The sequence below is a fragment of the Homo sapiens genome, chromosome Y (genome assembly GCF_000001405.40).
Source record: "Homo sapiens chromosome Y, GRCh38.p14 Primary Assembly".
NCBI classification, from domain to species: domain Eukaryota; kingdom Metazoa; phylum Chordata; class Mammalia; order Primates; family Hominidae; genus Homo; species Homo sapiens.
Genome location: NC_000024.10, coordinates 21,960,810 through 22,032,898, shown reverse-complemented (window position 1 = coordinate 22,032,898; position 72,089 = coordinate 21,960,810). Strand labels below are relative to the sequence as shown.

The 72,089-nt window shown below is 38.2% G+C and overlaps 1 long non-coding RNA gene and 1 pseudogene across 1 annotated transcript; both read right to left on the bottom strand.

The window, feature by feature from the left end:
- Positions 1–2,551: 2,551 nt before the first annotated feature.
- Positions 2,552–4,579, bottom strand: LOC107987356 (uncharacterized). The gene is made up of 3 exons (XR_001756091.1): positions 4,467–4,579; positions 4,289–4,349; positions 2,552–2,753 (listed from the first exon to the last, which is right to left on the bottom strand). It is a non-coding gene; the product is annotated as an uncharacterized LOC107987356 (long non-coding RNA).
- OFD1P8Y (OFD1 pseudogene 8 Y-linked) lies at positions 27,215–60,688 on the bottom strand (annotated as a pseudogene).

The following is a 72,089-nucleotide window of genomic DNA, read 5'->3' as shown; positions in this document are numbered from 1 at the left end:
ACAGTTAAAACAAGCTCCAGGAAATGGAGTATTTCCTTTACCCACTTTCAGTCCTGTCATGGCTTGCACCACCAAAGTAGCTTTATGCAGATTACCTCTGATACCATCACAGGCCTTGATATAGTCAATTAAATGTGCTTTCCCTCTAATAGGTCACAGAGCCACCTGGAAATATGGATTTTCATTGTCGAAAGCTCATAACTGCAACATTATATCCTCAGCAGCTAAATCTGCAGTCATTTTTTAAGAGACTCCTATAACCAAGCTATAAAATCTGCATATGGTTCTTTTGGTCCCTGTTTTATAGCACTAAAGGAAAGATATTGTTCTCCTCCTGAAGTTATTTTTCCAAACTCTAATGCATACTCCTCTAAGCTGTTCTATGGCATCACCCAGCATGACCACTTGTGCATCCAAACCAACGCAGCTGCCTACCCCCAAAAGATGGTCTGTAGTTATATTAATTTGAGGTTGGGCCTGCGCATTGTGAGAAGGCTGAAAAAAGCTTCTTCTCCTCACCAAGTTTTAAACTGTAAAAAGTGAGCGAGAGTCAGGCAAGCTCACGTAAGAGCATCCCATTCAGTAGGAATCATCTGACTGGGGACAGCAACATTCTTTAACGGTACCATTACCAAAGAAGAACCTGGTCCATATTGATTAATAGCTGGTTTAAATTCTTTGAGTAATTTAAAAGGAAAAGGCTCAAAAGTAGTGATAATATTTCCCTGTTGACCTGGGGCATGTATCCTAACAGGGAGCTGCCAAGCCTCTATATCACCCTCTCGTCTAGGTTGCTGAATTCCTGCCTGAATAGAACGAAGAGCAATTGCTCATGGCACTGCTTGAACAATCATGGGGCAACTAGTTTTTGGTCAGTGGGTTCCAGAAAAGAAAGATCTACAGGGTCAGACCACTCTTTTTCTTCAAAATAGTGAGGGAGTGAAGAAGGGCAGAGACAAACCTCTCTCTCCTTTGCCACTTTAGCTTTAGCTGGCAAACAAACCTATTCTGTCACCTCTTCTGTTACTTTGCTATACTCTCCTTCCTCCTAATCATCAATGTGAAAATGTTCCAAGGTGGAACAAACCAGAACCTGGACTTGTCCCATTGTTAACCTGATGCTTCCAAACTCCCCTTCTAACTCACTATGGCGATTGCTTAAGAGTAGCCAGATGTCCTCCAGTGTAGTCCTACATTCTCCAACCATTGCTCCGGTGACCTTTGACCTGGGTTTGAGACCCCGTATAGTCACCACTTGCCGAGGCCAGCTCGGTCATGGAAACCATAACCCAATGGCACTAGCGGCATTAAAGACACACACACACACACACACACACACACACACACAAATATAGTGTGCACAGTGAGAATCAGGGGGCTAACAGCCTTCAGAGCTGAGAGCCATAAACAGAGTTTAACACACATATTTATTGACAGCAAGCCAGTGATAAGCATTGTTTCTATAGATTACAGATTAACTAAAACAGGAGACAAAGGATGGGCTCTGGCTAGTTATCTGCAGTGGGAAAGTGTCTTTGAGGCACAGATCGTTCATGGTATTATTTGTGGTTCAGGAATACCTTCAGTGATTTTCTGCCCTGGGTGTGCCAGGTGTCCTTGGCCTTCATTCTGATAAACAACCTTCATTGTAGTCATCATAGCAATCAGAAGCATGTCACAGTGCTATAGAGATATTGCTTATGGCCAGTTTTGGGGCCAATCTATGACCAGATTTTGGGGCCTGTTCCCAACAAAGCCTTTATAATATATGTAAAATAGCCAATGATTTAGAGCATATTAATAATATAGATCAATGAAAAAATTATAAAATACATATCCTACCCTTCAAAATAAAACAAAATTGGGAAGACTTCCAGAAAATATAAGCAAAAATGTGTTCTTCCTCAAATGCTGAAGGGTTATAGTAGAAAGACCTTTGTCAGAGATTTTATTTGTTAAGTGACAAATGATTTAATAGAAATCAAGCGTTTATTTTTCAGTTCACTGGAGCAAAGTTAAAAGCTGCAAAAACAACTCCTATGAAAGCCAGAGCTTCTAAGTGTAAGATAAAATTTTAAAAAAGAATAACACACTGACTATCAAGAAAAGAAACATCCCTGAGGTTTGGACTCCAGCAATATTAGTGTGAGATTAAACCTGACAGTTCATTGATACAGTAAACTGAGGAGTAAATTTAGATATATTTTCAGGAAAGAGACCATTTCTGTGTCCAGTGGGGTTGGGCACCCTGCCTAAATAATTGGTGGAAGAAAGCATGATTCAGACATTTTGGTAAAATACTTAAGTCAGTACAGAGAGTCATGTCTCACAGATACTAGGATCTAACACAGAATGAGGTTTGTATTCAAATACATGAGAGAAAGATTTATATCTCAGCCTCTATCCTGTGGTATATTCAAGACTGAGGTTAGATTTTTTCATGTTGCCTACAAAATATAAGGTCCCCAAAGGCAGAAATGGGTATACAATACTAGATTGAACAATTAACCTAAAAGGTTAACCTAAAAAGGTTAACACAAAACTGCCCCACTAAGAATCACTTTACACTCAAGAACTAAAGATTGCTTTATCACTTCACAGACGACATTAACAATTCACAGATGGATGTTCCATGTCCTAAGGGGTAGCAAAGGAAGACACACTTAATGGTCATACTCAAGGATAAAAAGTTGAATCAAAAAAGTCTTCATAATGAGTAGGTTTAGGAGTTCTCTGAGATGAAGAAATGGAATCTAAAGGAAAAAAGATGTGGGTAGGAGGAAAAAAATAATCTTTTTTAAATAGACAATTATACATTATTGAAAAATCAACCATATATTAAAGGAACTCAAATAATATTTTGTTTGTTTGTTTCTTCTGCAGTAGACCCCGAACAAGTACAGTAGGAAAAGTACTTTCCTATGTTGATCTGTAGTAAGTTTGCCAGGTGCAGGGACATAACATTTCAATTTAAAATTTGATTACTTTTTGACAAACAATAAAGAATTTGTTTTCAGTATGAGCCTGTCCCATGAGATAACGAGAATTTTAGTAAGTTACTAGAATATTGAGAATTATACTAAAATGCTATTTGCTTATTTAAAATGAAAATATAACTGGTAATCCTGTATTATATCTGGTGACCGTAAATGAAACAGAAGTCAGGAAAGTGGAACTCAGTGGTGGAAGGTTTTATATACATTTACAAGAAACAAAAGAAGACAAAAATATACAGAAAGGGAAACACACAGATTTTGAAAATAATCTCTACAGAAAATATTTATCCACATAAATTATCATTTACTAGAAACATATTTTTAACTCTCAAAGATTATGCCAATATTAAAGACTTATCAAAAGACCAAGAGAAAGAAACATAAAGCTTATTTTATTTTAGCAAAGAGAAAAATAAATCTCAAAATAAAAGAGGTAGGCAGGAAGTTTTTGTTTGTTTGTTTGTTTTGTTTTCTGAACGGGGCTAGACATAGGTTTTACTTTGTTTAAAAAATGCTATTGAATTTTTTTAATTTGATTCTTTAATTTTTTTAATTTGATTTTCTGATTTTTTTAATTTGATTTTTGAATTTGATTAACTACAGAAACTGTAGAAATTTGGTGATTAATGTCAAAAGCACAAAAAGAAAAAAATACGAGTAAGAAAAGTAAATGAATACAATTAGAAAAACAGGTGACGGGTGGGGAAAGGGAGAGAAGAACAAAGGCAGATAGGAGGCAAAGGCAGAGCCAAAGAAAATCTAGGGTAAATGAAAAACTGACTGAGCAGGTGTTAGTTATTTAGATAAGAGAGTAACCATATTAGATGTAAGCTGTTTAAACTCATGTGTTAAAATATAAAATACTCTACCGTTAGATTGATAAAAATTTGCTTTCACCTAGGAATAATCACACTGAAATATTGAAAATAAGGATTTAGAAAAAATTAACAAGTATTTATCCAAAAAAATTAGGCCACTGTTATTATATAAGGAAAATGAGAATTTTAGAAAAAATGCAAGGAATAAAGATGGAGAACTATAGATGCAAGGCAACAGACAAAATATGAAACATCAAAATATTAAAAAATTTTAAAGATAATATAACAGTCACAAACATAAATTCCTCAGTAGCATTATCACAATATACATCTGAGGCAAATTTTATGAATATCTATTTATATAGACAAGCCCCAATTGTAGTGAGATGTGTTATATATGTGACTCATCTAGACTAATGAGTATACAGACATTTAGTCATCAATAGAAACACTTTGCAATGTTTGTGTACTTACTTTTCTTCAGTTTCAAAATGTGAAGCCAAGTAGTAGAGCATGTTTTCAGAATTTCACAGCTCTGCAATAGAGCAAATATTAATACAGAATAACACTTTTCCCCTTCAACGTCAACTCCATCTAACCTAACTAGCATGATGCTTTGCCTTCTCACATGCTCTCTAGACATCCTACTCACCCTTCTTTTCTAGATCCACATTCTCATGATACTGTCTTCTAACAGAGCTTACTTGGATGCCAACACAATGCAGGCTTGTGAAGATACCCAAGCAAAGAAGGAACAGGAACTGCAAGATATCAAGTCGTAGTAAAATGAATAACTCAATTCTTACACATAAATATTTGGCAGAGTGTTTCAGCTGAAGCATTTACAGCTCTGACAAATCATCACATGGCTGCTCTGCAGTAAACATATGTATTCCACCAAACTAATGTAAATGTTCAAATACCTCACTTTCTATCTCAAGCTACTGGGATGTATCTCCAAGGAAAACTTCCCAGTGGTTAAATCTTTTTATTCAGAAAAAATATGAGAGGTTTTAAGTTAGCAATTTTAAAAGGCAACCCTTTGTTAAAATGATTGTTCATACTCCGGAAATTTGTGGCATGTTCACATTTGTTGCTAGAGCAGTTCTATTAAGACACTCATTGGAATATGTGATGCTTCTTGATAGGGACCTGTAACATGCCAGCTTTCAAGGGATGAGACCACGAATTCACATATACGCCATCTATCCTCAAATAACTGCTATCTACATAGGAAATAAAATGGAATAGGGGTGAAGTTTCAATTCTTAGAGCTGGCATTTATTAAACTTTGCCTCAAAGATAATGTGATTTTTATGACTGACTTTTCAAATTAGCTTTTCTTCCCAAGTCCAGGCTCCCTTAATTTCCTCAGCCAATAAGAAAATATTTTTCAAAAATGCAAAAATTAGCAACAATTATGCTGACTCCACTACAGAAGAATTTGGATTCTGACTCATTGATTAGCTTTCCAAATGCAATTTTATAATCTACTCCTAACAGATCTGGATTAAGACTCATTCACAAGATTTCCAAAAGCAATTTTTTAATAGGTTATATTCCAACAACATACTCATCCATTTTTCATTATCCTTGGGATAAAAATGTCAGCTCCATCTTAAGGAGGATATGTTTAAATTTCTAAGAATTTGTATCACAACCACAGACCCAAATATGTTTCATGTAATTTTGCTCCATAAATATTTTTCTTAAATAGAAAATGTTACTTTATTAAAATGACCCCCCAATTTTAACCATTTCAGTGGTCTAGTTAAACAGTTTCATACCAACTCTCTAAAACCTAAATTTAAACTGACCATAGGCCACTAATCTCTTACTTTTATAGACTCGAAGACAGAATTTAAATTAGGTTTAGTATTTATTTGTTTAATCTAAATCTTAGTTTCCTGGAATAATAAAGTTTGATGTTTAGCAAGAAAAGTACTTGAGTTTAAGCCAGTTTCAATACAAGCTTGCCTTCTGCATTATTATTGAGTAGCAGACATTAAGTGACTATAGTTACTGGGTATTAGTGATGGTAAACTTTGTGTTTTTCATTATGAAATAATCTGTGTAACTGTTGGGTATATCAGTGCTTTCAAATGTGCTGCTTAGAATAGGATTAACTGTAAATTCATGTCAAGAATTAACTTGTGATTTGGCTGTTTCCTGAATTTTATAATATACATGTGCAGAAATGTATTCAAAATTGAGTAAGGAAGCACACCTCTATCAGCATGCTATTAAACTTGAACATCAAGTATCATATATCGGTAGAGTTTTGGGGGTTTTTTTATTATTTGGGATTTTTTTTTTTAATTGAGAGAAGCTCTCTTCTGTGCAGAATGGCTATTTCAAAGTATCTCACTGTTTGTTTTCCTGTTCCATGACTATTTTTTCCAGCAGTGGTGATGCATTGAAGTCCAGTTTTCTAGAAGGGGAGTGTCTCAACCCTAATTTTACTTTTCTAATTCTGGTAGCTGCAGGAATTTTTGAAAGTTTTGTTTAAGTAGTCTAATATTTTTTATGTAAAGAGCATTAAATTTTGCTGTGTATAAATTGTCATAATCTAAAAGTGAATCAACATTTTCAGTCCTTGAATCCTAGAACTTTTGGGAGGCCGAGGCATGTGGATCATGAGATCAGGAGATTGGGCCCATCCTGACTAACACGGTAAAACGCAGTCTCTACTAAAAACACAAAAAATTAGCCGGGCGTTGTGGCAGGTGCCTGCAGTCCCAGCTACTCCAGACGCTGAGGCCAGAGGATGGCGTGAACCCGGGAGGCAAAGCTTGCAGTGAGCCAAGATTGCACCAATGCTCTCCAACCTGGGCAACAGGGCAGACTCCATCTCAAAAAAAACAAAAAAAAAAAAAAAAGAAAAAACTTCCGTCAGTGCCCAAGTGCCAAGCGCTTCCTATAGTTCTAATCAAGCGTTACAATAAATACTTGTAGAAAATAGTCAATATTTATGCATGCTTATTTTGCTGACATCCATAAGTGGAAATAGTTGTAGATGTACTAAGAGTAATGAAGTAATATTATAGCTTCATTTACTTGCCTTTTTACTATATATAAATCTATCTTTGTCCCCAGTATGGTGTCACATTTGAATAATGTGCATAGTAAAGATTTCATGTTGTTATAAAAATCAAGTCTGTGAGTGCTACTTGTTTTATTTTTGGCAAAAATCTCTTCAGCAATTTAAGAAAATATTATAATCCACTGGGCTGTATTGGGCATAAAAGTGCCACTAACACTTCTGTAGTTCTCTGTATAAAGTTATATGTTTTATGACCAGTTTTGCAACAAATAAAATCTATCTACCAGTAAGATTAACAAGGCTTAAACTTGGGCAAAGTACAACAATAAGTTTCCCTGTGTAGTTGGTTATTTTTTCAAATCAATAGTACAAAATTCTATGGAAAGGTTTACTCAGGAATATATATAAAAAAAAAACCTGGTTCTAACAGTTACTCTCTAGAATAGCAGAGCTAAATATGTTACTCAGGATTTTATTTAATAATCTGTTTGAACTCCTTATCTGTCAACATGATTCTAAATTTGGGTTCTCTGCATCTGACATTTCTTAGTGCCTCATAGTCTTTATCACTATTGACACATGGCCATCTCTAATTCAGGTTCTGACTCTGGATCATCTCCTTTCATTCATGCATGGCAGGAGAAGAGTACACAGTTCAATTGGTGTACTATTTGTCACACTACATACTACCTTCTGTTTAAGTAACAATTTGTGCAATTATTTAATTCACACAAATCAACAGAGGAAAGTGTAAGTAATAGATAGGATCACCAGAAGTCTCTAAATTGTCAAAAGTGATCTTGCCACCTGGGAAGGAACCCTATATTTATAAACTAATGAAATACTTGAAGCCAATTCATGAAGTATTATGACCAAAGTTTCCACAATAAAGATGCTATCTCAGTATCTTCCTGTTCCTATAACACAATACCTTAGACTGGGTAAGTTATGAAACCAGAAATATGTTTCTTACAGTTTTAGAGGTTGGGAAGCCCAAGGTAAAGGCACTGGCAGGTTCAATGCCTGGCGTAGGCCTAGTTTCTGCTTCCAAGATGGTATCTTGTTGCTGTGTTCTCCAGAGAGGACAAATAAAGTATCCTTAAATGGTGGAAGGGCAAAAGGGCCCAGTTATTTCCATTAAGCCCTTTTATAGGGTTGCTAATTGCACTCTTAATTGCCTCCAGAAGCCCCCACCTTTTAATTCTATCACACTGGAGGGTTTAACTTCCAACATATGAACTCTGGAGGGACACACACATTCAAACCACAGGTATTAAATGTAAAGATCAGAGGCAATATTGTACTATTCATAAAGCCTAGGAATTTCTGTGTGTTTTTATGTTCCGGGAGAAAACTGAAATGTGCCGGCAAAAGATGACCTCATTTTACAGATGGCAGTCCTTCACTGGAGAGGAAAGAAAATAGCTTAATCTTTAAAGAGTAGGCCTGGAGTTAATCAATATGATAGGTTATACTCATTTAAAATTTAGGAAATATAAGCTTAGAAAAACAGCTCTTTTTAGTGTAATGAATGAGAAATTCTGTGACTGGAGAAGCTGTCGAACATCTTCATTGATTCCAGAATCATCTTCTCTAAAACAGATGGGCATGAAAGCACAAAATACACAAACACATTTATAAAACATTTTAAGTGTTTAAAAATGCAGTACTATAATTCCATCGTGTATGCCAGTGAACTAATTTTTAAAATTGGAATCATTGCTATCATCAATGGAAAACAAATAGGTCATCTCAATGAAGGAAGTGATTAATTTCCCTCAAGTGTCCTGTGCTTCAGATTTGAATTAACCAGGAATCTAAGGAACATTCATATGTTGCTGTAATTCAAGCAAGACTTAGCAGGTCTATTAATTGGACAGATAAATTTATCTGCTAGGCCAGAATCAGAATATGGAAGGGAAGCAGAGAACCAGAGGAAGGAGGGAGGCAATGTATGCCCCTGGAAGCAACCTTGGACTGGCAGCCACCTTCACTGTTTGGTTCTTCTACAGCCAACTAGCTGACATTGACAGCCTCTTATTTCAGCTCTTTTTTAAATTTATTATTATTCTTAATTTTTTGTTTGTGTTGAAACTGAGTCTTGCAAATGGACGGCAGCCCTTCTTAGAGTTTCAGCGATTACTCTGATGTGGATCCTTTCCATATCTTTTACTCCACTCCTGATCTCTATACCTAGCCTCCCATCCACATTTCTGATAGTTTCTTTCCATACACATGTAGAAACTCCACAGCACCAGCTTCATCCCAGGAGTGATCATCCCAGTCCTTCGCTCATGAGCCATCTTCCATCCACCCAGTAACTAGCCCTGGCACATTCACACTCTCTGTCCTGTGGCTGCAAGAGGGGTCTTCCTCATCATCTGCCTGGAATACTGAAACAGCCCTGTCAAGGCTCTCTGTGAATTCAGTCTCTGCCTGCGAGAAACCTGTGGTCATCTGCACCAGGCATTCCCTGAGGGGAAGATTGTATCTCATGTACAGTGTCTCTGCTCTGGTAGAGTCCAATGCCATGGTATTCTGGGCTCTGATAATCTGCCTTTTTCTTTCCAGATTGATTTCACATAACACCACCAACATTGTACTACAAATGTTTCATCTGTACCAACCCATTTTCTGGGGTCTGACTATGGCTGTAGCTTCCTTGCTTGGCATTTGCCTTCACTATCTCCTCAGCTGGTGACATTTCCATTCTGTCATAAAGGGTGATATGCTGTTGGAGACCAAACTGAAATTCCAACTCTTCCTTATTTCTGAAGTGAAAAGTAATCACTCCAGCACATTAATTGTGCAATATCTTGTACCTGCTTCTTGAAAATATACACATACTTGTTTCTTCTGTTTCTATCTCTTCCAGGGAAGGCCCATATTTCAACAAATTGTCTGTTCCCTCTGCATCATGGCACGGGTCCCTACATCTCAAATGTTTAAATAGACCTCATTCTCAGAAACAATTATGCTGACCTTTCTCTTCCAGTTCTACCCATAACCTATTTTTTTATGAGTAAGCAATGCAAATATACAGAAGAATTTATAGGTTCACCAGAGGGTCATGAACCTTTTTGCTCTGCCTTGTTCTAAAGTCATCAGCAGGGACTGAGTTAGTTTCAAAAACAGGAGAAAAGCAACACAGTTTTTTCTCTGTCTCCACCCACCATCTCTTCTCAATCCTTCTCATGAAATTAAAATACCTTAAGAGACAGTTAATCATTTCTGCAAGTAGAAAGGCAACTTTCTGTGTGCTAGAAGAACAAGAAGAAAAAAGTTACTTATAAATGAGATTGCTTTCTTATATGAAATAGTAATTTCAAGATAGTAATATTATTTAAGCACCTCTTTATTAAGGAAGAAAGGAAGCAAAACTACTTCACTGCTCTGGTTTATATTTTGTACCTACGTGGTGGAATACTGAAACCTCTTTGGACACAACGGAAAGAAATGAAGTATGTCCATTGTGCCCCTTGCATCAGAGAGAGCATATTTCAGCCTTTTCAATTTCCATTGAGGCTAGAAGAAGTGAAATGATGAATATAAAAAATTCTCAGTAACACCAATGTTACTCACTATGCTGCTTAATAATGTTTTTTTATATTATTATTATTATTATTATTATTATTATTATTGAATCTCACTCTTTCACCTAGGCTGGAGTGCAGTTGAGCAGTCAGCTTAATGCAACCTCCACCCCCTGGGTTCAATTGATTCTCCTTCCTCAGCCTCACAAGTAGGTGGGATTACAAGCCCATGACACCATGCCTGGCTAATTTTTGTATTTTTAGTAGAGATGGTGTTTCACCACGTTAGCCAGGATGGTCTCAATCTCCTGACCTCATGATGCACTCATCTCAGCCTCCAAAAGAGCCACTGCACCCAGTAAATAATTTCTAAATCCAGTATTATAATCTACATTCCACCTCAGAGGCAGAACACCAAGTTATTCAGTTGAATTCCTTTATCTTATTACCTTGTTTCAGTCCCTTTCCCAGGTCTGTGACAAATGGCTGCCGGTCAAAACTCCCTCTTGTAGCCATGGCCCCTACTCATCTGCTTCAGCCCAACTCTACTACAGTCTTGGGTAATGGTTTGCTGACCATCTGCCTCAGTGTCTAGAAATTCAGGATGACACGAGCTTGGTTTGATTCACTGTTGTATGATCAGCCCCAAGGAAACTGCCCAGCAGAGACAGGCTCTAGATCAGGTCTTACAGAGTGGTTTCCAAAACGCATTTATTCTGGAATAAGCAAAATCAAACTTCTCAAAATCCCTTGCCTCTTTAAGTAATTCTATATGTTACTGAATGCCATGACTATACCCAAGAAACTGCTAACCAGACATTTTGGAAATATTTTTAAGATGTATTTCCAATGTTTGGGAGGGAGTAAGAGGTGGCTTTCCTTGAGAAAATTACTTTCATATTTGAGGATGAAATACTTTGGTCCCAAAAGAAAAGAGCCTGGCTGTTTGCTCATCCCTGAAACAAAGGACAAAGCTCCCACTCTTGTGGGAATTAAGGGACAGGAGAGACCAATGGGTGGAACAGGAGGATTTTATTGGGCGTACGTTGACTTAGCGGAATAACATTTAAAGACTGAGCCCTGAACAAAGATAGGGCTTGACTTTCATACATGCAACTGAAGAGGGTTGGCAGCTAATGGCATGAAATCTGCAGGATGGGCAAGCAAGCTTATAGGAGTAGAATGAAGAGAGTTTTTAAAAAAAAGTGACAGGTGTTATAACTCAGGCATGTATCATGACTTTCAATTATATATGGATGGGAAAACAGAAACCTACAAAATTTTTGTCAACTTCCAGAAGTAGTTATAAAAGTATATGTGAGAGCACATCAAAGAATAATGGTATTGGGTGAGAGTACTATAGAGGGGAAACAGATAAGAACGTGTTATTTTCACTCCTGCTCCTGGAACCCATTCTTTACAGGCCCCATCTCTGCTGATAGTGCTATCAGAGCCCCAACAGGGCCTGGCTTATCCCTGGGTTTTTGGAGTGAGTCAGCTCAGTACACAGAATATGTTTTTTTTTTTAACATTCCCTGTTTCATTTCCACCTTTCATGCTTTTTGTAAATGAGGATTAATAGAGAGAATCACCTAGTAATTCTTCAAGGGGGAGCAGTTCCCTATTTGGCAGGGGTTGATGTTTAGTTAGAGCCATTAGTTGAGTAGTCGTGTGTTTGTTTACAAGAGCCTCTATGGCTGCTTGAATGTTTTTAACAAGGAGGGTAAGAGACAAATTAGAACAAGGCAGAATCCTAGTATGGCTAGAACTATTTTTACTAAGATCTTAAATTCTTCAAAGGATGAAAACAAGCCCCCAAAGAGGGAAACTGGAGACTACCCTTTAAAAGGCTGGACTGTAACATGGGCCAATTTTTGGATTTTGGAAGTTGTATTCTTAATGATCTTTCTAGGCAGCATTTAGTTAGATTGAACTTTCCACATACCCTTCCTTCCTGGACTAGGAAGTAGTTTAAAGACAGTCTATTTTGATGAATAGCATTCTTCATTTTTGTGGCTTGTTGGGCCTGCAGATTTAGGGTCTTTGCAGTGTTATTAGTAATAATTTTCAGCACTGCCTGTAACCTTATGTTGTGGTAGAATATGTAAATAGGAGTGCAGTATCCCCAAATTCCATTTTCTGTCCAGGTGGCTGAGCCATGGTGTTGGAATTTTTAGGGGGTCATTAATTGTTTTACCAATTTCTTATGGTTATGTCTTTTGTTTGTTTGTTCTGTATTTGTTTTATAATAGACCGGATACCCTAAAGGTCCTCCCTGTCCTAAGGCGATTAGAAAGGAGACAGCCTAATTTTTTCCAGTACACTGGCCCCTGACCATTTAGCCAGCAATGGGCAATATGCCCATGGCCCACAGATCCAGTAGAGCTCAGAGGGCACCTGACGGGTATTAGGAGCGTTAAGTTGGTACAAAGAATGCTTTAAAGAAGGGAATCAGGAGAATGGGCCTGGTTGGGGCAGTTTGGAATTATTTTTACCACAACATACAGTTTTTCCTACTGTTTTATTGTAATATTATTGTTCTAGGCAAGTTGACTTTCCTACTGGGCCTGTAAGGTTTTTCTCCAACAAGAAATGCATAATATTCTGATAATGGAGGTCTTTAAGAATCAGATGCTCTGGCTTGTGAACACAGGTTCAGGGGAAGAGACAGTAAGAGTGAAGTTATCTTGGGGCATTAGCTTTCTTGCCTCCCATGGCCATTGGTGTCCCATGTTGGTCCAACCACAAACATAGCATGAGGAGATATGTAGGCTGCTGGCTATGTTTTCAGCCAGTTGAATATACATCAACTGAATAGGCTTCCATATACTTCAACTGAATAGGCTTCTGGCTAAGAGAGAGGGTTCAAACAGTTCCTGGTTGAAATTTTTACAGAATGATTTTAAAACAGAGTTTTCAGGTGTAACCATCCGAGATTTCTTGATAATATGTAAATAGGCTTTTGAGTCTGTTTTCTGGCCACTAACTTGTATTCCTAGAGGAGCCTTTAAACTTGTAGCCCATACAGCCAGATACGGTTTTAAGGTACTGAGATTTTCCAGGTAGCAAGTGCTTGCCTTACAGTTTGTTTTTGCTGTAAGTATGACTCACCCCAGTGATTGCAGGTTACAGGACTGAATTATGCAGTTCCAGCAAATTGTCTCTGAGAAACTGGCAAAGAAAGCAAGGGGTGAACATATATTTTTGTGGCAACTATTATAGTGCTCTTCAGAATTAGAGATTATGGGAAAGGTTGAGCCCATGGATGTTAACTGGCATATATTAAAGGATAAGGACATAACTCCCCAATGGGAGGATGAGACCTTGGTTTGGTGTAGCAGGTTTCCTTCTATTGACCCATGAATTTTAAAAGAGGTCTCAGGTAGGAATTTGGGGTTATAACACATATAAGTCTAGCCATTTCCTGGGTCACAGACTGAGTAGTTTCGTTGTGAGTACAAGTTTCTAGGTGGGTCCCTGTACACTTTTAATAAGTGTGATATAACAGGGTTTTGGTTATGGTGCTCCCTGACCATATTGTTAGTGCAGTGTGGGCACTCTTCTCTGGTCTCCTTTTCTGAAACAAATAAGGGGAGTATTATAGTTAGGAGGAAAAGAAGTGGGCTTAGCTTTCCTATTGCCTGGAATAGGAAATAAGTAAAGAGTAACATGTTTATACCAGGGAGGAAAAGAAGAAGTTTTTACACAGGGGAGGAGGTTGAGCAAAGTGAGAGAACAATAGTAAAACAATGATTGGATTTAAGATTTTTATCACTATTTTATTATATTTTACTCCAGCTTCAAACGTACGTACAGTAGTCAGCTTCCAGGATGACTACAGCAGGGCTGTTGACTCCTCAAGTTTTAGCTGAGAACAGACTAGTCAGCTTTCGGAATGACCAGAGTAGGGCTTCATCATTTCTCAGGGCAAATAGGTCATAGGATTAGCCAGCTCAGATGGTCTGGGTCATGTTTGCTGGTCCACTTGTCTTGGGCTGCAAGTTTTAGTTGACTGTGGTGGATCCAACGCACAATTTCTGCAATGTTAACAGCAGTGGAAGTGGACAAGGTTGCAGGATGGGGCCCATCCCATATGGGTTCTAGAGTGGTTGGATTTTATTTCTGACCTACACAGAGTCCCCAGGTCTAAAGTGGTGTGCTGTGTTTGTTGGGCTTATGGACAATCTTTCCCATACCCAGCCATGGACCTCTTGCATGGCTCTCTTTAACGCCTGCCTTTGCCTTCTTAAAGTTAATTCCCTAGTTTGCAAAGTTCACCCCTAATTTGAGCTATGATTGGGGATGGCCAGTGGAAAATAGTCCCTGAACTGTCTCGGTCACAAATTTCAGTCCATTTTCTGACCCTAGAGTTAGAGGCATTCTCAATCTGGGGATATCGTCTCTTAACAGTACTTCTGTTACTTCTCATGATTTCTCTGTTAGGGTGGGGAAAGCCTCAACTCATCCTGAAAAGGTACAGAAAATCACCAGTATGTACTTACAGCCCACTGATTGGGGCATCTCAGTGAAGTTTCTAAGAAGGTTTTCACAGGGTATGGCTCCCATTTCCTGAATTCCCAGGGGCCAAGTGGGCCCTTGTCATGGAATGTTCTGGGCACAAGTTAGACATTGTTTGCAGACAGATCAAGTGATGACAGTGAGCTGTGGCACATAGAAATGGTGTCCTAGCAGTGTTTTCAGTGACATTTTTCCCATGTGGGTTCCTTGATGGAATTGTTTTACAAATTTTGGGGCCAGCATTTCGTGGTTGGCTAGCCTCCTATTGGAGAATTTTCACCGTCCCTTTTTATATATTTTCCAGACCCTTGGGAAAAGCAGAGCTTCTCATTTGGAGGTAACTTGAAACCTCTGAGAGGTGCATATTTGGGAGGAGAGTCAGCTATGGCTGTCTGTCTGTCTATGGGTAGTCATTGCTGCCCCTTTTGCATACCTGTCTACCTTTTTGTTCCTTTTGGCCTCCAGTGATCCTGGCTTTTGGTGCCCCTTGCAGTGCATAGCAGCTGTCTTCTTTGGAGTCCATACAGCATCTAAGAGTTGCAGAATTTTTTCTTTGTACTTTTTTTTCTTTTTGGCCCACCGCAGTTAAGAATCCTTTTTCTTTATATATAGCCCCATTATCAGGCAGCGTGGCAAAAGTATACTTGGAATCAGTATAAACATTGGCCATTTTACGTTTTGTCAGCAGAACGCTCTCATTAGGGCTATTAGCTCTGCCTTTTGGGCTGATGTTCTGGTGGGCTGAGCTTCTACCACTGAATCTAATGTTATCACTGCATACCCAGTTTCACGGACCCCTTTCAGTATATAGTATTTACCATCTGGGTCCCAGAGGGGTTGCTCTATAAGGTCTTTCTGGCTTGAGAATACATCATCTACTGTTTCCACAGAGTCATGAAGGAGGACCCCTGGTTTGACTGGGACTAAGGTAGCCAGGTTAAGGGTGTTTATTATTTCCAAAGTTATGTCGGGATTTTTGCATATGAGCCCCTGGTACTGAGTCACTCTTGGATTTGATAACTAATAGTGCGCTGTCTAATCCATTAAAGTTAGAACTGACTGTGGTATACCCAGATGGTCAGCTGTTGTCTTAGAGCTAGTTTTCTATCTTGTTGTTCCAATAGGGTGGTGTCAGCTAGTGCCCTAAGGCAAGGAGGCTATGCTAGGGCCAAGGAGTTCAATTGTGTGGATAAGTACATCACCGGGCGAATTCATGATTTCACAACTTGGGTCAGGACACCTATAGCCAATCCCTTTTATTCATGGACATGTGGAAAGAAAGGCTTACTTATATTTGGCAGTCCTATGGCTTGGGCCTGTGTTAAGGCTTCTTTGGCTTGTTTAAACACCTTCTTTTCCTGGACAGCCTCTCAAAGGAGGGGTTTCCTTTCCCCTCTCTTTGTGCCTTTATATAAGGGCTTGGCAATTAGTGAGAAATTTGGGACCCAGATACAGCAGAACCCTGCATTCCCCAAGAATTTTCCCATTTGGCACTGGGTGGTTTGAGTTGAGAGTGCATAAAGACATGGCTTTTGCTCACTGCTGAGCTGGTGTTCCCATTGGCTTACTATGAAGTCCAGATATTTGACACTTTCTTGGCAAATTTGGCCTTCTTTCTGAATACGTTATAACCAGTTTTCCATAAAGGAGATGGAGGAAGTCTTGGATTCCTTGGTATCTGCCCCCTGGGGTTGGGGCTGCTAGGAGAAGGTCGTTTATGTATTGTAGCAAGGTGTAGTTGTCATTTGGTGTGGTGAAGGCCTTGATGTCTGAGGCCAGTGTGTCTCCAAAGATTGTAGGAGTGTTTTTGAATCTTTGTGGGAGTCTAGTCCATGTGAGCTGCTCCCCTGTGCCTGTGACTCAATCGTCCCATTGAAATGCAAAGATGGGCTGACTAATTGGTGCCAGGCACAGATAGAAGAAAATATTCTTTAAGTCTAGTCAAGTAAATCAGGCAGCACTTGCCAGAATGAATCTTATTAGCATGTACGGATTTGGTATCACCAGGTGGAAGGTTACAGTAGCCTGGTTCATTTCATGTAAGTTTTGCACTGGTTTAGATTTACCAGACTCTGTATTTTGTTTTGGTAGCAGTGGAGTGTTCCAGGGTGACTCACACCAGACTACCAGACTAAGATTCTGTGTTTGAAGGGTCACTTTAAATGTTTGTGAATACCCCGCGTGTCTTCTCAGAGAAATAGGTATTGGTGAACCTGAACTGGAGTTGCTCCTGGTTTTAGCTTTACTATTATCAGTGCCTGATTTACAGCCTTTACAGCCAGGCTCAGTGGGTTATTGTTAGCCCATACTCCAAAAATTTTACCCAGTAGTGTAAACACTTTCTCCAGCCCTGGCTTATGAGACAGTTCTGGTGACTGTTTTGTCTATACTCTTCATTCCTCAGCCTGCAGAATAATGAGGGTTAACACCATGACCTTTGGGTGAGTTAGGCTTAAAGTTATATCCTCGTGTGGCCCAAAAGAAATCTGTGCTGTCAGTTTCTGGAGCAGATCTCTTCCATGTAGGGGATCTGAGCAACTTGGGAGGTATAGGAATTCATGTTGGACTTCTTGTCCCTCTATGACATACCTTCTAGGCCAGCAAGATGGCCTCCTTTCTGGATCCCTTGTAGCCCCAATAATAGTTGTATCATGTTTAGATAGTGGCCCTATGGGCTGTGTCACTACTGAGTGTTTAGAGCTGGTGTTCACCATAAAGTCCATCTGTTGCTCCCCTACTTCTACTGTGATCATGGGCTCCTGGGGACTTGGGAGATGGAGCCCGGTCTTGCATAGTCTTCCTATTTTTCGGTCTCTGCCAGCCCAATTAAGTTGATGCCTGGCTCCCTCATGGTGTGGTGGTCCTTGGCTGGCTGTTTGATAGTTTTGTGTCCTCTGTTATTTCTTTTACTACCCTCTAAACACTTATTTTTCCAGGGACCCCCTTTTTTTGCAGTGCAAATATTGATCTCTATCTAGTCTCAGCTGACTTTTGGGTCTCTGCCCTGCTTGGCCCCTTCCACATCTGAGTCTGCATCTGCATCTGCTTGTGATGATAGCTTCCCTTTCCATGAGGGCTGCCACTAGTAGATCGGCCTTCTTCCTGAGTCTCCAATCAGCCTCACTTTGTGCTTTCTGGTCACAGTTAACATACACCTTCGTGGCCAATTCTGAAAGCTGGGTGGCATTCATGCCTGCAAAACCATCTAGCTTTTGCACTTTTCATCTTATGTCCCCCTGGGCTTGTCCTACAAATGCTGCATTTACTATCTGCTGGTTCTTATCCTTGGGGTCAAATGGAGTGTAAAGCCAGAATGCCTCAAACAGTTTCTAATAAAACTTGCTAGGGCTCTCGTCAGTTTCTTGAAGCACTTCTGAGATTTTTTCTATATTGATTACCTGTTTTCTGCCTTCCTTTAGCCTTTGCAAGAGTGGTTTTCAGTATGCCTGCAGATGCTGAAACTGGTCAAATCATCTGGGTCCCAGTGGGAGTGTGCTTCTGGGAACTGGACCTGAGAGTATGCCTGGAAATTAAATGTGCCTTCTGGCACATGGGCTTCTGGCCAGTTGAGGGCTGAATGAGCCATCCTTCCATGCTCTTTGGTGTTAAACAGCATCAGGAGAAGATGTTTACTATCTGGACAAATTGAATTATGTGTCTGGAAAATGGACTGTATCAGATCTATGAGGGCCAGGGGCTTCTTCATGTAGGAGAGAATATGGTGTTTCCAGTTAGGGGATCAGTGATTGAAATAGGCTGGTAGATAAGGGTCCATTTCCCCCCTTACGTATGGCCATATTCATCAAAGTAGAGGCCTCCCCAAGTCTCCTTGAAAGGCATCTGCAGAACCAGGGCATGGCCATAGCAGAGGCAGCTCACTTGATTATTCTGACACTCCTCCTTGACCTCCTGGGGCAGGGGCTCTGATTTCTCCCTTTGGGGTGAAACCCAGGGTGTGTCACCATCTGAATTTGACTCCTCATGGGCCATTGGCCTTGGTAAAAGGGGGCTAATTGGGGTATAGGGAGGAGGGATTTCTGTCTCTTCTGGTGGTTTCCACAAAGCCAGTTTTTCTTGCCCTTCTTATGGCTTTCCCTTTTTCTCCATTGCTGCTGGTGAAGCTGATTCCTCTTTCACTTTAGGCTCAGCTTGAGCAACAAGCGTTTTGCAGTAAGCCATCAGGAAAGACTGTAGCCATGCTGGTTGGGATGATATTTAGCCATAAGTCAATATAAAAAAATTGGTCTGGATACCCTGGCTATTCTCTGACCCCAGTCACCACTTGATGTGCATGGTCAATTATTCCCCATCTATTGTTCCTTCAGCTGGCCACCCAACACTAAAATAGGGCTTCTCTATTTTACAAAGACTCTTTTACCTCTGGGGAGTCGACTTGATACTACAATTCCCAGTGTAACATTTCTTAAACTTTTTAACGTGTATTCTAATATGGTGGGTTTTGACAACTTCCCTCACATCTCCTCCCAGTTATAGTGTCATACACTTACTCTTTTACTTTTGCTTCAGAATGATTAGACCACCTCTCCTGTGGGAGTATTTCAGATGATGCTTAGCTTTAATGGATGGTTTGTATAACCCCTGAACCCAGACCACCACAATCACTAAATTGTGTGGTGCCTGACTAAGCCATATGTGGTAGTTCCGGAGGACATATGCCAGTAATCCTGGTTGGTCCCACACTTCACTTGGGACATATGGTCTATGCTAAGAGACTTGCAGCCCCACATACATCGCCCTACTCTTGCACATGCATTCACACAGTTTCCACTCTCAGTTCCTCTTCAGAGGTTATGGTGTAGGTTTCATCTGAATTAGAGAGCAAATCTTGTGTCCTGATTTGGATAACTAGATACGCACTGGGAGGTGATCAGACTCCCATTCCATCTTTATGGTATGGGTCCTTCCTTGGGCCCCAAACCTTCCCATGGTTCAGCAGCATGCTGTCCCTGGAATTGTCCTGTAGCCCCTTAAGTTCCATTGTGCTTTCGGGGGGTGCACAGGGTCACAGGACATCTGGCCTCTCTTTCAGGTTGAAGTTCTTCTGATGGTGCACCTGGGGTCACAGGTCTTTCCTGGCCTGGAGCTCCAGTCTGACAGGCAAAAGAAACAGCATACCTGTTGTCTCCAATCCTGGATGAGCTCCCAGAAAATGTTGCAGGAATTAAGGAATAGTAGAGACCAGTGGGTGGAAAAGAAGAATTGTATTGTGTGCACCCTGATTTAACAGATTAACATTTAAACACTGAGCCCCAAACAAAGACAGGGCTTGACTTTTGAGTAGCTTGGATATTCTCTCTAGAAGTGTTCTTTGGATTTGTGTGTTGGTAGGTCATCCTCTTCTGGTTCATTGACTGGGAGAAAACAGTATTTCCTTGAAGCCCTTTTTATCTGTGCCTATTGGACTTTGTCAATTAGAAGCTTCTACAGTCCATCATCTGGGATACATGAAAGACCTAAAAATCCCAGTAAATTTACATACTGTCACTCTTCAAGTTGTGAAGTCCCTAGAGAAAATGTCTTTCTCTTTCTACTTTTCAGAGTCTGTGTTTCCCTTCTGACATTATGTCAGAAACATTGGTGTGTTGCAGTGTAACTGGGAATTCTAAAAAGTGAAAGTTATAGAAAGGCTTTTAAAGTATCATGCAAAGAAATCATAGGAAGATAATATTACAGAGAATGGCATGATTAGATATACCTACAATGAACTGATTGTATAAAATAAAGTTTTCACCAAAATTAAATAATCTCAAAGAAGTTTTTATAATATATGTGAAATATATGTGAAATAGCCAATGATTTATAGCATATAAATAATATAGGACAGTGAAGAAAAGATAGAATACCTTCCATACACTTGGAAAAATAATACCATTGGCAATGTTTTCAGAAAATGTAAGCAAAAATATGTCTTGCTTCAACTGCAGAAGGGATATAGTAATAACACCTTTCTCAGAGGTTTTCTTTGTTAAGTAACAAGTGATTTGATAGAAATCAAGCACTTATTTCTAGCTCTCTGGAGCAAAGTGAAAATTTGCAAAAGCAACTCTCATGACACCCAGAGACTATAAGTGTAAGACAAAATTATTTTTTAAAAATTCAAACTCACTATCAAGAAAAACATCATTTCTGAGGTTTGGACTCCAATAATATTGGTTGAGATTAACCTTAGTAGTTTGTTGAAGTAGTCAATTGAAGAGTAAAGTTGGATATACTCCCAGGAAAGAAACCATTTCTTTGTTCAAGAGGGCTGGACCCCCTGCCTAAATCATTGGTGAAAGTTCATATTGCTCAGACATTTAGTGGGAACATTTGAGTCAATACTGAAAGCCATGCCCACAGATACTGGGATCTAACACAGAATGAGGTTTTTACTCAAAGCCATGACTTAAAATTTCATATCTCAACCTCTATCCAGTGTGATATTCTAGACTGAAGAGATGATTTTCATATTACCTGAAAGATACAACTACCTTAAAATAAGAAACTGGAATAAAATACTAGATTGAACAATTAAGTTCTTAAAAACCTGAAAAGATTAACATAAAACTGCCCACCCACCAATAATAACTTTACATTTAAAAGGTTAACTTTCATTTACCACTTCAAAGACAACATTGCAAAATCAATGTTGGAAGTTCCATGCCCTAAGAGATAGTCAAGATGCTTAGGGGTCACCCTCAAAAATGAAAAGTTAAATCAAAAGAGTCTTCATAATAACTAGGGTTAGGTGTTTTTGGGGATGAAGAAATGGAATCTAAGGGAAAAACAAGTGGGTAACAGGATACAAATTTTTTAAATAGACAATTATTCATCATTGTCTAAATGAAGCATATATTAAGGGAAATCAAATAATTTTTTTTTTTTTTTGACGTGGAGTCTCGTTCAGTCACCCAGGCTGGAGTACAGTGGCACGATCTCGGCTCACTGCAAGCTCCGCCTCCCGGGTTCATGCCATTCTCTTGCCTCAGCCTCCCAAGTAGCTGGGACTACAGGCGCCCGCCACTATGCCTGGCTAATGTTTTTTGTATTTTTAGTAGAGACGGGGTTTCGCCGTGTTAGCCCGGATGGTCTTGATCTCCTGATCTTGTGATCCACCCGCCTTGGCCTCCCAAAGTGCTGGGATTACAGGCGTGAGCCACCGCGCCTGGCCTGTTTGTTTTTTATACAGAAGATTCAGCATAAATATAGCAAGAATAAGTAATTTCCTAAGTAGATGTGAAAGTAAGGTTGCCAGATGTAGGGGGAAAATACAGGAATTTAAATATCACATTTTAATTTGAAATTTGGCAATGTATTGACAAACAACAAAGAATTATATTTCAGTATAAGTCTGTCCATGCAATATTGAGAATATTACTAAATTACAAAGCTATTGAGAATTATACTAAAATGCTGTTTGTTGTTTATTTAAAATGAAAATGTAACTGGGAATCCTTCATTTTATCTGGTGGCCATACATGAAAGGGAAGTTATGAAAGTTGAGCTCAGATTAGGAAACTTTCATCTGCATTTAAAAAAAACACCATGAGACAAAAATGTTTAGAAAGGGCAACAGGCAGAATACAAAAATTATCTCTACACAGAATATTATTCCACATATGTTTTTGTTACTTAGAGATACATTTTTCAACTTATGAAGACTATGCAAATATCAAAGACCTATCAAAACACCAGGGAAAAGAAGAATAAAGGTTTCCTTGTTTCCTTTTTTTAGCAAGAAGAATAAATATCCAAATGAAAGAGGTATTACAAGAATTTTTTATGAGGCTAATAAATGTGTTACTTTGTTAGAAAAAAGTTAACTAACTGGGTTCTACTGATAAGCTAAGAAAGTTTAGAAATATCGTGACAAATGTCAAAAGCAGGAAAAGAAATAAATATGAGTAAGAAAATTAAATCAACACAATTAGGAAAATAGGTGGCAGGTGGGGAAGGGGAGAGAAGAACTAAGGCAGATATGCCAAAGCAGAGACAAAGAAAATCTAGGGTAGAACAACTCTCTAATCAGATATTAGTTAGAGAGCTATGAGAGTAACCATATTAGATGTAAACGGTTTATATTTCTGTGTTAAAATATAAAGTACTCTAATATTAGATTGAGAAAAAATTGCTTTTACCTAGAAATAATCACCCTGAAATATTGAAAATAAAGGTTTAGAGAAAATCAACAGGTATTTATCAAAAAAGTAAGGTCACTGATATTATACAAGGCAAAGGAGAGTTTTAAGGAAAATACAAACAATAAAGAGGGATAATAAAATATAATTTATAAGGTAACAGACAAAATAAGAAATATCAAAATATGAAAATATATTTTAAAGATAATATAACAGTCACAAATTTAAATGTCTCAGCAGCATTGTCTCAACCTACACCTGAGGCAAATTTTATGAATATCTATTTATGTAGACAAATCCCAATTGTAGTGAGAGGTGTTTAATATATTACTCACTTAGACTGATGAGTATACAGAAATTTAATAGTTAATAGATATACTTTGCAATGTTTATGTACTTACTTTTCTTCAGTTTTTTAAAGTGAAGCCTAGTAGTAGAGCACATTTTCAGGATTTGACAGCTCTGCTAGTAGAGAAAGAATTAATACAGAATAACCCTCATCCCCTTTAACATCAAGTCTATCTAATCTAAGTAGCACCTTGCTTTACCTTCTGACATGCTTACTAGTCATCATGCTCAACCTTCTTTTCCAGATCCACTTTCTCATGATACTGTCTTCTAACTGGCTTACATGGATGCCAGCAAAATGCAGGCTTACCAGGGTATCAAAGCAAAGAAAGAACACGAACTGCAAGATATCCAGTTTCTCTAAAAGGAGTAACTCACTTCTTACACATAAATGTTTGCCAGAGTGTTTCAGCCAACACATTGACAGCTCTGACAAATTATCAGACAACTGCTCTGCATTACAGATGTATATCCCACCAAACTAAAGTAGACGTTCAAACACCTTTCTGTCTCAAGCTGCTGAGATGTAGCTCCCGGAATACCTTCCAGTGAGTACATCTTTTTCTTTAGAGCAAATATTGCAGGTTATATGTTAGCAATTTTAAAAGGTAACACTTTGACAAAATGACCTTTCACTCTGGAAATTTGTGGCACATTCACATTTGCTGCTAGAACATTTCTCTCAAGACACTCAATGGAATATGTGATACTCTTTGATAAGGACCTGTGACATGCCAGCATCAAAAGATGAGACGATAAATTCATATATATGCTATCTATTCTCAAATAAGTGTTACCTACATAGGAAATAAAGTGAAATTGGTGTGAAGTTTCAATTCTGACAGCTGGCACTTATTAAACTTTGGCGCATAAGTAACGTGATTCATCTCATGACTTTTTAAATTAGCTTTCTCTCCGAAGTCCGTGTCCCATTAATTTCCTCAGCCAAGAAGAAAATATTTTTCAATAATCCTAAAAGTAGGTACAATTCTGCTGACTCTACTAGATACTCTAAAAAATCTAGATTCAGACTCATTGACAAGAATTCCAGAAGCACTTTTATAATAGGTTTTATTTCAACAAAATACTGATCTAGTTTTTATTATCCTTGAGAAATAAATGTCATCTCTGCCTTAAAGAGTATTTGGTATACATTTTTCAGAATTTATATCAAAACCAATGACCTAAATATCTTTCACAGAATTTCGTTCTATGTATTTTTTTAAATTAAGAATTTTTACCTCACCAAAACAACCACCAGTTTAAACTATTTTTCAGTGCTCTGGGTAAACAGTTTCACATCCACTATCTAAAACCTAATTTCAAATTGGCCAAAGATCTGTAACCTTTGACTTCTATAGACTTGAAGATGTAAGTAATTTAAATTAGGGTTGGTATTTCATTTTCTTCTTATCTAAATCTTAATTCCTTGGAATAACAAAGTTTGGTGTTGCATAAGAAAACTTCCTGAGTTTAAGACATTTTCAAAAGAAATTTGCCTTCTGCCTTATTGTATTCCAGATATTCAGTGACTATAGTTACAGTGTGTTAGTGATGGTAAATTCTGTGCAGTTCTTTATGAAATACTCTACATAACTGTTAGGTACATCAGTGTTTTTCAAATGGGCTGCTTAATACAGGATCCATTGTGTATATTCACCTTAAAATTTAACTTGTGATTTGGCTGTTTCCTGGATTTGAGAGCACCACATGTGCAGAAATGTACTCAAAATTAAGAAAGGAAGTACAATTTTATATGGATGCTATTAAATTTGAACATCAAGTATCACATGTATCAGTGGGTTTTTCTTTTTTTTTATTTTTATTTTTTTGGTTACTCTATAAAAATGCCTGTTTGGGATTTTTTAATTTTAACTGAGAGAAGCTCTCTTCTGTATAGAACAAATATTCCAAAATAGTTACGTGTTTTGTTTTCCTGTTGCATGACAAAATTAACTATTATTTCCAGCAATGGTGGTGCCTTCAGAGTCCAGTATTGCAGAAGATGTAGTGCCTCAAGTCTAATTTTAACTTTCTAATTCTGGTAGCTATTGTCAGAAACTTTTGAAAGCTTTGTTTATGTAGCCTTATTTTTTATGTAAAGAGAATTAAATTTTGCTATGTATAATTTTTTGTAATCTAACAGTTAATCCACATTGTCAATCAGTGTCAAGGGCTTCCTATTGTTCTACTCAAGTGTTACAATAAGTATTTGTAGATAATAGTTAATCCTTGTCTATGCTTATTTTAAAGATCTATATTGGTGAAAATAGTTGTGGATATATTAAGAGAAATGAAATAAAAGTATAGCTTCATTCACTTGCCTTTTTACTTTATACAAATCTTATCTTTCTTTTTCCCTAGTATGCTGTGACTTTTGAATAATGTGCATAGTAAAGATTTCACACTGGTGTGGTAGTCAAGTCTGTGAGTGCTACTTGGTTTATTTCTGGAAAATTTTCTTCAGCCATTTAAGAAAATATTATAATCTACCGGGCTGTACTGGGTATAAAAGTGCCAAAAGCACTTCTGTAGTTTTCTGTATATAGTAAGTACTTTCCTGACTAGTTTTGAAACAAATAAAAGCCACCTACCTATGAGATTAACAAGGCTTAAACTTGTGCAAATTACAAGCAATCAGTGCCCATGTGTAGTTGTTTATTTTTCAAATCGATGGTATAAAAATTGAAAGATTTACTCAGAAATATAGAGCAACCAGTTCTAACAATTACTCTCTAGAGTTGCAGAGCTAAATATGTTACTCAGAGTATTATTATATAATGTTTTTCAACTCCTTATTTGTCAATATAATTCTGAATTTGGATTGTCCGCATCTGACCTTTTTTAGTGAGGCCTAGCCTTTGTCACTATTGACACATGCCTACTCTTCATTGAGGTGCTGACTCTGGATCATCATCCTTTATTCATACATGACAGAAAAACAGTCAACAGTTCAATTAGTGTGCTATTTGTCACCTTCTTTTCTTCCTACTTTTAAGTAGCATTTTGTGCAATTATTTAAGTCACATGAATAGACAGGAAACTAAATAATACATAGATGTGATCACAGGCAGCCTCTAAATTATCCACAGTGATTCTGCCAAAAAACCTAGGACAATCTACAGGTTTCAGTAGAGATTTTTTTTTCCAGTTCTGCATTGTAAACGTTGATTTTTAGAAAATAAAAATGAAATCAATTGTAAAGAAGGAGCCGTGTGTTTTAAAATTAATGAAACACTTGAAGCCCATTCATTAAGTATGAGGACCAATGGTTCCACAATAAAGATGCTATCTCAGTACCTTCCTGCTGCAATAACACAATACATTGGACTGGGTAACTTATAAAACCAGAAGTAAATTTCTTACAGTTTTAGAGACTGAGAAGTCCAAGATCAAGGCATTGATGGTCTCCATGTCTGGTGAAGGCCTGGTCTCTGCTTCCAAGACGGCACCTTGTTGCTGCCTTCTCTAGAGAGGACAAATACAGTGTCTTCTAATGGTGGAAGGGCTAAAAAGCTTTGTTAGTTCCATTGAGTTCTTTTATAAGGTCGCTAATTGCTCTCTTATTTGCCTCCCAAAATCTTGAATTTTTACTTCTACCATTCTGGGGTGTTTAAATTCCAACATATAAATTCTGGAGGGACACAATTACTAAAGCCACAGGCATCAAATGCAAAGACCAGAGGCAATATTGTACTATTTCTAATGCCTAGAAAAATCTGTATTTTAGTGTTCAGGTAGAAAACAGAAATGTGCTGGGAAAAATGGCCTCTTGTTTTACAGAAGGCAGCCCAGCTCTTCAGAGGAAAGAACACAGCTTACCCTTCCCAAATATAGGCCTAGATTTGACAAATAAGATAGGTTAAACACATTTAAAAATTTGAGACCAAAATAAGAATGTTTTTTAAAAAGAACAGCTCCTTTTAGTGTAATGAATGAGACATTTTATGACTGGAAAAGGGGTTTCACTTGACTCGATTATTCTTGGTTCATACACTATAGTATCAAATGCAATTAGGAAAAAACAAATACACTGGATTACACAGTGATTTCTATCGAGAGTTTTGTCTGATGACAGAGAAACATTTACAAAGGGGTAAATGTTATGTATCTTCTCATTATATTTGCAATAGAAGCTGGAGAGCAAACCTGGTTTTCAAGAGTGATCTGGTCCTTCATGAGAAAATCCTGTTCAATTACCAAAGGGGAGACAAAAATTAAAACGTAAAAATTTTGAAAATTTGTGTCAGATTTATTTGGTATCTTTGTAATGTTCTCAATTTATTTTCTGGGGAGTTTCTGGTCTTGCTTATCAATTATATTAGGATCAATTTCACAAGTTAGAAAATCCAATCCTTTCTTTTTATAGTCAGTAATTCTGACTGATTCAATAACTTCTTACAGGCAACCTCAAATTTCTAACCATTTCTTTTGGCTGAAAAAATAAGCAATTAACCGTTCACACATAAAACACAGTGTGGGGAAACCAAGTCCATTTCAACTTTGTCACTAGATTGAAGCATGTCTATAGGGAGCCTTCCTGAATCACCTTTCTTGAGCTCTGATTACCTGGGGGAAAGGGAAGAATTTTGAAATTAGGTATGCATTAATTTTATGAAATACTTGGCTAAGAACCATTTTTGAAACATACATGTAATTTGAAAGCCTAAAAAAGCAGTGATTTATAAACACAAAATTTAGCAAGCACATCAAAATAAACCATAAGGTATGCATTTAACACCATGATGCTTCTGACATATAAAATATTAATGTCAGTACTAATGTCCTTGTTATATGATAATAGTTTTTTTTCTCTTGGTCCTAAAACAGTGAACCACCCTACCTTACAAATTTTGACAAACTAAAATCTCTTAAATATTTTATCTTAAGAATGAAATATTTTATCTTAAATGTTTATCGGAAGAGTAATACCTTTAAAAGACTCGAGGTTCCATCTGAACTTTCGATTTTTTATGCTTTTCACCTTTTTGTCTTCAACGGAGAAGAAAGATTACTTGGATGTGCATTCTTGTTTCGAGAAGTAAAAATAAACCACAGAAGCCCTGTGTGTCCCCGCCCACAGTGTGTGTGCCAGTGAACTAATTTTTCATAATGGAAGTCATTCCTATCATCAATGGAAAACAAATAGATCATCTCAATGAAGGAAGCCATTAATTTCCCTCAAGTGTCCTGCGCTTTAGATTTGAATTAACCAGGAATCCAGGGAACATTCTTATGTTACAGTAATTCAAGCAAGACTTAACAAGGTTGTTAAGTGGACAGAGTAATCCATCTGATAGGACAAGAATCAGAATACAGATGTGAAGAAGAGAACCTGAGGAAAAAGGGGTGCAGCATACGCCCCTGGAAGCAAACTTGGACTGGCAGCCATCTCCACCTTTGGGTTCTTCTAGTACCAGCTAGCTGACACTGACAGCCTCTTCCTTAAACTCTGATTTCAAAGCAACATTCTGAAGCAAAGCACAGTCTACTTTTTTACAGCCTTATTTAAGGATCAGATGAGAATGCACAAAAATTACCTTCAAAAACAACCATTTACTACCAAACTCCTAAGCTGCATATTCTACACAGCATTTCTCACTGCTTGTAAGACAAGAAGAGGACAGGGATTCCTTTTCGGGCACCTGCCACTCCTCTGAATTTGGACACTAATTGACTCCCTTCACTCACCTCAATGTAGTTACTAAAGGTGAACAATGCAGCAACTTGTACAGAGAATTAAGTCATAATTATTACCCTTTCTTGATCCAGTTTTTCTAGTTCCCTCTGTTCCCTTTCTAAAATGTAGGTTACTCTGCCTTTTTTTCTTCTCTCTGCCTTCATTCTTTCACTTGCTGTTTCCACATTTTTTTCTTCTTCCTTTTGTTCTTCAATTTCTTTCTGATCTAGATCTAATAGAACAGAAAATAAAGAATTGCTGCCTGTATCACATTGTTCAAATGAATGCAGGACCATTCTGCAGGAGTCCTTGCCAAGATCCGGAGAGACTCTGCTGGGCTTTTGGTTGACATGTGACCTGCTTCAAGTTGCTCTTCCCTGTTCATTGACTTCAGGCCCCCAATCCCACTCCTTGCCACTGCATTCCACTTCACTTGGCTGAGATGAATACAAGTCACCCTCATCATGGCCGACTCCAACTGACATATCCTCCCTCCATGTCACAGGTTCTTGTCCTTTACACAGATCTCCTTTCTCTTCTTGACAGCAAAGCCTACATTTCAACCTCTGCCTTTCATTATAATACCTCTCCTATCTGTATGACCCTGACTGAGCCACTGATCCCTATTTCTATACAGATCAGTTTTATAATTCTTACTCCCATAAAGATGCTCAACTCTGTTCTACTCTGAAAAACAGAACAGACATCAAACCCCTGCACTCCCCCAGCCATTCTAGCCATCTCACTGTTCATTTCCCACTTCCTCCAAATGGACAGCAGCCCTTCCTGGGGTTTTCACTATTATTCAGATAAGGATCCTTTCCATATCTTTTCCTCTATTCCTGCTCTCTTCACCTACCCTTGCATCCACAGTTCTGATAGTTTTCTACTATACACATGTGAAATCCCCACAATACCAGCTTCATCATGGGTGTGATCATTCTAGTTTTTTGTTTTGTTTTGTTTTTTTGTTTTTTGTTTTTTTTTTTTTTGTCATGCTCTTTCCATCCTCCATCTGCCCAGCAACCAGCGCTGGCACATTCATATTCCCTGTATTTCAGCTGCAACAGGGGTCTTCCACACCATCTCCCTGAAATACTTAAACAGCCCAGTCAGGACTCTCCTTGAAGTCAGTCTGTACCTTCTAGTAACTTGTGATCATTTCTACCAGGCATTTCCTGAGGCATTTCCTGTGTATCTGCTGTGCAGTGTCTCTGCTCTGGTAGAATTCAACACCATGGTAGTATGGGCTCCAATAATCTGCCTTTATCTTTCCATATCGATTTCCTGTAACACCACCAGCTTTGTACTAGAAATATTTCATCTCTCTCAACCCACTCACTGGGGCCTGGCCATGGCTGTGTCTTCCTTGCTTGTCATTTGCCTTTACTGTATCCTCAGCCTGTATTAATCCCATGCTGTCATAAAGCCTGATATGACCTAACTGAAATGATAAAACCTAACTGAAATGTCATCTCCTCCTTATTTCTGAAGGGACAAGTAACCAAACCAGTCCAGCACATTACTTGCACGATATCTTGCACCTGCTTCTTGAAAACCTACAGATACTTGTTTCGTCCACTTCTATTTTATCCAGGGAATGCCCATGTTTTAATAAATTGTCTCTTCCCTTTGCATCTTGGCACAGATCTCTGCATCTCACATGTTTAATTACATCTCATGCTCAGAAACAATTTTACTGACCTTTCTCTTCAAGTTCTGACACGTAACTTATTTTTTTATAAAGCTAGCAATGCTAATAACAAGAAAAATTCATAGGCTTACAGGAGGATTCTGCACCCTTTTGCTCTTCCTTATTTTAAAGTCATCAGCAGGGAGTTAGTTTCATGAATAAGAGAGAAGCAACACAATTTTTTCTCTCATTACCACCCATCTCGTCTCAATACTTCTGATGAAATTAAAATACAAAAAGGGACAATTTCTGCAGACAGAAATGCAACTTCCTCCTTGTTTAAAGAAGAAACAAAAGTTACTCTAAAGTGAGATTGCTTTCTTATGTGGAATAGTATTCTCAAAATAGCAATGTTGTTTAAGCACATTTATATTGAGAAATAAATAGGAAGAACAAACTACTTTTCTACTCTGGTGTGTATTTTGCACCTGTATGGTGGAATACAGAAATGTCTTTGGACACAAAGGCAAAGAAATAAAGTATGTTTATTGGGTACCTCATAGCAGAGACAACAAATTTCAGCCTTTTCCATATCATCTGTGCCCATGCAGAGGTGAAATGATGAATATAAAAATTTCTCAATAACAACTATGTTACTCGCTATGCTGCTTAAAAATTTTAAGGCAAATATTATAATGTACATTCTCTCTGAGAGGTAGAACACCTTGTTACTCAGTTGATTTCGTTTATTCTATCATGTTATTTTTATTCCCTTGCTTAGGCCTGTGAAAAATGGCTGCCTGTCAGAAACTCCCTCTTGTGGCCATGTCACCTATGCATCAGCTGCAACCGGTTTCTTCTGCAGTCCTGGGTAATGGCTTGCTGACCATCTGCCTCAATGTCTAGAAATCAGGAAGACAAAGGCTTGGTTTGGTTCACTGTTGTATGTTCAGCCCCAAGGAAAGTGCCCAGCAGACAGAGGCTCTAGATCAAGTCTCACTGAGTGCTTTCCAAAGCAGATTTACTCGGGAATCAGCAAAACACAATTTCTCAAAATCCCTTGCCTATTTAAGTAATTCTATGTGTTCCTCAGTGCCATGAATACACCCAAAAAACTGCTAACCAGACGTTTTGGTAATGTTTTGAAGAAGATGTATTTTCAATATTTGTGGGGAACAAAGAGGTGGCTTAACTTGAGAAATTATCTTTCATATTTGAGGATTAAACACTTTGATCCCAAAAGAAAGGATCCTGGATGTTTGCTCAGCCCTGGAACAAAAGTGCAAAGCTCCAACATCTCTCTTCCCATCTCCCTCCATCTCCAGCAAGGAAAGTTGGTAATCTTAAAGAAGGCTGGAATAAGAAAGTGGGACAGACAAGAGAAGTCTGATGGCCAGTTTTTGTATAGTGCTAAGTTAAACCAGTGTTACAGCTTTTCCAAAAATTGAAATACGAAATCTATTTCCCCAATTCCTTATTTTTTTTTACTTTTTTTAAATATTATACTTAAATTCTACAGTACATGTGCATAATGTGCAGGTTTGTTACATATGTATACATGTGCCATGTTGGTGTGTTGCACCCATTAACTCATCATTTACATTAGGTATGTCTACTAATGCTATCCCTCCCCGCTCCCCACACCCCAAGACAGGACCTGCTGTGTGATAGTCCCCTTCCTGTGTCAAACTGTTCTCGTTGTTCAAGTCACACCTACGAGTGAGAACATGTGGTGTTTGGTTTTTTGTCCTTGTGATAGTTTGCTGAGAATGATGGTTTCCAGTTTCATCCATATCCCCACAAAGACATGAACTCATCTTTTTCTATGGTTGCATAGTATTCCGTGGTGTATATATGCCACATTTCCTTAATCCAGTCTATCATTGATGGACATCTGGGTTGGTTCTAAGTCTTTGCTATTGTGAATAGTGCCGCAATAAACATACGTGTGCATATGTCTTCATAGCAGCATGATTTATAATCCTTTGCGTATATACCCAGTAATAGGGATGGCTGGGTCAAATGATATTTCTAGTTCTAGATCCTTGAGGAATTGCCACACAGTCTTCCACAATGGTTGAACTAATTTACTGTCCCACCAACAGTGTAAAATTGTTCCTATTTCTCCACATCCTCTCTAGCACCAGTTGTTTCCTGACTTTTTAATGATCACCATTCTAACTGGTGTGAGATGGTATCTCATTGTGGTTTTGCTTTGCATTTCTCTGATGGCCAGTGATGATGAGCATTTTTTTCATATATCTGATTGTTGCATAAATGTCTTCTTTTGAGAAGTTTCTGTTCATATCCTTCACCCACTTTTGGATGGGGTTGCTTGTTTTTTTTCTTGTAAATTTGTTTGGGTTCTTTGTAAATTCTGGATATTAGCCCTTTGTCAGATGAATAGATTTCAAACATTTTCTCCCATTCTGTAGGTTGCCTGTTCACTCTGATGGTAGTTTCTTTTGCTGTGAAGAAGCTCTTTAGTTTAATTAGACACCATTTGTCAATTTTGGCTTTTGTTGCCATTGCTTTTGGTGTTTTAGGCATGAAGTCCTTGCTCATGCCTATGTCCTGAATGGTATTGCCTAGGTTTTCTTCCAGGGTTTTTATGATTTTAGGTCTAACATTTAAGTCTTTAATCCATCTTAAATTAATTTTTGTATAAGGGGTAAGGAAGGAATCCAGTTTCAGCTTTCTACATATGGCTAGCCAGTTTTCCCAGCACCATTTATTAAATAGGGAATCTTTTCCCCACTTCTTGTTTTTGTCAGATTTGTAAAAAATCAGATGGTTGTAGATGTGTGGTATCATTTCTCAGGGCTCTGTTCTGTTCCATTCATCTATATCTCTGTTTTGGTACCAGTACCATGCTGTTTTGGTTACTGTGGCCTTGTGGTATAGTTTGAAGTCAGGTAGCGTGATGCCTCCAGCTTTGTTCTTTTGGCTTAGGATTGACTTGGCAATGCGGGCTCTTTTTTGGTTCCATATGAACTTTAAAGTTTTTTTTTCCAATTCTGTGAAGAAAGTCCTTGGTAGCTCGATGGGGATGGCACTGAATCTATAAATTACCTTGGGCAGTATGGCCATTTTCACGGTATTGATTCTTCCTACCCATGAGCATGGAATGTTCTTCCATTTGTTTGTATCCTCTTTTATTTCATTGAACAGTGGTTTGTAGTTCTCCTTGAAGAGGTCCTTCACATCCCTTGTAAGTTGGATTCCCAGGTATTTTCTTCTCTTTGAAGCAATTGTGAATGGGAGTTCACTCATGATTTGGCTCTCTGTTTGTTATTGGTGTCTAATAATGCTTGTGATTTTTCCACATTGATTTTGTATCCTGAGACTTTGCTGAACTTGGTGATCAGCTTAAGGAGTGTGAGATGGTATCTCATTGTGGTTTTGATTTGCATTTCTCTGATGGCCAGTGATGATGAGCATTTTTTCATGTGTTTTTTGGCTGCATAAATGTCTTCTTTTGAGAAGTGTCTGTTCATGTCCTTCGCCCACTTTTTGATGGGGTTGTTTGCTTTTTTCTTGTAAATTTGTTTGAGTTCATTGTAGATTTTGGATATTAGCCCTTTGTCAGATGAGTAGGTTGCGAACATTTTCTCCCATTTTGTAGGTTGCCTGTTCACTCTGATGGTAGTTTCTTTTGCTGTGCAGAATCTCTTTAGTTTAATTAGATCCCATTTGTCAATTTTGGCTTTTGTTGCCGTTGCTTTTGGTGTTTTAGACATGAAGTCCTTGCCCATGCCTATGTCCTGATTGGTAATGCCTAGGTTTTCTTCTAGGGTTTCTATGGATTTAGGTCTAAGGTTTAAGTCTTTAATCCATCTTGAATTGATTTTTGTATAAGGTGTAAGGAAGGGATCCAGTTTCAGCTTTCTACATATGGCTAGCCAGTTTTCCCAGCACCATTTATTAAATAGGGAATCCTTTCCCCATTGCTTGTTTTTCTCAGGTTTGTCAAAGATCAGATAGTTGTAGATATGCAGTGCTATTTCTGAGGGCTGTTTTCTGTTCCATTGATCTATATCTCTGTTTTGGTAACAGTACCATGCTCTTTTGGTTACTGTAGCCTTGTAGTATAGTTTGAAGTCAGGTAGTGTGATGCCTCCAGCTTTGTTCTTTTGGCTTAGGATTGACTTGGCGATGCAGGCTCTTTTTTGGTTCCATATGAACTTTAAAGTAGTTTTTTCCAATTCTGTGAAGAAAGGCATTGGTAGCTTGATAGGGATGGCATTGAATCTCTAAATTACCTTGGGCAGTATGGCCATTTTCAGGATATTGATTCTTCCTACCCATGAGCATGAAATGTTCTTCCTTTTGTTTGTATCCTCTTTTATTTCATTGAGCAGTGGTTTGTAGTTCTCCTTGAAGAGGTCCTTCACATCCCTTGTAAGTTGGATTCCTAGGTATTTTCTTCTCTTTGAAGCAATTGTGAATGGGAGTTCACTCATGATTTGGCTCTCTGTTTGTCTGTTGTTGGTGTATAAGAATGCTTGTGACTTTTGTACATTGATTTTGTATCCTGAGACTTTGCTGAAGTTGCTTATCAGCTTAAGGAGATTTTGGGCTGAGACAGTGGGGTTTTCTAGATATACAATCATGTAGTCTACAGACAGGGACAATTTGACATCCTCTTTTCCTAATTGAATACCCTTTATTTCCTTTTTTTTTTTTTTTTTTTTTTTGAGATGGAATCTTACCCTGTAGCCCAGGCTGGAGTGCAGTGGTGTGATCCTGGCTCACTGCAAGCTCCACCTCACAGGTTCATGCCATTCTCCTGACTCAGCCTCCAGAGAAGCTGGGACTACAGGTGCCTGCCACCATGCCCGGCTAATATTTTGTATTTTTAGTAGAGATGGGGTTTCACTGTGTTAGCCAGGATAATCTCAATCTCCTGACTCATGATCTGCCCACCTCAGAAGAAATACATTCTCTAAAATCACTCATTTTAAATCTGATAAGTTAATGATGTATTTATGAGCTTAGCTCAAACTCTGAAATTTGTCATGCTGAGATTTTTAAAAGTAAACAGACACAACCATAAAAAGTTTCATGATAGGAAAATGAGGTGATGCAGCTGTACTTGTAGTTTTATCACAGAATAAAAATGTTCCAATTTGTAGCTGCTTTTTTTTAATACCAATAGATATGTTTCACCAAAACTAATTTTTCTACAACTTCAACTTATAAAAACTGATACTTATGTTGAAACTTACCTTTAAAAGGTGAGTCAAATTAGTCATTGTCCTTAAAATTTAGCTTGTTGACAACTGAAAATTCACTTTTGTCTTGAAGTTCCCTCTGTCTGTGGTAAAGGCTAGATTGGAAAAATAAAATTCATGAATATGAAGTTCTAATAATGGAAAACCCAAGAGCATCAGGTGGCAAAAATCCTTCTGTTACTCAAGAAAATGCTCTGAAAAATTTCTTTTCTCTTTTTTTTGTAAAGATTACTCCACCTCACCACCATCATGAGGCACTGTTCTCAGCAATTAATACCTGCTTACTCAGTTACTCACTGTAACTATGTTATACTGTGAAGTGGGTACTACAGTTGTTAAGGAAGAATAATGTTGGACTCTGAATGCTACTCCTAGGAGTTTACTTTTTCAATAATGATAAAACATTTCCAAAACAATTTCTGCATATAATCAGCATGAGCCAGATGAGGAGGCATTAGCAAAAAATTGAGTGAACAGAGTGCCCTACTTAGCATATGTGTGTGTCTTATCCTTCCTTTTCGCTTATCACAAGTACAAAAAAAAAAATAACCTGGCCATGTGTGGTGGATCATGCCTGTAATCCTAGCACTTTAGAAGGCTGAGGCTTGCAGATTACTTGGTCAGGAGCTTGAGACCATCCTGGCCAACATGGTGAAAACCCGTCTCTACTAAAAATATAAAAATTAGGTGGAGCCAAGATGGCCAAATAGGAACAGTTCCAGTCTACAGCTCCCAGCAAGAGCGATGCAGAAGATGGCTGATTTCTGCATTTCCAACTGAGGTACCGGGTTCATCTCCCTGCGGAGTGTTGGAAAGTGGGTGCAGGACAGTGGATGCAGCATAGTGAGCATGACCCAAAGCAGGGTGTGGCATCACCTCACCTGGGAAGTGCAAAGGGTCAGGGAATTCCCTCCCTAGTCAAAGAAAGGGGTGACAGACGGCACCTGGAAAATCAGGTCACTCCCACCCTAATACTGCACTTTTCCAATGGTCTTAGCAAATGGCATACCAGAAGATTATATCCTGTGCCTGGCTCAGAGGGTCTTATGCCCAAGGAGCCTCACTCATTGCTAGCACAGCAGTCTGAGATTAAACTCCAAGGGGGCAGCGAGGCTGGGGAAGGGACACCCATGATTGCTGAGGCTTGAGTAGGTAAATAAAGAGGCTGGGAACCTCGAACTGGGTGGAGCCCACCGCAACTCAAGGAGGCCTGCTTGCCTGTGTAGACTCCATCTCTGTGGGCAAGGCATAACCAAACAAAAGGCAGCAGAAATCTCTGCTGACTTAAATGTCCCTATCTGACAGCTTGAAGAGAGTAGTGGTTCTCCCAGCATGCAGCTGGAGATCTGAGAATGGAAAGACTGCATCTTCAAGTGGGTCCCTGACCCCCGAGTAGCCTAACTGGGCGACATCCCCCACTGGGGGCTGACTGACACCTCATACAGCAGGGTACTCCTCTGAAACAAAACTTCCAGAGGAACGATCAGGCAGCAATATTTGCTGTTCACCAATATCCGCTGTTCTGCAGCCTCTGCTGCTGATATTCAGGCCAACAGGGTCTGGAGTGGTCATCCAGCAAATTCCAACTGACCTGCAGCTGAGGGTCCTGACTGTTAGAAGGGAAACTAACAAACAGAAAGGACATCCACACCAAAACCCCATCTGTATGTCACCATCATCAAAGACCAAAGGTAGACAAAACCACAAAGATGGGGGAAAAAACAGAGCAGAAAAACTGGAAACTCTAAAAATCAGAGCACCTCTCCTCCTCCAAAGGAATGCAGCTCCTCACCAGCAATGGAACAAAGCTGAATGGAGAATGACTTTGGCCAATTGAGACAAGAAGTCTTCAGACAATCAAACTACTCCAAGCTAAATGAGAAAGTTCAAACCCATGGCAAAGAAGTTAAAATCCTTAACAAAAAAATTAGACGAATGGCTAACTAGAATAACCAATGCAGAGAAGTCCTTCAAGGACCTGATGGAACTGAAAACCAAGGCAAGAGAACTATGTGATGAATGCACAAGCCTCAGTAGCAGATCAGTTGGAATTTGCTGGATGACCACTGCTGTATGAGATACAGCTACTACTGGATCTGCACTGAATCTGCTACTGGATCAACTGGAAGAAAGGGTCTCAGTGATGGAAGATGAAATGAATGAAGTGGAGAAGAGAAGTTTAGAGAAAAAGGAATAAAAAGAAACAAAGAAAGCCTCCAAGAAATATGGGAATATGTGAAAAGACCAAATCTACATCTGATTTGTGTACCTGAAAGTGACGGGGAGAATGGAACCAAGTTGGAAAACACTCTGCAGGATATTATCCAGGAGAACTTCCCCAATCTAGCAAGGCAGGCCAATATTCAAATTCAGGAAATACAGAGAACACCACAAAGATACTCCTCAAGAAGAGCAACTCCAAGACACATAATTGGCAGATTCACCAAAGTTGAAAACAAGGAAAAAATGTTAAGGACAGTCAGAGAGAAAGGTTGGGTTACCCACAAAGGGAAGCCCAACACACTAACAGCTGATCTCTCAGCATAAACTCTACAAGCCAGAAGAGAGTGGGGGCCAATATTCAACATTCTTAAAGAAATGAATTTTCAACCCAGAATTTCATATCCAGCCAAACGAAGCTTCATAAGTGAAGGAGAAATAAAATCCTTTACAAAGAAGCAAATGCTGAGAGATTTTGTCACCACCAGGCCTGCCCCAAAACAGCTCTTGAAGGAAGCACTAAACATGGAAAGGAACAACCAGTACCAGCCACTGCAAAAACATACCAAATTGTAAAGACCATTGAGGCTAGAAAGAAACTGCATCAACTAACAAGAAAAATAATCAGCTAATATCATAATGAAAGGATCAAATTCACACAAAACAAAACAAAAGCCAAAATGGACAAATGGGATCTAAAGAAACTAAAGAGCTTCTGCACAGCAAAAGAAACTACCATCAGAGTGAGCAGGCAACCTACAGAATGGGAGAAAATTTTTGCAATCTACTTATCTGACAAAGGGCTAATATCCAGAAGCCACAATGAACTCCAACAAATTTACAAGGAAAAAAAAAAAAAAAACCCATCAAAAAGTGGACTAAGGATATGAAGAGACACTTCTTAAAAGAAGACATTTATGCAGCCAAAAGACACATGAAAAAATGCTCATCATCACTAGCCATCAGAGAAATGTAAATCAAAACCTCAATGAGATACCATCTCACACTAGTTAGAATGGCAATCATTAAAAATCAGGAAACAACAGATGCTGGAGAGGATGTGGAGAAATAGGAACACTTTTACACTGTTGGTGGGACTGTGAACTAGTTCAACCATTGTGAATGTCAGTGTGGCAAGTCCTCAGGGATCTAGAACTAGAAATACCATTTGACCCAGCCATCCCTATTACTGGGTATATACACAAAAGATTACAAAACATGCTGCTATAAAGACACATGCACACGTATGTTTATTGTGGCACTGTTCACAATAGCAAAGACTTGGAACCAACCCAAGTGTCCAACAGTGATAGACTAGATCAAGAAAATGTAGCACATATACAACATGGAATACTATGCAGCCATAAAAAAATGTTGAATTCATGTCCTTTGTAGGGACATGCATGAAGCTGGAAACCATCATTCTCAGCAAACTATCACAAGGAGAAATACCCAAACACCACATATTCTCACTCATAGGTGGGAACTGAACGATGAGAACACAGGGACACAGGAAGAGGAAAATGACACACATTAAGAAATACACCTCCCTAGCTACAAGTTTCATTTGAATAACTTGATTTCCATAAATAATGCCAATGCACTTACACCAGTTAAAATGTACCAATATCTGGATCTCTGACTCATTGAAAAATTACTGAGCCAAGTAAAAACTCCAACAAATATATTTCTCTACATACAATTTAGCCCGGAATAACTTGAATTCTATCAATAATGCCAGCCCACATACACCACTTAAAGTCTGCTAATGTCTAGATTTCACATTGTCTGCCTGGTCCCAAGAATGTGCCTAACTAGCATAGCTTTTCCTTCATATATTAAATAACTTTTTTTTTTTTTGTATTGAGCAGCAATCTTTTAATCTCAGGGAGAAAGCAAAGTCTGTCTCTGTAGGGGTTTTGCTTTGTGGATTACTCTCTAGCATTAAGAAGAGAACCTGTACGTCAGGTGCTTATTTGTTTGGATTCTTTTAAAACAAGAAAGAGCATAAATATATTGAATCCTGGATGTCTACTTTAAAATCATCTATCAAATATCTTTCTTAAACAGTAGAGAGTACTTGACGGTTATTTCTGTTTAACAGCTTCTGCAAAAGAAGAATTATCTAGCCCCAACTATAATTCTTGAAAACCTGGTATTTGCTTGGCTTCTTTATTACAAGATTCTAGCAACTTTTGTATCATAAGACACATTCATTTTCTTAATCCAGTCTATCATTGTTGGACATTTGGGTTGGTTCCAAGTCTTTGCTATTGTGAATAATGCCGCAATAAACATACGTGTACATGTGTCTTTATAGCAGCATGATTTATAGTCCTTTGGGTATATACCCAGTAATGGGATGGCTGGGTCAAATGGTATTTCCAGTTCTAGATCCCTGAGGAATCGCCACACTGACTTCCACAATGGTTGAACTAGTTTACAGTCCCACCAACAGTGTAAAAGTGTTCCTATTTCTCCACATCCTTTCCAGCACCTGTTGTTTCCTGACTTTTTAATGATTGCCATTCTAACTGGTGTGAGATGGTATCTCATTGTGGTTTAGATTTGCATTTCTCTGATGGCCAGTGATGATGAGCATTTTTTCATGTGTTTTTTGGCTGCATATGGCACATATACACCATGGAATACTATGCAGCCATAAAAAATGATGAGTTCATGTCCTTTGTAGGGACATGGATGAAATTGGAAATCATCATTCTCAGTAAACTATCACAAGAACAAAAAACCAAACACTGCATATTCTCACTCATAGGTGGGAATTGAACAATGAGATCACATGGACACACGAAGGGGAATATCACACTCTGGGGGCTGTTGAGGGGTGGGGCGAGTGGGGAGGGATAGCATTGGGAGATATACCTAACGCTAGATGACGAGTTAGTGGGTGCAGCGCACCAGCATGGCACATGTATACGTATGTAACTAACCTGCACAATGTGCACATGTACCCTAAAACTTAAAGTATAATAATAAAAAAAGAAAAATGTTCACACACACACACACACACACAAAAAGACACATTCAGTATCTGTCTTATAAAAACGTTAGGCATAATGTGTATGCATAATGTGGTGTGCCAATATACATATGTTGATGTGTATTGTGTATGCCTTCCAGCTGTAGTGAAATTTAGCTCTTCACCAATCATCAGTGACTGAATTTTCTTTCTTGGGACCCCAGAAACTTAGACTGTCTACAGTTTCATTTGCTATATTAGCGTTGCACAGAAATTATAAAAATGTAATGAGAAAGAAAAGGGGAGAAATATAAACTCTATGGTTTAGCTTCTAATCATAAATCAACATAATTGACTTCACCCCATTTATCTCAACTTGAACAACCAAATTTTTCAAAAGCTTCTTAACATCTCTGATTTATAAAAAACACAGATTGGGTTAAGAAACCTTGAAAATATAATATCAGAAAGTTCTACATGTACGCCTTTCTTTACAATTTTCAGAAGATATAGTCCAACGCTATCAATTTTTTATAGGCACCTGAGACTCTAGATATTAAAATACTTAGATTTTAGAATATTTATCTTCATTTGTAGCATCTAACCACTAGATGCTAAAAGCAACCTTAAGAATTCCACTCCCAGTCATGAATCAGGCTTAGAGTAAAATCTATTGATCTATAGAAAACCCTAGAAAATCACAAGGAATGTGTGTCAGCTCCATGAGCTCATCAATAATTGTTCCCCTTCCACACTATGCTTCAGCCACGGTGATCTTGCCATTTTTCCTAACACGATAAGCAGGCTTATGCCAGGAGTCTTTACACTTTTTGATCCTACTGCATAATTACAGGCTTATTCTCTTGTTCTTTCATTTAGGTATTGACAGTCTCCATGTAAGCAAATTATTTTATAAGTTTTTTATATACAACCAAAACGTACTTGGTAATATAGAATCCTGCCTAATGTATTTTATATGGAATTGATAACCTCACTTAAGAACAAAGCAAAAGCAAAACAAAGCCGACTTTATACTATTACCACCTAATATTCAGGAATCCAAATTAGTAGATTGACTTATTTTACTCAACGTTAGTAACAGGTAAAATTATAAATCTTCTAAATATAAATAAACTCATGTGAAAATACAATTATCGCTTCATAAATAACAAGTAATTAAAAAAATTGTCTAGACCTTGGAAACCAATAATTATTTATATCAACCAATCAAAGAGTTAATCAAGAAAGACAAGTTGAAACCGCTGGGAAATTTTTTGCGGTCTTTGCATTCAACCATCCAGGCACAGATGACGTTTCAAAAGTTAAATTCCACATTCGCAAAGTGAGGCTGGGATTTCTGATCTAGGAAGGTGTGAAGAATAATGTCTGTGCTAATTTATTGAGTTTGTTCTACCCTTTAGGGGTTACATAAATTATTGATGAGGCACACTTATCTCTGTTTTGTCTGATGCAGAACTGATTTATAGTTAAAAATGTTAAGCACAGGTAACTAACATTTAAGTCCTGGGAGCAAAGGATACCGTTGATGTATAAAATAGACAACGTGTAAAATAAAGTAAAAGATGAATAGATCTTTATTTCAAAAAAAATCTTGACTTTCAAAAGTATTAAAATAACCTGAGGTATTTAAAAACTTAGTTACATAAACATAACAGAAGATATTTTCAAAAATGCGCAAAACTCTAAGCATTAATTCAGAAAATTAGCTATAATTTTAATGTGAGAAGAAAGTGAAGGCTAACGCAGAATTTTAAGCTATCTCCCTACATGATAAAGGGGAGTGTTAATACAGACCCAATTTTAAAAATTGATATTTTTATATTACACTCTGTCAAAACGCTGTTGGAATTCCAGCTAAGCCTTAAACAACAAAGGGCACATCTTGAATAAATAAAGAATACCTGACTATCAGAGTTAACATGTTATAATATTTTAAATATAGCATTCTAAAAAATAAAAGCACAAAAAATCCCACAAATTTATGGCTAATGTGAAGTAAAAACACAAACTGAAACTGTCCTAAACTTTTTAGACAAAAACTTTAAACCTGCAGTTTTAAGTATGAACAAATAAAAAATGACAGATGAAAGATAAAAGATCAACATGGGAATATCAGTGAGATTGGAACAGGAATTAAAAGAAATTAAAGAATGTGTAAGCAGAAACTCAGTTGTATGTAAGAAAACCAATCACCCCTTATTCAGCCTGTGACCCAGGAAATAATCAGCTATATGTATGTTATGACCCTAAGTGCTTACCCTGTGAATTCTGGTTTGAGGTACATATTAAATCAGAGGGAGAAAAAGAAGGAGAGTTTATAGGTCAACATGAAGAAGCCCCTCCCTCCTATAAAGGGCCTATTCTCTTGTACTTTGATGCCTGCCAGGCTGGGGATGATCATAATCTTAAAACAAAACAAAACAAAACAGAAACAGAAGCAGTCCGCGGTGGTTTGACACAAGAAAGGTTTAACAGCAGCAGTCTCAAATATCTAGATGGAGACCACAAATCGGATACCCAGACTGTAACATTCAGTGATCTATACTAACACAGCTCCTTAAAGCCAGAGCTACCTTTTTGGTCTAAAGGATGCACAGCACTATTACAAGTTGATAGACAAGGAGCTGGCTCTGGAATTCTGCTACTAACTGTCAAAAAGGCTAGAAGTAAGCATTTTGATCAGTCAATGCCTGAGCTTTCCCCATCAACCAAAAATGTGTTTGTTCAACTAGCTGAAAACATAGCTGGCGGCTGAGGAATTTCCTCATGCTATGTAAGTGTAGGAACTAATACGGGGGACCAGTGGCCATGGGGGGGCAAAGGAATTAATGCCACAAGATAACTTCACTTCGCCAAACCCTACCAATAAAGCCAGCAGTCTCAGCCAGTGTTTGCTTGTTGCAAATCTCCATAATTGGAAAGTCTTGTATTGCCTGATGGGAAAAGGCAGAATGCTTAAAAGGTAACTTAACTCTTTGTTCAGGGCTCAGTCCTTCAGAGGTTAATCTGAGTGGGCCGGTGCATCTACATAATAAGTATCCTCCTCAACCCCATCGGTCCCTCTGACTCCTTAAAAAAGTCCTTCCAGAAGACAAATTAAAAAAGAAAACCTGAAAAATCTAGAGATAAGAAGCACAATTACTTGGATTAAAAAAAAACTATTAAATAACTTTAACAACAGATTGAGCTTCAGTAAATCTGAAGACATAAAAATTGAAACAGCCTAAAATGAGAGCAAATATCTTTGTGTCTTGTCAATGAAAATACTTTAAAATTTCCTATTCTGGAGTGTTCTGAAGAAGAAATAAGAAACCACTTGAAAAGAAAGGTTGGTGGAAATTTTACAGAAGTGCTGATTTTTCACCAACTGTTTCCTGTTCTACTTTCCAGCCCCTTTGTATCTCCATCTTATAAATTGGGCAAATAATATTTTTCTTTCAGAATAGTGTTAAAAACTCAGGTGAAATGGCTATTGAAGAGCTAATACTGGAAGACCAGGTTAGAGTAAGAAAAGAGTTATTGGTCCTTCAAACTTCAGAGGGATATGACACATGTACTGTAAAACAGGAGCTAATCTTATTCTAAAGAGTTCTTAGCTTTGGCACTAACACTATTGCTCATGGCCTTATAAATGTTTGTTATCAAATCTATCTAATTAAACCCTGTATGTGGTGTCTTTGAGTAATCATCTTGATTTTTTTCTTGACCTATTTTCTCTTAAAAGGTTTTTTTTTAACTCAGAAAGGGCAACATCATTAATCAGTAGAGAAATACAAATCAGAATCACAATGAGATACCACCTCAGGCCTGTCAGAATGGTGACTATTAAAACGTCAAGAAATAACAGATGCTGGAAAGTCTGTGGAGAGACAGGAAGACTTCTAAACTGTTGGTGGGAAAGTAAATTAGTGTCCACACTGTGGAAGACAGCGTGGTAATTTGTTCAAGGATCTAGAAACAACATTGACCGAGCAATGTCATTACTGGCTATCTACCCCCAAAATACAAATGTTTCATATTTGAAAGATACCTGCACGTGTATGTTTATTGCAGTACAATTAACAGCAGCAAACACATAGAATCAACTCAAATGCCGACTTTACTCAGAGAACATTATCAACTAGATACATAAAATGTAGTACATATACACAATGAAATACTTTGCAGCTTCAAAAAGCAATTAGATCATGTCTCTTGCAAGGACATGGATAAAGATGGAACCATCATCCTCAGCAAAGTAACACAGGAACAGAAAACCAAACACTACATTTCCTCACTCATGAGTCAGAGCTGAACACTGAGAACACCTGACACAGAAAAAGAAACCACACTGGGGGTGGAGCCAAGATTGTGAATAGGAACAGCTCCAGCCTGCAGCTCCCAGTGTGAGTGAAGCAGAAGATGGGTGATTTCTACATTTCCAACCGAGGTACTGGGTTCATCTCACTGGGGAGTGTCGGAAAGTGGGTGAAGCAAGAGTAAACACATTCAGAAGCTAGCAGAAGGCAATAAATAACTAAGATCAGAGCAGAACTGAAGGAAATAGAGACACAAAAACCCTTCAAAAAATCAATGAATCCAGGAGCTGGTTTTTTGAAAACATCAACAAAATTGATAGACATCTTGCAAGACTAATAAAGAAGAAAAGAGAAAAGAATCAAACAGATGCAATAAAAAATGAAAAAGGGGATATCACTACGATCCAACAGAAATACAAACTACCATCAGAGAATACTGTAAACACCTCTATGCAAATCAACTAGAAAATCTAGAAGAAATGGATAAATTCCTTGACACATACCCCCTCCCAAGACTAAACCAGGAAGAAGTTGAATCTCTGAAGAGACCAATAAGAGGCTCTGAAATTCAGGCAATAATTAATAGCTTACCAAACAAAAAAAGTCCAGAACAAGATGGATTCACAGCCAAATTCTACCAGAGGTACAAGGAAGAGATGGTACCTTTCCTTCCGAAAGTATTCCAATCAATGGAAAAAGAGGGAATCCTCCCTAACTCATTTTATGAGGCCAGCATCATCCTGATACCAAAGCCTGGCAGAGACACAACAAAAAAAGAGAATTTTAGACCAATAACCCTGATGAACATCGATGCAAAAATCCTCAATAAAATATTGGCAAACCAAATCCAGCAGCACATCAAAAAGTGTATCCACCATGATCAAGTGGGCTTCATCTCTGGAATGCAAGGCTGGTTCAACATACACAAATCAATAAACATAATCCAGCATATAAAGAGAACCAATAACAAAAACCATATGATTATCTCAATAGATGCAAAAAAGGCCTTTCACAAAATTCAACAATGCTTCATGCTAAAAATTCTCAATAAATTAGGTATTGATGGGAATATCTCAAAATAATAAGAGCTATCTATGACAAACCCACAGCCAATATCATACTAAATGGGCAAAAACTGGAAGCATTCCCTTTGAAAACTGGCACAAGACAGGGATACCCCCTCTCACCACTCCTATTCAATATAGTGTTGGAAGTTCTGGCCAGGGCAATCAGGCAGAAGGAAAAAATGGTATTTAATTAGGAAAAGTGGAAGTCAAATTGTCCCTGTTTGCAAATGACATGATTGCATATCTAGAAAACCCCATTGTCTCAGCCCAAAATCTCCTTAAGCTGATAGACTTCAGCAGAGTCTCAGGATTCAAAATCAATGTGCAAAAATCACAAGCATTCTTAGACACCAATAACAGACAAATAGAGAGCCAAATCATGAGTGAACTCCCATTCACAATGGCTTCCAAGAGAATAAAATACCTAGGAATCCAACTTACAAGGGACGTGAAGGACCTCTTCAAGGAGAACCACAAACCACTGCTTAATGAATTAAAAGAGGATACAAACAAATGGAAGAACATTCCATGCTCATAGGTAGGAAGAATCAATATCGTGAAAATGGCCATACTGCCCAAGGTAATTTATAGATTCAATGCCATCCCCATCAAGCTACCAATGACTTTCTTCACAGAATTGGAAAAAACTACTTTAAAGTTCATATGGGACCCAAAAAGAGCCCGCATTTCCAAGTCAATCCTAAGCCAAAAGAACAAAGCTGGAGGCATCACGCTACCTGACTTCAAACTATACTACAAGGCTACAGTAACCAAAACAACATGGTACTGGTACCAAAACAGAGATATAGACCAATGGAACAGAACAGAGCCCTCAGAAATAATGCCACATATCTACAACCATCTGATATTTGACAAACCTGACAAAAACAAGAAATGGGGAAAGGATTCCCTATTTAATAAATGGTGCTGGGAAAACTGGCTAGCCATATGCAGAAAGCTGAAACTGGATCTCTTCCTTACACCTTATACAAAAATTAATTCTAGATGGATTAAAGACTTAAATGTTAGACCTAAAACCATAAAAACCCTAGAAGAAAATGTAGGCAATACCATTCAGGACATAGGCATGGGCAAGAACTTCATGTCTAAAACACCAAAAGCAATGGCAACAAAAGCCAAAATTGACAAATGGGATCTAATTTAACTAGAGAGCATCTGCACAGCAAAAGAAACTACCGTCAGAGAGAACAGGCAACCTACAGAATGGGAGAAAATTTTTGCAATCTACTTATCTGACAAAGGGCTAATATCCAGAAGCCACAATGAAATCCAACATATTTACAAGAAAAAAAGAAACAACCTCATCAAAACGTGGACGAAGGATACGAACAGACACTTCTTAAAAGAAGACATTTATGCAGCCAAAAGACACATGAAAAAATACTCATCATCACTGGCCATCAGAGAAATGTAAATCAAAACCACAATGAGATACCATCTCACACCTGCTAGAATGGCAATCATTAAAAGTCAGGAAACAACAGGTGCTGGAGAGGATATGGAGAAATAGGAACACTTTTACACTGTTGGTGGGACTGTGAACTAGTTCAACCATTGTGAATGTCAGTGTGGCAAGTCCTCAGGGATCTAGAACTAGAAATACCATTTGACCCAGCCATCCCTATTACTGGGTATACACACAAAAGATTACAAAACATGCTGCTATAAAGACACATGTACACGTATGTTTATTGCGGCACTATTCACAATAGCAAAGACTTGGAACCAACCCAAATGTCCAACAATGATAGACTGGATCAAGAAAATGTGGCACATATACACCATGGAATACTATGCAGCCATAAAACATGTTGAATTCATGTCCTTTGTAGGGCCATGCATGAAGCTGGAAACCATCATTCTCAGCAAACTATCGCAAGGACAAAAACCCAAACACCGCATGTTCTCACTCACAGGTGGGAATTGACCAATGAGAATACACAGACACAGGAAGAGGAACATCACACACTGGGGCCTGTTGTTGGGTGGGGAGAGAGGGGAGGGATAACATTAGGAGATATACCTAATGTTAAATGATGAGTTAATGAGTGCAGCACACCAACATGGCACATGTATACATATGTAACTAACCTGCACATTGTGCACATGTACCCTAAACCTTCAAGTATAATAAAAAAAGAAAAAATAAATAAATAAAAATACAAAAATTAGTCAAGCATGGTGGTGTGTGTGGAGTCCCAGCTATTCAGGAGGCTGAGGCAGGAGAATTCCTTCATCCCAGGAGGCACTGGCTGCGGTAAGGTGAGACTGCACCCCAGCCTGGGTGACAGAGCAAGACTCTGTCTCAAAAAAAGATAAAAACTTTGGAAATATGACTGGTGTTGATGGAAACAGAGTATGAGTGAGGCTGATATGGGGAAACAGGAGGATTTATTTAGGTGCACCAGCTCAGTGAGCTTATATCCAAAAAGGCTGAGTATTGAATAAAGACTGAGCAGGGTTTTTATGAGCAAACTTACAGAAGCAGACCTAAAGCAACTAATTATACAATGAACAGTTATGTAATTTACAGCATAATTGTTGACTTGCATAACTTCTTGCCTTGCATAGCTGGGTTTTGCAGCTAGGTTGAAAGAGAAACAGGAACATACAGATTTTACGAAATACAAGCATTGGTAAACATAGTCATAATTAATGCTTCAGAGAAGGAGAGACAGTAAAGTAATTTGCTTTCCTTTTGAACTTTGCTTCAGTGTAGGGTATTTGTGACCCATTCCCTTGGCCTCAACTTTTTAGACAGTGTTATTTTATAACTGTCTTGGAGTGAGATAGCTACACAGAGAAAAACATGTTTTCTTTTCATTTGAACCCTTGTCTTGCCAAATTTTTCTGTTTTTTTAAAAAATCATTTTATAGGATAAATTTAATCGAAGGCATTAGTATCATTTTATTCTTTATGGGAAAGCATGTTTTCTTCTTTTGGCACAGGTTGACATTTAGTTAGAGCTATTAACTGAGTAGCAGTGGGCCTGGCTATGTTGTTTTGGGGCTATGTAGTATGAGTAGAGGGTGGGCATCATTTTTTGGGTGCTTTTTTATATCAAGGTTATGTGGGGAAAGTGTTAGCTTTCCTGTTTCTTTTGGCTTTTGACTTCCCTGCCTTTTGGTGTTCCAGATAATGCACTATTGCCACTTTTTCTGGAGCATATACAGCTGCTAAGAGCTGTAGGATTTTTTCTGTCCACTTTATTTATTTGCCTCCAGTTGTTAAGAAATTTTCTTTTTATATATAGTTCTATGAACATGTAGTGTGGTAAAAGCATATTTAGAATGTGTTTAAATATTGACCTTTTTTTCTTTTGCAGCAAAAGGGCTCTTGTTCGGTCTATTAATTTTGCCTTTTGGTCTCATGTTCCAGTAGGCAAAGATTGAGCTTCTATCATTGAGTTTAATGTTACCACTGCATACTCGGCTTGTTGGATTTTTTTCTAGCTCAAAACTCTTTCAGTTATGAAGTATTCAACATCTGGGTTTTTGAGGGATTGATCTGTAAGATCTCCTGGTTCAGCAAATACGTGATCCACTGTTTAGACACAGTTATGGAGGGGAGCATCAAATTTGACTGGGAGCAGGGTGGTTGGGCTTAAGTTGTTTGCTGTATTTTAAGTAATGTAAGGGTTTTCATATAGAAGTCCTTGGTACTGCGTTATTCTCAGATTTGACAACTAATGATGGCTTATTTGTTCATCAAAGTTTTGACTGAGTGTGGCACATGGACTGTTAGCTGCTGTCTCAAAGTAAGTGTGTTATCCTCTTGCATTAGCAAGGCAGTGGTGGCTAATGCCTTAAGGCAAGGAGGCCATCCTAGTGCCACAGAGTCTAATTGTTTAGATTAGTATTTGACTGGACAATGCTATAATTTTATAATTTCAGTTAAGAACCACATAGCCATTTCTTTTCATTTATGCAGGTACAGAAAGAAAGGCTAAGTTACATTTGGCAGACCAAAGGCTGGGACTTGAGTTAAGGGTTTTTTTGATTTTTTTAAATGATATTTGCTGTTTAGTTTGCCAGAGGAGGGTTTCGTTTTTACCCCTTTTGTAATATTATATAATGGCTTAGCCATCAGTGAAAAATTTATGATTTAGATATGGTGGAATTTTTCTTCTTTTAAGAATTTTTTAATGTAATGCCTAGTGGTTTGTGTCAGGAGTGTACAAACGGCCTGTTTCTGCTTATGGCCAAGCTGGCATTCCACATGGCTTACTATGAAACCTACATATTTGACATTTTTAAGAATAATTGGTCCTTTTTTAAAAGATAATTTTAGCCTGTTTTTCATAGGAGATGGAGGAGGTCTTGAGTTTTTTGATAACAGTCCTCCTGGGTTGGGGCTGCTAGAGGAAGGTCATCCACATACTGCAACAAGGCACAGTTAACATTTGGCAGGTTGTAGGCTTCAAGGTCAGTGCTTCCCTAAAGACTGTAGGAGAGTCTTTGAACTTGCGGGAGCCTGGCCCAGGTGAGTTGAACAACTTATTTGTTTTATTGAAATGCAAATATAGGGTGACTAACTGGGGCTAAGCAGATATAAAAGAATACATTCTTTAAATTTAGGACTGCAAATCAGGTAGCACTTGCTGGAATGAGATTTATTAAAATACACATGTTCCAAAAGTGGAGTGTTTTAGAGCAATTGACATCGAACTAAGACTTCATGTTGGTAAGGCCAGTTTAAATATTTACAGATACCTGGAATAGCTTCTCAGGGGACTGGGTACTGATGAACCCAAGTCGGAGTTTCTTTTGGTTTTAACATGACTACCACCTGTGCATGATGTACAGCTAATCCAAGTGGGTTGCCTTTAACCCATACTCCAGAAATGTTATTAACTAAGTGAAATAATTTTTTTTTATCCCACCTGCAATTCTAATTTGCTGCTTGCACTTTCTTTGTATAAAGTTTCCATTCCTTAGCCTGCAGGATGATAAGGGTTAGCACCATGCTTTTTTGGAGAGTCAGAAAAAAAGTTGTTGTTTTTTTTTTTTTTGCAGCTGAAATGTAATTGGTGCTTTCAGTTTTTGGAGTAATTTTTTTTTTTCTTAACAAGGGAACTGGACAATTCAGGAGGTATAGGAATTTATGTTGAACTTCCCATCCTTTGATGACACACCTCCTTACCAGAACAGCTTTTTTCTCTGAGATTCCTGTGGCTTTTATAATAGTTTTATAGCTTCAGATAGTGGCCCTATGGGTTGAGTCAGTACTGAATGTGTAGCCCTGGTGTTTACATAAAGTCCATCAGCTGGCCTTCAACTTTTAATGTGACCATGGGCCAATGGAGTTGTAATAAGAAAAAGCCTGGTCTGTCCTAGTACCCATATCCTTTAGTGCCGGCCAGCCTGTTTAGATTCGTATTTGGTTTTCCCACAGTGAGGCAGCCCTTAGCTGGACTCTTTTATACCACAGTCTTGATTATACTTTTTATTACCTTCTGGACATTTATTCTTTCAGTATTTTTCTTTTCCATCACACACATTGTTTTCTCTCTAGCCTCGGCTGGCTTTTAAATTTTTGACTAAATTGACATCTTTCACACGCACGTGCACATCCACATTCTTGTATATTGCTAGTCATTTTTTTAATGAGAGCTGCTGCTAAGAGATTGGCCTTTTTTAAACCTCTGATTTGCTTTTTTTTTTTTCTTTGCTTCCTGGTGATGGTTAACCTACATTTTGGTGGCCATTTCTGTAAGCTGGGTTGTATTCGTGCCTGCAAAACCATGTACTTTTTGCAGCTGGTGCATTGGCTTCTAGCCCTTGATGGGATGCCTGAGTTATCCTCTGGCACTCCTCCATGTTAAACAATGTTAAGATAAGTTATCTTCAATTTAGCCAGGTTGGATTGTGTGTTAGAAAGGTGGACTGTGTTAGATTTATGAGAGCTTGGGGCTTTTCCTTGTAGGAGTTAGTGTGTTGATTTACATTTAGGAGATTAGTGGTTGAAAAGGGCTGATAGAGGAAGGTTTGCTGCCCCCCACACCAGGATGTGGCACTGGTCATTATAACAGATGAGTCCTTGCATTTCCCTGAGAGGTATTTACATAGCTTGACCATGATCAGATTTGAGGCAGCCTGGTTCACTATCCTGAATTCCATCACTGGCCTCTCAAGGCTCCAATTCTTCCCTCTGGGGTGAAACCTGGGGTGTACTGGCAATGGAACCTAGCTCCTGGGGGGCTGTTTGCCTCAGCAAAGGGAGGTAGGCTATGAAAAATGGAGGAGAATTTTTTTTTCCTTTTGTAGTTTTTTAAAACTGGGTTTCCTTTCTGTCCTTGGGACTTTCCTTTTAACTCAGTGTTTGCTGGTGAAGCTGCTTCTATTTTCACTTTTGGCTCGGCCTGCGCTACAAGTGTTTTGCAATAAGCTGTGAAGCAGGGCTGGATTCATGTTGTTCTTGTTTGTATTATATTTAATTATGAGTTAATATAAGAAAATTGGTCTGGGTACCCTGGCTATACTCAGACCCCTGTCATTACCTCAAACTCATGACCAATTCTTTCTATGTGTATAGTTTTTTGGGTCACCTATTTAATACCAAAAGGGGGCCATTTTAGTTTACAGAGAGCTTTTTACCTTTGCAGGGTTAGCTTAATTTTATAGTTTCCTGTAAACCCTTTCTTAAAGTTTTTTTTAGCATATATTTGAATGATGTATGTTGTGACAACTCTCTTCCCATTTCTTTTCAGTTATGATGCAGTGTACTCGTGCTCACTTTTTACCTTTGTTTCCAGCCAGTTAGACCATCTCCTATTATGGGGGTTTTTAGATACTACTTAGCTTTGGAGAGTTTCTTAAGCCCAACACAATTGCTGAAGTTGTGGGGTAGCTTCTTTTAGCCATATGTGGATCACCACTAGTCTTGATCAGCCCCACACTTGGCTTGGAACACATTCTTCACTAAGAGACTTGTGGTTCCTCACTTTATGGCCGATTAGCCTAGTTAGGCCTCACCACTCACACATCATCCTTCTACCAGTTCTCATGTTCCTGGTTGGGGTGGCGAGTCACTTTCACCACCTCCAGTTTCCTTCTGAGCTGATTTAGTGAGCCACTGTCACATGCTGTGTTGGTTGAGGTATAAGTTTCTTCTGAATTGGTGAACCACTCTTGCGGCCTGCAGCACCTCTGGGTTGGATTACCGGTTATAACCTAGGAGGTGATTAGGCTCCCTTTTGGTCCTTGTGGGATGTGTCCTGCCTTGGGTCCCAATACCTTACTGTGGTTTCTGAAGTGAGCTGTTCCTGGAATCGTCCTATAACCCATTAGGTACCATTGCACTGCTTGGTAGGGGCACGAGGTCACAAAATGGCTGATCTCCCCTCCAGGCTGAAGTTCTCCCAGTGGTGCTCCTTGGGTCACAGGACTCCTGAGACCCAGGGCTTAAGCCCCAGGGGCAAAGGAGACAGGAAACCTGTCATCTCCACTCCTGGCTGACTGGCCAATAATGCTGTGGGAAGCAGAGGACCACAGAGATTCATATGGGGAAATAGGAGGATGTATTTAGGTGCCCTGGCTCAGCAGACTTATATCCAAAAATGCTGAGCATTGAACAAAGACTGAGGGGGATATTTGTAAGCCAAATTACAAAAGCAGAACTACAGAAGCTAATTTGACAATGACAGGTTACATAATTTATAGCATAACTGTTGAGTTAGCATAACTTTAGCCTTGCATAGCTTGTAGCCTTGTAGCTGCATTGAAAAGACAAAAAAAAAACAGTAAGCTTCAAATCTTACTAAATACAAGCATTGGGAAACATAGTCATAATTAATGTTTCAGAGAAGAAGAGACGTTATAGATATTTATTTTTCTTTTCTTTTCAGTGCAGACACTGAAGCTTGAGCCTGGAATTGTGGAGCCAGTTCTCTCTGCTGTGGGGCCCATGTATGGGTAGAAGTCTCCTCATGACTCAAATCACAGCCTTGGTAACCCACTAGTCCAGTTCCTAAAAACACCCACTCCTTAGTGTTTCAAGAATCACGCTCTAGAGTCCACTGCCACATTTGAATTTATTGCAATGTTATGGAAATGAGAATTTTATCTAGGCCTGGCACTGTGGCTTACACCTGTCATCTCAGCACTTTTGGAGGCAGAGCTGGGCAGATTAACTGAGGTCAGGAGCTTGAGACTAGCCTGGCCAACATAGTGTAGTACCATTTCTACTAAATATACAAAAATTAGCCGAGTGTTGTGGCCTACTCCAGTCATCCAGGCTACCTGGGAGGCTGAGGCAGGAGAAACACTTGAACTCAGGAGGCAGAGGTTGCAATGAGTGGAGATCATGTCTCTGCACTCCAGTCTGGGTGACAGAGTAAGACTCTGCCCTCACTCACCAAAAAACAAAAACATAAACAAAAACAAAAAACAAAAATGTATCTGTTTATATTTCAATGCCAAAATATTTTAAATGACTTTTTAATGATGTGTATAATTTTTCCAAGTTTAGAAATAACCTCCATTTGTTTGCTTTCACATATTTTGTACATTTGTTTTTATCTTAATAAACTGAGTCTATTGACAGAACTATGAAGATGCTTATTTATACCATATCTCATGTTCTACATGTCCAGTTTAGCAAATATGCATTATCCACTTATTTGCTAAAAGCCATCCTTTTTTCTCTTCATAATTTAGATGATTCTCAAATATCACACATCATTTTGCAATCTGATTCTAACTTCTATACTGCCAAATGGTCTGCAAAATTAACCTAAAAAAAAAAAAAAACGAACAAAATAAGTGAAGGCTGACAGAGTAAGTAACGTGATTCAGCTGAAGCTAATCAATCAGAAAGTTGTACTTACCGAAACTTTTGGTCTGGAGGGTTGGAGAGGCTGTGCCTTGACTCAGTGGGTGACTGCTGGGGCATTCTGTCAGAACAAGGACTGGGGAACCCACATGTAATCTGTCCAGACCTAAGGTTCAGAAGGAACCAAGGCAAGAATATTACCAGGTGCATGAAGATACCAAGCGGTTTCTAAAGAGCTCTATTAGTTCAAAAATAAATTGTTATCCTTGCAAATAGCAAATTATGATGCATAAGATCCACAAAACTAATGATTCAAACACCTAAGTTAATTGCACTGGCAATAATAAAATGCATGAAAGTAACAGGCAGCAAAGGAAAGACAGCTCTTAGTATCTAAACACCTCTGTGTGTAAAGGAGACACTAGACCTTGCCAGTCTGTCCTGCTGACTCTCACAGCAACCCTCTATCATGGGTGGAGAGATGGAGGGTAGCTACCCAACTCCAGAGCAGCACACAACGCTTTGTCCAGGTGGCTAACCTTCCAGATACATTTCACTTTAAGGTTCCTTTTTGCTTTCGGAAAAGGGGTAGAGAAGACTTGTCTGGAGGAAATGCCACTGTGTAGCCTCAACACTGCACTGCCCATGAGTGCTTCCAGGTGCCATTCCTTTAATCTTTAAGTTTTTTCACTTGAGGCTGCTCAGAGACAACTCTGTCCTCTGCAAATATATGGCTTTCTAGAGAACTGGAAGTAATGTTTTTGAAAGCTTTCAGCAAGTGCAGAGATGGTGAGCTCTTTGCTGGTAGTGGGCTTTTGGTATGATGTTAACGACTCTCAGATAGCAACTTCTGAAAGCCTTTTCCAAGGGTCTGTCCTCTTACTTAAGCTCTTTGCCTCTTGCTTAAGCTCTTTGACCCTTGCTTAGTATTAACTACAAACTCAAGGTCAGAATTGGAAGGACTACCCTCCACAGCTCCATTTGGAAAATTTGGGATCCTTGATGTTACCATACCTCTTTTCTGTTTAAGAGAATCGTTCAAGAAATCCTGATGTATAGCACCATTGCAAGGCACCATATTGCCACTTATTAATCCACTGACAGAATGATGGATCAGATGCTGCTTTGGATTACAGTACACTTTATTCTCTAGGGCTGCAGAGTACAAAATGCTAATTTCAAAAGTGAGTGGACACAGAAGAGAAGAAAATTCATGTAATTGAGAATATTACTGTTTTGAAAAGTTGAAGAGAGCAATAATAAGGACAAACTTCCACATTAAACAGTTTCTGATGCCATGGTAGTGATAACCACTAATATTTATTGAGGGCTTATTGTACCAGCTACAGCTTCATGTGTCTTTTGTAACACGGTACAACTTCAGAATCCATTATGCACAATTTCCACATCCCCACAGCTCTGAAAATTGAAAATTTATTCATAACTTAGGGGCATAGCCTAGCCAGACATGAACTCATTTGGTTAAATACTATGACCTGAAATGACGTGAACCCATTTATTATCTTTATTTGCCCCGGCATGAATATTCATACAGTTGACTGGAAAATAACTAATGCATTTCACTACAGCAGGTCCTACAGAATTCACATGCTGTGGATTTCGTGTGCTGTGAAATCCACAGCATACGGCATGAGTTTCAGACAAAAAGTAAGAACCTGCATTCACAAAAACACTGTGGTCAAGGAATTCTCACAGCTTCCGTTTTATAGATGGGAGACTAAAGCTTATTGACCCTGGGTCACACCGTTAGCAGGTTCAAGAGCTACTGCACTTTCCTAAGGCAAAGCCAGTGCCTGTGTCTCACTGTCCTGAAATGCCTTCCAATGAAGCTGTGAGAAAGAAGCTTGCCCTCCTCATTGCATGCAAGTGCAAAAGTTCTATTCCCATTCAACTATTTTTATTAACATGAGACTATGGTTTCAGCTGTGAGAAGTTTCACAAACAGAACTGAAAGGAAAATGAGACCAGAAAGGAGAAGAAATGTGTAAAGAGTTAAAAATAAGTCAAGTGCTGGTAGAAGAGAGCAAGGAACTTATGAGGAAAAAGTGCAAAGGGGAACGAGGAAGGCTCAGAACAAGTTTGAGAAACCAGTTAACTGGTAACACAAACACACTTTCTTTGAGCTTGAAAGCAACTGAAGAAGAAAGCATCTAAGCTTCAATATCCTTATTATGAAGTAGGAAGGGGCACAGATGTATCCACAGTGAACACACAATAATAAAATCATACCAATCATACCAATCACCACTTATTGAGTGTTTTCTTATGTCCCAGGCACTGCGTTGTAACCCATCTCCTTTCATCACTTTCATCATGGCTCAATAGGCATTATTTTCCCCATTAAAAATGAGGAAACTGAGGCCCAATGAAGTTAAGGTAACATGTCCAAGATTAAACAACTAACTTCAAAACAGGGATCCAAAAGAACAGTTGTCTGATTCTGAGAGCAATGTTCTCTTTGCTAAACCGCCTTGCTCCTCCCGTGTGTGCATATATCTATCAAGGAATCCATAAAATTACTGAACTGCTGTTAACATTGAGGTAACAAATAGAAAAGAAATTTCTAAGATAAACCTGGAGACTTCTATGTCACCACCACGCCTTTCCCATTTGAGACACAAGGCTCTCCCAAGCCATGAGGCACCTATGAAACAAGTGACTTTTGCTGATGATCCAGATGGTATTACCAAAGTGGATAGGGAGTTTTACTTCTAAGATGACACATGTTTCTGTGGCTTTTCCTCTAACATAACAATTACTTAATATTCAATAAATTAGGGTCATTACATTTTCACAAGCATCAGAAGCTTTACACACAGAAAAATATTCATAGATTTAAAATGTCTCTAACCTGTCTGAGTTTGCTTCAGTTGCAATACAAAATCGGTCACCTGAATACTTAACTTTTTACGGAAGTTTGTAATCTAGTATCTGGGCCTTCAGCCACCCAGAATGCTCATTCTGAAAAGATTCAGAATCAGAAAAGAAATTATTGCAAAACAAATCACGGCTTGCTTCACAAGGAGACGTTTTCTTATCCTGTTTGTACTCTTTTAATTGAGAATATTTATGCCAGTAAACAACAGGGTCCCTATTTTAAAAATGACAAACAGAACACAAACTAGGTGGGTTTAACAGATTTCACCATCTTTTTCAGTCATATCAAAACATTCTAGGGCATGTGGGCAGAAGACACGGTGAATGTTTGTAATCCTTAGGGTGAGAATCCAGAGATAACAGTGGAAAAAATCTGGCACTCTGAAAATTTTACATTTAGGTGTGTTTGCTTTCTTCTCCATGTTATTGCTATTATGAATATAAGATCATATTATCACTAGAGAATTTTCTCAGATGACAAAGAGAAACTTTACTATATTTGGGGGAGTAATGTTTGATATTAAAATAAATCTGATTTGCACAGGTGTGACTTGGGCCAAGTTTACATACTGAAGAAGTGTATTTGTATCAAAGTGGAACTGGCAAGGAGCAAGACTCACTGCATCTTGCAGTTGTACTGCAGAGCTGGCCTGTGATTTTTGAACTCCTCATGCTCAGCTATGATAGCATTTCCTGCTTTCTGCAGTTCTTTCTGAAATACCACAATTTCATGAGCCAGTGGAGCCAGATATAAGAAGGCCAAAAGAAATCCTAGTCATTATCTACCTTAAGTTTTCTTATTTCATTTAACAGAAACATTTAAACAGCTTTTACATTGTTGTTTCTTTTCTTGGTACTCATGCAATAAATATAATATTAATTCTATTTAATGATCTCAGAGTAGTCCTAACACTCAAATTTCAGAACAAAAGTATTTAGTGCATTTTATTGCAAACGTTATTACTCTTGGAGTCCTACTCCAAGTAAAAGAACTCTTTCAAATCCTCAGATTAACCTAAATAGCTGTTTCTCTCCTATACCATGAACAGAAGGAGCTCTCTGTCTGGTCTACCTGTTGATGACATCCCCAACATCCAAAATAATCTGTGCATCTGTCAGCAGCAGTTGGGATCCAGGCAGAAAGCAGATGGCTCCTACAGACAAAGTCATCTAAGAGTCCTTTAATAAAGGGTGACTTATGCAGCATGCCCACAAATGTTGGGGAAGTTCCCTTACATAGTAACAGGGCCACTCTATGAGCACTGACTACTCTAAGGAAAGTTAAAGGCTCTAGGTATTACCTCCCTCTGCTGGCAATCTGGAAGGCCATAGAGAGGTAAAAACTACATTTATTTTGTATGTATCCTGAGAAAGAGGAAATAGCAGTAGAGGAAATTGAGGTAGGGAAGTGATAAACTCTCTGCCAAAATGTTGCTCCTTATTTTTTTTTCTGTCTCTCTTGATTAACTTACTTTTTCATTATTGCCAAAAGAAGAGTAAGGTAGGCAGAGGTTAGAATCAAACAATTCAAATCTAAAGAAGGGAGAAAACAATATTAAAGAATATGGAGGCACATTTTTTAATGAACGAAGATTCCTGGCATATCTATTTTTGTCAATTAACAAAACATTCCCAGTTGAAAATAAGGCTTATTGCACAAACTACAGACAGATGAGCTTTCAGTCAATCCCAGGTAAGATCTGAAGAATGAAATATTTGTGAGCACTTAAAAAAGGTGAATAACACAAAAGAAATAATTTCACCCAATGCAAATAAAGTCAGACTACCATACTTTCTTTGTTGAGCATAGAGCTGGTAAAAGCTGCAGGTGTAGAACTCAGTTCTGGACATATGGAACTCAGTTACTGGACATAAACAAACAAAACTATCAGAACTGAAGGATTGAAATTAACTGCAAAATGTATGATCTGTTCAAGTATTGGTGGCCTCTCAAAATTTTCTGTCTGGTCTTACTGTAAGCTGGTGATAGCATCTCAGTCTCTTTTTCATCTTAATATTTAATATGTCAAAAGCAAAACCCTAGTGTTTTTTCCTCTTAATTTGTATTTTCTAATTATAGGTGATATCACCTTTATAAAGAAGAACTCTACTTGGCAATAAACATTAGAATATTGTGATTATATATATATATATATATATATCACGGTTACTGTGTATACATATATACTATATATGCATATATATAGTAATTTTTTTACTCTCATAATTCTGAGTTTCAAAAATAAACATGCATACTTAAAATTCAAAAGCTTCAACCCAGTGCTTCAGCACTACTTCTCTTCCTCTTAGCAAATCCATGGCTTTTACTTAAAGTTGCCTTTGGCCATAAATTTCTTTTATGTCAATCTACATAGAAAATTATTAATTTTTCGCAAGAAAACTGATGAAAGCCAAACTGATGTAAATGAATATACTGTTTTCTAAATTCCACAAAGCAACAATTTCACCTTCAAGAGACTCCAACTTGGCTGGTTACTGTGGCTCACAACTGTTATCTTAGCACTTTGGGAGGCCAATGTGGTAGGATCACCTGAGGTCAGGAGTTCAAGGCCAGCCTGTGTAGCATTGTAAAACCACATCTCTAACAAAATGCAAAAATTAGCCAGGCATCATGGCGGGAACCTGTAGTTTCTGCTACTCAGGAGGCTGAGGCAAGGGAATCACCTGAACCTGGGAGACAAAGGTGGTTGTGGTGACCTGATAATTACCATGGAACTCCAGCCATGGTGACAGAGTGAGACTCCATCTAAAAAAAAAAAAAAATTCCAGACTTGAGTTTGAATTTTTTCAACCTATTGGAAAGCAAAGTTTCAAACTTATACAACTAGATATTCTAGCTGCATACAAATTGACTCTCCTAATTACTATTTACCTGTATTTTCATATGTTCCTAACATCCCTTATGTAATATATGCTACTTAGTGCTTTAAAATCCCCAGTCCTTTATCTAAAAAAGATTTTTTGACAGGTTCCTGCCCTATTGCCTAGGCTGTAGTGCACTGGCGTGGTCTTGACCCACTACAACCTCTGCCTCCTGGCCTCAAGGGATCCTCCTACCTCAGCCCCCCGAGTAGCTGGGACTACAAGCACACACCACCAAGTCCGGCTAATTTTTTGTGTTTTTTATAGAGATGGGCTTTGTCAAGCTGCGCAGACTGCTCTTGAACCTCTGGGTTCAAATGACATGCCCACCTCAGCCTCTCAAAATGCTGGGACTGCAGGCATAAGCCACCACACCTGGTCCCGTTAACTAAAAATTGATGAGTTCTTCAGGAAGAACCATTGAACAAAATGTGCATTCAGCAATAAAACTGCAAAAGAATATAATCCCACAGTTTTTAGTGATGGTGCTCTCTGTATGTTTCAGTTCATGGGTCATTCTGACTCAGAGTTAGCAAGCTCTTATGAACTCCTAAATGAATGGGCCATCCTTCCATTTATGTTTTCACAGAGCAAGAATTTACTACTTAACACATATCAAGCAGCATACTGGGAACAAGTTATACAAATGTAGACAGATATAGTCACTGTCTCTAAAGACCTCACAATTTAATCAGGGAGAAATAATCACAATAAGGTATAACTTCATAACTGAGGTAAATAAAGACTGCATGCAGGAACGAGACCTAAATCATTTGCTCAGTGGGAGTCAGGGAAGATATCACCAGGGTGACAGTCCAGCTGTGTCTTGAAAGACAGTATGGTTTTATCAGGAAGAGAAAAGGATTGACATTCCAGGTGAGGAAATACAGCCATGGCGGTTTGTGTGAGGATGACAATCTTCCTCAAAGCCTTCAGAAACTCACAGTTAAATAAACAGGAATCTAGCCAGTCCCGTATCTTGCAGATGAAGTTATTAGTCTAAACACAATCCAAACATCTCAAAAAACTGTGCTTCCAACACTCATTTTTATAGCTGGAGCAAGCCCAATTCCTATCAATGCTATATAAAATTGTAAAGGGTGTGCACTTAACATTAAACAAGTAGGTCTCATTGAGAAGCCCCAAGCAAGACTTAATGCTAGGGTAAAGCCTTGCTACTTTTAACATCTGGCAGCAGCAGTTCACGATGTAGGCCAAAAATACTGCTGTAAATCCAGTGTGGTCTAAGACATACACTTAGAAACAGAATATGATTTCTTAAAAAATAGATTCAATCCCACTTGCTGAAATAGACTCCCTGCCACTCCTCATCCTCACTTTCTCTTGTCCAGTTACTTCCCAGATGACCAGATCAAATGGCCACATGGATGACCTTTGCAGCCCTGGTGACTCCTTCACCCCAGGGACCTTGAACTTTGTTCATTTCCATGACTCCATCCAATGGCAGCACAGTGCATTTGCTTTCCAGTATCCACCTGAAACCTAATCCTGCAATTCTGTACTCTTGGACAATTGTTATAATTCCACCTGCCAGTCTCTCCAGATCTAGTCCTTGATCCCTGAGACCGCTAATCCACCCTCCCTTTCCCCCTGGGTTAGCTGCCACTTGCCCCTCCTCTGCTTCCCTTCACTATGCAAGATAAGCCCAGAATCTTCAGTTAAATAGGCTGCCATTCTCACATCAAATAAGGTAGGCTCTGCAAACCTCCAATCCTTAAACATCTTCATCTTTCCACCCTCACTGAAAGGTGAAGAAGAGATGGATGCTTAGAATTCCTCCACGGACCTACCAAAAGTAAAAATAAAAATAAAAAATAAACTCCCCTCCAAGCACATGGTTTGGGCTTACTTAATTTCAGGCTCCCCCAACTACAGCTGGGCCCTCAATACAGGTGATCAGTCCTCTGTGCCTTAAAGAGCTGTTCTTCCGTTACACACTTGAGCTGCTCTGTACCTCTGAGCTGCTCCTAAAACCCATGATCTAACCCTCTAATCTGCCTGAGAAGATGGAGCTTATTTAGAGTGTGCTTCTCATTATCCCAACTTGACTGTTTACCTCTGACATTCTTCCTTTTCTACTTGTCCCAGAGGAAGCAAATGTGTTTACGTTTCAAGGCCCATTCTCCTTTTTCTTTGCAATGTTGACCCCAGTTCCTATTGCTCTTCTGGGGCCTTGTTACCTCAATTGTATCATCTCATTCCTGGATCTTGAGCCAACCTACTAATAGCTGCAGGAAATAGGTACACAGTAAAATATTTGTAAATACCACCTGTTGGGAACAGTCCCCCAAAATCTGGCCATAAACTGGCCCCAAACTGGCCATAAATAAAATCTCTGCAGCACTGTGACATGTTCATGATGGCCATAACACCCACACTGGAAGGTTGTGGGTTTACCAGAATGAGGGCAAAAAACACCTGGCCCGCCCTTGGTGGAAAACTGCTTAATGGCATTCTTAAACCACAAACAATAGCATGAGCAATCTGTGCCTTAAGGACATGCCCCTGCTGCAGATAAATAGCCAAACCCATCCCTTTATTTTGGCTCATCCCTTCATTTCCCATAAGGGATACTTTCAATTAATCGAATATCTATAGAAACAATTCTAATGACTGGCTTGCTGTTAGTAAATAAGTGGGCAAATCTCTGTTCAGGGCCGTCAGCTCTGAAGGCTGTGAGACCCCTGATTTCCCACTTTACACTTCTATATTTGTGTGTGTGTGTGTGTGTGTGTGTGTGTGTGTGTGTGTGTGTGTGGTTTAATTCCTCTAGCACTGCTGGGTTAGGGTTTCCCCAGCTGAGCTGGTCTCGGCAAGGGGCACCCATACGCAAGGGGTTGAATCCAGGTCAAAGGATCACTGGAGTGATGGTTGGAGAATGTGGAACCAGCTGGAGGACACCCAAGTACTCTTAAAGCAATCCCCTTGGTGAGTAAGAAGGGGAGTTCAGAAGCATCAGGGTAACAATGGGACAAGTGCGGGCTGTGGTTAGTTCCACCTTGGAACTTTTTCACACTGATGATGGGGAGGAAGGAGAGTATAACGAAGTAACACAGGAGGTTTCAGAGCAGGTTTATTTGCCAACTAAAGCTAAAGCGGCAAAGGAGGGAGAGGTTCATCCCTACCCTTCTGCACCCCCTCATTATTATACTGAAGAAAAAGGCCCTCCAGATCTTTCTTTTCCAGAGGACCCTGGGTGAAAACTTTTTGCCCCAGTGAGTGTTCAAGCAGCGCCTTGAGTGCTCTCAGTTCTATACAGGCAGTAATTCAGCAAGCTAGAAGAGAGGGTGATTTAGAGGCTTGGCAGTACTCTGTTAGAATACAACCCCCAGATCAGCAGGGAAATATTTGAGGCTTTTCCTTTTAAATTACTCAAGAATTTAAACAAGCTATTCATACTAAAAAAGAATGTAGAAAAAATCAGTGAGTCAGGCTGCCAGATAGCAGGAAAAAGTAACTGCTGAGTCTGAAATGTGTCCAAAATGTAAAAAAGGAAAACATTGAGCTAGTCAGTGTCACTCTAAGTTTGATAAAGATGGGAACCCAATTTCAGGAAATGCCATGAGGTGCCAGCCCATCCCGGCCCCCACTCCAGACTGGGGCATTTCCAGCTCAGGCCATTCCTTCACCTCTGTACAATATCTGTCCCCTGCCACAGCCAGTAGTGTGGCAGTAGATTTATGCTGCACAAAAGCTGTGAGCCTTCCGCCTGGGGAACACCCACATAAGGTCCCAACAGGAGTCTGTGGACCCTTGCCAGTGGGAACAATAGGATCACTTTTAGGAAGGTCTAGTTTAAGTTTAAAAGAGGTACAAATACATACAGGAGTCATTGATTCAGACTACAATGGGGAAATTCAAATTGTTATATCTACTTCTGTTCGCTGGAAAGCAGAGCCAGGAGAGTGTATAGCACAGCTCCTGATTGTGCTGTATTTGGGAATGGGAAAAAGTGAAATTAAATGAAGAGGAGGATTTGGAAGCACAAATAAACAAGGCAAAGCAGCTTATTGGGTAAATCAAATTACTGATAATTGTTCTACCTGTGAAATAAGTATTCAGGAAAATAAATTTAAAGGTTTGGTAGTTACAGGAGCAGATATTTCAAACATTTCTCTTCAGCACTGGCCGTCTGCATGGCCAATTCATTGTACATGAAACTGACTAATGAATGGACTCTTTTTAAAAGAACACAATAAGCATGTATTTTCTATTTCTCCGTTACTTTTTTTAAAATTGGAAATTAATGTGGGATTTTATTCATATCCTTCTATTTTTCTTTTCCTTTAGCTAATATTAATTTTTTGTCTCCTAGATGACAGGCAGTCATATATTGTAGGTATCACAATGAACAAAAGACAGTGAGACAATTTGTAAGCTTTAATGAAGCTTATAGTCTTTATCAGTCAGGGTCTTAGCAAATAACAGATGGCATACTGAAAAGTTACTACTACTCCTAGGCCTAAAGGGTCAAGGGGAGGAAATCCTTTCTGGAACCCACAGTGAAAGTTCTATCTGTATGAAAGTTTTGACCACAGGAGCTATTAACAGATAGACAAATCAGCCCAGACAACTTGCAGCCTATAAGGGAAGGAAACAAAGGAATTAGTACTTCATTCTCTCCTTCCACCCTCAGATATCTTGCCAGTAGTTTCCTTTGGCCAAATCTAGTTGGAATCCAGAGGGTAAAGAAACCCAAGCAGGCCAGCTTCATGGAAAACACTACAATATGGAACGAGATAGAGAATCAATCTATAGCAGATATCTAGCCAGTATTTTCCTTTGGCCAAATCTAGTTGGAAGCCAGAGGGTAAAGAAGCCCAAGCAAGCCAGATTTATGGAAAATAGTACAACATGGAAACAGATAGAGAATCAATCTGTAGCAAAAACTAAAGAATAAGCAGCACACAATATATGGAAACTGGCATTTAAGTAGGTAAGTATTATACAGAGTGATAAGTGCTATGTTAGAGGAAGTTCTGCATAGCATTACAACTTTTAGAAGGGGCATCCCTGATTTGCTACTCTGCAGTACCTCTTGGACAGGTGTTGTCCACCAATTCTGCTCTAGTCAGATCAATTCATATTCAGTAATTTTAAAAAGCATTTTATTATGCAAATTTTTGAATTCCATATGAAAGTAAAGAGAACAGTAATTAGTTGCGATGTATCCATCACGTACAGTCAACAACCATCATTACTTTGGAATATTGAGACTTCTATCGCCCAACTACTCTTTTTAATTTTATTTGAGAGGGGTTTATAAAATATTACAGCATTATGTTATTTTACCAGAAAATACTTAAATACACATCTCTGACAATAATATTTTAAATAGATTTTACATATCACCATGTCACTGGCATACTTAATAACATTAACCTATTATGCTAAGAAAATTAATTAAATTCTTTAACACCATCTAATATCATCTATACTCAAAAATCCCTCAGATCATGCAATTGATTGAGAGAGAAACCGGACTGTTTGTCCTATAGACCATCCCACATTCTGAATATCACAGATTGGTTCCTTATGACTTCATTTAATATACTCCTCTTTTTCTGGTATTTCCCTTAAAATTGTGTGTAGCCCCAGAGCCTTAATTGTATTTTGTTCCAATTTTAGGTAATAATATTTAGTGAGTGGTGGTGTATACTTTCCATTACACTGCCTTGGAGGCATATAATGTCTGATTGTCCTACTTCCAGTAATGGAAACTGTCACTGTGGGTTCAGATGATGTCAACCTGACCCTTCCATCATCAAATTTCTCACCAACAATTCAACTAAGGTTTTTAGAATTAATTGATTATTGTTGTCAAGGTACATTATGCTTTTAGGGGATGCAAAATGGAGATTTTCTTCTTCTATCATTCCTTTTGAATCTATCAATTCAACAAAGAATAACTTTCTCTCCATAATTATTAGCTTATCTTAAAATGCCCTTCATCTGGAAAGTGACGATGAATGCTTTAAAATTTCCCCTTCATCTGTTTTCAGAAAAATGGGTTGATGTCTTAGCAACTTCCAATGATATCTAATAAGTTTTTATCATTCTGAATTTATTTACTTTTATACTTGTGATGTGTTTTTGACGATTGAAGTTATTATTGCTCAAATTATGTCTTTTTCTGTCCAGTGGGAGTTCACTAAGTTAACATGTATGTTAATATTTTGCTTAACTTGAAATTGAGATGCCTCTTTGAATTATACTCACTCCCAACATCTCTCCCTTTTAAAATACTATATGTTGCTACAAGACTTTGTTGGAATATCACATGAATACACTTGAATCCTCTAATCACTAGCCACATATTGGATAGTGTTCAATATTCATTCTAACTTTTCAAGATATCACCAATTAACTCCAATTCAATTCTATGTCAGACATGTCACTTAACTGAAATTTGAGGTTCTATCACTCTTCATACCTATGAATTCTGTTTATACTCATTGTTATGGAATTTGGAGTTCTCCACGATTTGTCCTTAAACTTATTTCTCATTACTACTTTACCCTACCTCATTGCTGCCCTATTTGTCTTTTTCAGCTTCTGAAAGGCAGATCCTTATTGAATACTTCCTGCAAGTCTAGGTTCGTGGAAGTTTCTGAGTGAATTTGGGAAAGGGTAAAGGGAGTTGAAATCAAAACAGTAAGAGATGTATTCAAATTTTTTTGCTAATTCCCCTAACTCCCTTTGCTATGGCTCTAGGCTCACCAAAAGAATACTGTCGGTTATGGGTCTTTCTAGGTAGATCTTACTTTCAAAAAGAGACTGCTCTCACCAAAGTAATATATTGCCTATTTCTCTTTCAGTTATGTTTTTTTTTCATTATAAATAAGTTCCTGGCCTTTTCATTACAGGTAGCTTTCCATGCTGTATCTTTTACATAAAGTCCATAGAAAAAAAGATGCCTCATCTACAGTGCCTACAGTTATTATCATAGTCCTGTTTTTCACTGCAAACTAATTATTTGTATTTCTGATCAGTCTTGTGAGCCAGCACAATGTGAATCTACCCACTCTCTGAGTGCTGATAACTTAGATAACTGAGTCAAAAAGGCTGCAGAGATCTGAGGCCTTGGCATCATGATAATGAATATACCCGTGTGAGATAGTCAACAGCCTTTCCCCTGGTGGCACAAGTCTTTGTGTTAGCCTTATCCTCATCTATCTTATTTGAACTTCTGCAGGCACAACTCACAAGGCATCACAGATTAGATTATGCTTTGATCCAATTATTTTATTTTATACATGAGAAAACTGAAGCCCTAAGAGGAAAGGACTTTTCTGAGATTACAAAGTCATGAAAAAGCCACGATTTATTCCAAGTCTCCTGATACTCAGTTGAGCATTCTTTGCCTTGCCTGATGCGTCTAGATGGATGAAAAAGCATTTTCTTATTATCATTTGGATTTCATAAATATTCATGGATTATAAAAGTCTAGTGATGCCTGAGACCTTAGAGACCGTATAACCTATTGTATCTCAACAGGGATCAATGGACTAGATATATTAGAACGATCCCTGGAAATTTTCATTCTATAGGACTGGGATGAGGATAAAAAACTGTGCTTTTTATACAAATAAAAACTTCCCAGGTGATTCTGCACAGTAAGACTTGGAAAACCCTCCTATTTTATAATTGCTTACTTTTGCTGATGAATTAACAGGCCTAGGAAAGAGAAGAAATCTTTTCTTTACACATAATTTCTTGCTTAGGGTCTCGATCATACCACAGTTGACTTTTGAGCAGTTATTTACAACTCCAGCACTATGTACTAAAAAAGATTGAAGCGGTTCAGTTTGGAAGATCTACATTAGGGAAACAACACCTAGAGTAAATCCTGGAGCAGATTGTGAAGTCAGTCCCAAATGTCATTTGGGCACAAGTGTTTTTTGCTTCTATTGCTGAAATGCACATAACTTATGCCATGGGACATATTCAAAGAGGCAGAAAGCTACAATTAGAAGGTGGCAATAACACACATTGCCATCAATGAATTTAGAGAAAAAATAATTGAACTTGTCATTAAAGTCAAAGCTGGATGCATTTTGGAAGGGTAATCAATTTCTGAAGGGCCCCAGTGCAAACTATTCACATCGTTGGAGGTTGTTCTCAGCTACATGCTACAATTAGGCAAGTAGGTTGTACTTTAATACAAATGGGTAGTTCTTGTTCTGTGATATAAACCCATTTTCGAGACTTCTATGCCTATATCAATTGTATATGCCAATACCTCCTCAGATGTGTATCTGTACATTATTTTTCTTAATGATATTGAACACTTTCATATGTGAGGCAAAACCATAAAGCATTTTATTGTCAGATAAGGGAGTAAGACAACTTGTATAGGTTTGAATTAAAAGATAAGTTTACTTAGTAGCATTGGTTCAGAGGCAAGAATTATCACATTCAATTTGTGGAAGATAATGAGAAAGATTGATGGCATACGAGGTGGGCCTTGGAGAATGGGGTGGGTGGAGACAGATGAGAGAGATGAGGGGAGAGGGAAGGAGGGAGGGAGAGAGAGAGAGGGAGAGAGAAAAGCAAGAAAGGAGAGAGAAAGAATGAACAAAAGCATTCATTCCAGGCTTCCAGGCTCAGAGAATTGTATGAATAACGCTACAGGTGAATGAGAGTACAAAATAGATCAGGCTAACCCAGAGACTTATCCTTAGCAGACATTATTTGAAAGGACAGTTCACCCTCTAAGTTTCCTTAAGAAGTTTTCACTGGAAAGCTCCTGTCTTCCGCTTTCATAGTTTGGTGGTAAACAGAGAGGTGCAGTTGAACATCACCTGTAGACCAAATAGGGTATTAACAGAAAACTAGAACTCTGACAATGATGCTATAATTATGCGGAAGGAGGGTCAGTAGTGTTAAGGAAAAGGGAGTAAAGGATTTAGAAACCGAAGGGTAAATTTTCAGCCTCTTCCTTGCTACAAATTAAGCATATCACCTTGGGTTTTTACTCAATGTCTTTTGCACCTTGCTTTCTTTCTTTATAAAAATAGGATGAAAACGCCTCTTCTTTCTAGGTCTGTGGATTGCTGTGAGGATCAAATAAGATAAATGCAAATTTTGGTGTTATTATTAGAAGTAATAATGGTAAAATGGAGTATTTCATATCATTTAAAGATTTTTTATATATGCTAAGATATTTTTTCATACTTTTTCAAAATATCAATTCTGTAGTGCCATAAATAATTGTATTAAATGAATCGCTGGTACAAAGATCACATTCTGGTTCATAAGTCCTGTCTGGATGACTTAGAAATATTTAACTGTTAATATGAATATGGAAATCCAGCAGACTGAATCATTAAGGAGGAAAAAGGACCCGTTTTATGCATCAGACAGATTTCAGTAGCTTATATTGTCTACCTACAGGAGCTGGACACAATGATTCTTGCATATTTTGGATTCAAATGCATTTTTATTATTATTTTACCCCTGAAGCTAGGTTTGGAAAGACAACATTTGTTACTTAAGACAACTTAGAAAAAAAAAAAACTATTTCTATGTTATCACATTGAAAGGGTTGTTATGAGACCATCACATTATTTTATTTGCCAAATATGAATATGTTTCCTCAGTAATGTACTTTTGATTGTTATTGTTTTTAGAGAAAGAAGATACTGTTCTCAATAAAATAAAGAACATGCTCAAATAACGAACTAATAAAGGGATAAAAATAGTCAATTAACATTGAGACGCTTGTTCACTGTCACTAGTAATCAAATAAATACAATGCAAATAAATCATTGAGTTATTATTTCAAACTATCGAATTTGCAAACATTTAAAAGAAAAAGAGCTGGCAAATTCATAACCTCCTTTAAAAAGGGAATACTTAAATGAATTATAGTAGAGTGATTCAAGTACATTATAAAGAATAGATGGCAGTGAGGAAATAATCATAATAAATACATAAAAATCTGATGTATAATTGGTGATCTGCAAGAAAATGTGGGGAAAAGGTAGTAGCATTTACTTCTGAATGGTTGTACAATTTTTAGAGTTTTAAAAACTCCATTTCTGAATTTTCTGCAATAATTATTACTGTTATTATCAGTAAAAATGAGAAAACAAAAATATGTGTGTGTGCACTCATACATGAATGCACACCTACTTCTAGAGTTGTTTGGTTCTTAGTTACAGTAAAACTATAATCTACCACAAAATGACAGCAGCATGCTTTACTGAGCTGCAGTTGTGCATATGGCCTGTTTATTCTTTTTTTTTTTTTTTTTTGGTCAACCTGTACTTCTTGTTTGGCTTTCTGTATTATAGATATTTGATATTATAAATATAAATATTATAGATGTTTGCAAGTTACATGTTTCTAATTGCCCAGCTACAAATATCAGTGGTGGTATATGCACTATCTACTACACTCATTCGGGACATAAATTTATATAACAGAAAGGCTACTGTTTTTGTAATTTAAATACACAGGGCTATTTTATTCTATGGGAGCAAGCAGAATTTAATTTAAACTGGCGTTTTTTCTGTAGACCTGGGAGTAGAATTTTTTTTTTTTCTTGAGATGGAGTCTTGCTCTTAATTTTACCCAGGGATGCACTATTTTATTATTTTATAGTGAATAATATCTGACAAGCATGCATTATATTGCTACCTGCTGAGTCATGAATACATGAATACTACCAAGTAAATAGCTCAAATTTATAAATTTTAAAGCAATTTTTATTTTTGAATTGATCTTGTGTTTTTGATAGAATATACCTAAAAGGCTTAAAGTGCATGTAACTGAGCAATTTTCTTTTATGTAATGATGCAAAGTATATGAATAGTAAGTAATCTGACTCAGCAAAGAGACAAGAGTTCATACCCAAGAGATTCGTGCTTTGAGGTTTGGAAATAGCTCTTGTTATGTATTTTTGATCTTGGGTGGGCTATTAGCTATAAGTCTTGGTGTCTTCATCCATAAAATGGTATTA